A 71302-nucleotide genomic window follows, 5' to 3' on the forward strand; every position below is an offset into this window, starting at 1 on the left:
ATAAAGCCTCGTGGGAATGTTGGCTGGATACCTTGCTCACAGAGTTCCCAGCAGCCTCCCCAGGTGAGTAAAGAAGGTCACTTCCTGGCAGGTGCAGGAACCTCAGCATATCTTGGGAACCTTGGAAAGAGGAATTGGCCCAAATTTAACAGGTATTGCAGGCCTGTCTGATGGAAAGTGCTTGGCTTGGCTTCTGGCCCAGAGTGGCTACTAAAAGTTCAACCTGGAGATTCCTTATAAAAGGACCCAGCAAAGCAAGCTTTATAAAATCCTCATGAACAATCTTTATTCTTGCTGAGCTTATGTAAATAATTAGGCCAGGGTTGTTAAGACTGGACTTGTTCCATGAATGCATTGGTCTCGATTTGGCTATCTCTGATAATGGGGTTTTTTTTTGAGAGAGAAAAACTATGTTTTAGCAATGCACTACTGTAAATGTTATTCTAGTCCTGAGTGTCTTTGAATATTTGTTGTTGGATCTCAGGCTTGTTAGTCTGTGAGGATGATATTTAAAAATGGGGGTCAGCCCCTATTAAAGTTTCAGGCATCACTCTGAAGTTAAGTAGGGTGACTCAGAAGAACCCTCAACCTGGTGAGGTGATCTAGATCCAGTCGATCAGCTTAACCTGACCCTTAAAAAGACTATGGCTCCTGAGATCTTCAGCCCTGCTCCAGCCACACCCCGGAAGCTGGCTGGTCTAGCACAGCAGAAGCCTGAGGAATCACCGGTCCAATAAGATATACTGTCCTGTCTCTTTGCCATTGGACTGGCAAACGTTGCCCCAGAAAGCTGGGAAAGCAGCAAAAAGTTCCTGATTACGCTCACCTTTCTCTTATGGATAGCATGTTCCATTGGTATTACGTAAATGTTATTCAGTTAATGGTCTTAAGAGCCCAATATCAGCCTTTAAACCAAGACAATGGTAACTTGGCTGACCCAGGATTGGGTCAGTTACAAGAGGGGGGAATGAAAGGATGCAGGTCTGAACCAAACTGACTCCATGACAGGCTTCAAGTTTCCCCTCTGACCTTGGAGGCCTGAGTGTCGGTTTCTCAGAATCATTAGACAATAAAAGGGCACAGACTGCTCAACCAGGGACCACTCTAGTAACACCCAATCAGAAGCGGCCAGCTAAAATGCTTAACATTCCTAAGGGCAGGCCTAGAGATAGAAGCTATAGATAATCACTTATTGCTTAAGGCTAGTTACACCCTATGTAGGGGTCCTTAGCCCACCATGTAATTGGTTATTTTCAAAGAAACACTAAATATTGTGATTGGGTCCCACCAAATGTAAGGAATGCTCTAAACAAAATGTATGGTTAAAGTTGCTGCCAATGCTGTTGTGCGATAATGATTGGATCACTGTACTTATGTCTCAATTTCCTGTTACTCTCCCTTCCCAAAACCCATAAAAACCCTGCTCAGCCCTTGTTCAGGGCTCTCAGCATGGATCCACTGCATTGGTGTAGTCTGTGAACCCAAGTTCAAGCCTGTAATAAAGCCCTTTGCTTTTGCATGCAAAAAAAAATATTTATTTGTTCTTGAGAGAGAGAGAGAGAGAGGATCCAAAGTAGGCTCCATAATGAAAGCATAGAGCCCAACGTAGGGCTCAAACCCACAAACCTCAAGATCATGACTCGAGCCGAAGTTGGATGCTTAACCAACTGAGCCACCCAGTTGCCCCCTCCATTTTCAAAATCTTTATGAAATGTCTTACCCAAGTCCCAAAACAAGTAAGTGCTAGAAATGAGAGGCACTGACAGGTCTGCCTGGCTCCAAGCTCTGTTATCTCATTTCCATGCAGCATTTACAGGCACTGTTTTTTCATGACTGTACAGAATCACTTATGTAAGTATTTACATGGAGTTATGAAAGGACATTAAAAAACTCTGACATATATAGATTTATGGCTACTTGTAGCCCCAGCTTTTTAGTTTCTCTACAACAAATCCCAAGGCCTAGACTTTGTTTAGATTAATTTCATTACAAAAACACATGGTTGAAAAATTTGAATTCAAATGCTCTATTATAGAGGATGTTATAATCATTGCCATCAATTAATTTCTATAAAGTTGAGAACATATTTTAAAATTTTATATACCATAATATGGGGCACCTGGGTGGCTGAGTTGGTTAAGTGTCCAACTTCAGCTCAGGCCATGATCTCACAGTTTTGAGTCTGAGTCCTGCATCAGGCTCCGCCTGCTTGGGATTCTCTCTCTCTCTCTCTCTGCTCCTCTCTTGTGCTCTCCTTCTCAAAAATAAACATTAAAAAAATAAAAATTTCAACTACAATTTGTCTCAAAAAAGATGTGCCATTTATAATTCCACCACTCATAATGTATGAATATGTTTGTTTTCCTCTTGCTCTTAGCTATCTTGGATGTTATTGCACTTAAAAATTTTTGCCAATTTGGTAACTGTAAATAGTATTTTGTTTTAATTTGCATTTCTATAATTAAGGGTGAAGTTGAGTACATTGTCACTGACTTATTGTTCATTTATATCTGTTTTGCAGAGATCTGTCTGGTTGTCTTTTGCTCGTTTTTCCTAAGTATTGATCATTTTCTTGTTAATTATATGCATTCTTTTTTAAAAATTTATTTATTTACTTTGAGAGAGAGAGAGAGAGAGTGAGCATGAGCAAGCAGGAGAGGGACAGGGAGAGAGAGAGAATCCAGTCAGCACGGAGCCTGATGCAGGGCTTGATGCAGGGCTCAAACTCATGAATGCTGAGATCACAACCTGAGCTGAAACCAAGAGTTGGACACTTAACTGAGCTACCTGGGAGCCTCTATATGAATTGTTTTTACAGTAGAGTAATAGACTCTTTGTCATGTTTTCCCCTTTTGTCATTTTTTAAGAATAACCGTTCTAAAAAAAACTGTTCTAAGTTGTTATTTGTCTTATATGCATATTTTTGTCAAAGAGAAATGCTTTAGTACTGTAACGTATATTAATTGTAATGAATAATCCCATGTTTCCTTCAACAATTTGAAAAGTCATATGCAATATTTTATTAATTATTAGATGCACATCCTTTTGACATTTTAAAACCTTTTATATCAGAATATGTTTTAAAATTGGTGAACTTTCATTACTGATGCTGGTCAAGTAAAGGAGCAGTCATTGCTTGTGTATGCACAAATTGTTCACGATTCTTAATATTTCCATCACCTCAACTGACTTATTCTTTAATTTTTGTTTAAGATTATTTATTTTGAGAGAGAGAGAGCACAAGCAGGGGAGGGGCAGAGAGAGAGAAGGAGACAGGGAATCCCAAGTAGGCTCCACACTATCAGTGCAGAGCCCAATTAAGGGGCTCAATTTCATGAACTGTGAGATCATGACCTGAGCTGAAACCAAGAGTTGGGTACTTAACTGACTGAGCCACCCTGGTGCCCTTCAACTGACTTATTCTATAATTAAGGAAAGAGAATTGAGTGGCGCTTTGGTCAATCTAGCCAAGTTGACACATGCAAAGCCACCACAAGATTGTACATTTTTTTTTACATATTAATATGTAAGCCACATGTATAGAATTCTTAACATTGCACCATTTTTATGTTCTTAGAATAAATGCTACCTGATTTTTATGTATTATTTGACTGGGTTCCATTGAACATAATTTTCTTTATAATTTTTGCAGTGATATTTATTTATTAGTGAGATTGGGCTATAAGATTTTTTTCTATTTAGTGCTATCTTTATAAAGTTCTGATGTAATAATATTGTGTCAATTTTATTAAAATACTGAAAGTATTTTCTTATGCAAAAATTTAAAAACCAGGTCTAAAATAATTTATTTCATATATCTTTAAAATTTGAAAAAAAAGTGCTGAGACTCAGGTCATGAATAAAAGTGATGGAATGTTATCACATTTACTGCATTTCCAAAAAAGTGAATGTGATAAATCAGGAGATATATAATACTTCAATTTAAGATTTTAAAATAAAGTGGTTAGGACAAACATTGTTAAAATGTCATTATTACCCAAAGCAATCTACACATTCAATGCAATCCCAATCAAAATTGCACCAGCATTCTTTTCAAAGCTAGAACAAGCTATCCTAAAATTCATATGGAACCACAAAAAACCCCGAATAGCCAAAGTAGTATTGAAGAAGAAAACCAAAACGGGAGGCATCACAGTCCCAGACTTTAGCCTCTACTACAAAGCTGTCATCATCAAGACCATATGGTATTGGCACAAAAACAGACACATAGACCAATGGAATAGAATAGAGAGCCCAGAACTGGACCCGCAAGTGTATGACCAATTAATCTTTGACAAAGCAGGAAAGAGTATCCAATGGAAAAAAGACAGCCTCTTTAGCAGGTGGTGCTGGGAGAACTGGACAGCAACACACAGAAGAATGAAACTAGACCACTTTCTTACACTGTACACAAAAATAAACTCAAAATGGATGAAGGACTTGAATGTGAGACAGGAAACCATCAAAACCCTAGAGGAGAAAGCAGGAAACAACCTCCCTGACCTCAACCACAGCAATTTACTACTCAACAGATCCCCAAAGGCAAGAGAATAAAGAACAAAAATGAACTATTGGGACCTCATCAAGATAAAAAGCTTCTGCACTGCAAAGAAAACAATCAAGAAAACTAATAGGCAACCAATAGAATGGGAAAATATAGTTGCACATAACATATCAGATAAAGGGCTAGTGTCCAAAATCTACAAGGAACTCACCAACCTCCACACCCAAAAAATGAATAATCCAGTGAAGAAATGGGCAGAAGACCTGAACAGACACTTCTCCAAAGAGGACATCCAGATGGCCAACAGACACATGAAACAATGCTCAGCGTCACTCATCATAAGGGAAATACAAATCAAAACCACACTGAGATGCCACCTCACACCAGTCAGAGTGGCTAAAATGAACAAATCAAGAGACTATAGATGGTGGCGAGGATGTGGAGAAATGGGCACCCTCCTACACTGTTGGTGGGAATGTAAACTGATACAGTCACTCAGGAAAACAGTGTGGAGGTTCCTCAAAAAACTATAAATAGAACTCATCTATGACCCAGCAATAGCACTGCTGGGGATTTACCTAAGGGATACAGAAGTGCTGATGCATAGGGGCACATGTACTCCAATGTTCATAGTAGCACTGTCAACAATAGCCAAATCATGGAAAGAGCCTAAATGTCCATCACCTGATGAGTGGATCAAGAAGATATGGTTTATATACACAATGGAGTACTACATGGCAACAAGAAAGAATGAAATCTGGCCATTTGTAGAAAAGTGGATGGACCTCAAGGGTGTCATGCTAAGCAAAATAAGTCAGTCAGAGAAGGACAGATACCATATGTTTTCACTCATAGGTCTAACAGGAGAAGCTTAACAGAGGATCATGGGGAGGGGAAAGAGGGAAAAAGAGTTAGGGAGAGGGAGGGAGGCAGATCATGAGAGACTCTTGAATACTGAAAACAAACAGGGCCGAAGGGGAAGGGGGCAAACGGAAGGGAGTGGTAGTCATGGAGGAGGGCCCTTGCGGGAAAGAGCACTGGGTGTTATATGGAAACCAACTTGACAATAAACTATAAAAATAATAAAGTGGTTAGGGGCGGTTGAGTGTTCAACTTCGGCTCAGTTCATGATCTCGTGGTCTGTGGGTTTGAGCCCTGTGTCGAGCCCTATGTTGCCAGTTCAGAAACTGGAGCCTGCTTCTGATTCCGTGTCTTCCTTTCTCTCTGCCCCTACCTTGCTTGTGCTCTCTCTCTGCTTCTCAAAAATAAATAAAGGTTAAAAAATTTTTTTTAATAAAATAAAGTGGTTATTTTATTCTTTTAAAAATTTTATTTAAAAAATCTTTTTAGTGTTTATTTTTGAGAGAGGGAGAGACAGAACATGAGAGGGCGAAGGGCAGAGAGAGAGGGAGACACAGAATCTGAAGCAGGCTCCAGGCTCAGAGCTGTTAGCATTGAGCCTGACGCAGGGCCCGAACTCACAAGCCATGAAATCATGACCTGAGCTGAAATTGGACACTTAATTGACTGAATAATAAAGGAGTCCCTTTATTATTTATTTTATGTTTATTTTATTTTTGAGAGAGAGAGAGAAAGAGAGAGAATAGGAGAGGGGCAGAGAGAGAGGGAGACACAGAATCGGAAGCAGGTTCTGGGCTCTGAGCTGCCCAGCACAGTGCCTGATGCGGGGCTCAAACTCACAAACCATGAGACCATGACCTGAGTGGAAGTCAGTTGCTTATCCGACTGAGCCACCCAGGCACCCCCATATAATACTTCATTTTATATTCAATTGATATTATGGTCATTTCAAAGATCTGGGACACTTTAAAATCTGATAAAAATAAATGGAAATTTTCATTGACTCTCCAATTTCTAATTTTCAGAGTTATATGGGAGATATGTAACATTTATTTATATGTATGAATCCAATATGTGTATATGTAACAAATGTTCTATATATTGTGAAATCCATGTTGGAAAAACAAAGAACATCTGTGTTTTATCCTCTATGGGCTCACGGCATTAATAGATAAGTGAATGTTAGAAAAGTAGTGAGTCCTTAATGCTTGAGTACCTCTTATGTATCACTCTCTATACATCATATCACTTAATTAACATCATATACAGATGAGAAACTGAGGCCCAGAGACATGAAGTTACAAACCTGAAAGCAGGAAGGTTTGGCCTGGTGCGAGAGCCATTGCTCAAAGCAATTTTCATCTCATACTTAAATTTATGTTCTTTTGCTCCACTGTGCCACTTCTCCATGGAGTCCGACTGCAATCCAAGAACCTACTTTGCCTGCCAGTTCTTATCTCAAATATCTATAAATGAGTAGGGAATTTTTGAGGCTATGTGTGAATTGTCAAGAGCCACAAATTTTCTTGTTCTGCAGGTACCTACTCATCACTGAGAACCAAGATAATCCATTAGGAAATACCAAGTGTGAGAAACTATATGTTTAGCAGACTTGAAAGCAACATGCATATGGCAGAAAGTCCTGCTTGCATGGGCTCGTTGATGCACTTGAAAGGGTGCTGTGAAAAATGAAATGCACATGGCTCATTTCTCTCTCACATGCCAGGTAAGAGAACATTTCTGTTTTCTGTCTCAGAGATCTGAGCAGCCTCACCAAAACCAGAGGCAGATTTGAGATTAAGATTGGATACTCTCCAGGTGACATTAATCTGTCCATCACCAAGTTCTAAGTCAAAGCAACAGCGATGACCTGCACTCCTAAACTTGGGTAAACCTCGACGTGCTCTGAGGCAGGTAAGGCTCAGCTCCCGGCAGTTGTGGGCAGAACCGTAGGCACTGAACGTGTGTCATATGCATAGGAAAATTGCAGGGGAAGTTTCTGCTTGGCTCCTGTCATAATAGATTTGCTTATTTTGCCCAAACAAGTTGATTTATTTAGGGATTTACTAATTTACCCTTGCTAAACATGGTGATCAAACTTGATCCGAGCCAAGCAGAAGTAGGCCAAGCAGTTTACCAGTAACATGGACAAAAATAAAACTTGTTTGAAGTCAGGTAGCTTGACTAATCACATAAAGAATTTGCTTTACACTTGTACACACCCTTCATCAGAATTTTGTTACTCAGATTTAAAGAAAGGCAGATACGTTCTATTGTAGATGGCTTAATTCATTTGAAAACATCTCATGACAAGAGCTGGATATAGATCCAAATCAAGTCAACATAGATTTATTAAGTGGCCATTATGTGCAAGGTACTGTGCTTGAAGATGATGAGAAGTGGGGGAGGGAGAGGAAGGAGAAGGAGGAGAAAAAGAAAAAAGCAAACAAAGAGAAAAAAAAAGTATCTCTTCTGGCGTTGGAGTGGGGAGTGTTTGATTTTTCCTTGAAGCTCTATTTCAAACAGAGGAAGTCAGTGGTACCCTTCTAAGAGTGACTGACGACAGACTGAGCTTCCGAATGTCTGCATCTTTTAAGGTACGGTTCATCCAAGAAACTCACAATGTTTGACCATCAAGTTTTGTCTTTGAAGAGGAAAAGGCCCAGACACTGACTGCAGGGAGGAGACTCCTAGCTCCTGATGAGAAGGCCACCAGTATAGGCTGCTTCCTAAAGTTGTGTCTTCCCAGCACAGCAGCCTGTTGTTGTGACTTAAGCACAAATCCCTGACCAACCATGAGTTTCCAAGTGTGGTGGCAAAAAACAGCTGTAGACTATGGCTTTGGGGTACTTGGGGTTCTCTGCCCTGAGGCTCGTCTCCTCTACTTTCTTAACACTTCATATCTTATCTCTTATTTTATCTTATCTTAACTCTTCTCTAACATGTAGCATTAACTAGAAAAGTAACAAAACTGAATAGCATACATCGCATGAATTCAGAAGGCAGAATTATTCGTGCAGATGGGTCATGAATTTCAAAGAAGTCACAAATACTCTCAAAGAAGATATTAGTAATATGAAGCTGGTACAAGAGATTTGAAAAAGAACAAGTAGAAAGTAATGATAGTAACAGCTAGGATGTATATATTATTTACTTGGTGCCAGGCAATGCTCCGTGTGCATTTCGTAAATTTGCACATTCAACAGCAACTCTGTGAGGTTGGTACTACTATTATTTCTACTTTACAGGTGAAGAAACTGAGGCACAAAGAGGTTGAGAGAATTGCTCAGGTTGGGACTAGGATTCAAACACAAATATTCTGGCTCTACAATACAAACTGCGGATGGATATGGCCAGAGCAGGAATTAGTGAACAGTATCAAACTGAAGGGAGAAGAACAGGATGGAGGTACGTGAAATGAAGTACAGAAGTACCAATATCTAGATCAAAGAGTCTGAGGAAAAAAACAAAGTGAAGGGAGGAAATATTTGGAGTGAAGGGTAGTAAGGCTTCTAGACTTAAAGGGCTCAGAGAGGGGCACACTTAAACCTACCCAGTGAGCCAGTCCTCCTCAGAGAGGCAAGAATTAGAATCCATGTTTCAGACTAGAGTTGAGTCTGACCAAGTATGAGGCTGATCAAGTGCAGATCAAAGTCTTTCACTTCTGGAAATTACATTTCCTGGATGTGGTAGAGACCAAGTTTCCTCCTTGCATGGACACAATTTACAAACAGAGAATGAGGGGCACCTGGGTGGCTCAGTCAGTTAAGCAGCCGACTTCAGCTCAGGTCATGATTTCACAGTCCATGGGTTCTAGCCCTGTGTTGGACTCTTGTGCTGACAGTTCAGAGTCTGGAGCTGCTTCAGATTCTGTGTCTCCCTTTCTCTCTGCCACTGCCCTGCTCACAGTCTGTCTCTCTCTCAAAATAAAATAAAGACATAAAAAAAAATTTTTTTTTTGGAGAATGAGGGGCACCTGGGTGGCTCAGCCGCTTGAGCATCTGACTCTTGATTTCAGCTCATGGTTCATGGGATTGGGCCCTGCGTTGGGCTCTGTGCTGAAGGTGGAGCCAGCTTGGGATTCTCTTTCTCACTCTATGCCCCACCCCCACTCTGGGCATGCGCTCTCTCTCAAAAATAAATAAGCATTAAAAAGAAAAGAATGGAGAGTGAAAGGGATGCAGAGGCCTCTGTGCTGTGCAGGCCCCATCTGTGTTGTTTTCCTCAGTTCAGATAATCCTCCATGGTGGAGCGCGCTCCACTAGCCACTGTGAGATCCTACGTGAAAGTTCTGTGAGACACGTGAAACAAAGAGAAATAAAATTAAAGTCAGGCTGAAGTTAATCCAATGCTAGTGGAAAACTGTTTTAGAACTAAGAAAGAACAGAATGTGAAGAGATAGCTATGCAAGGCAAAGTTGGTACAACTGGAGAACCCGATGACTGGAAGTGACAGAAACATACTAAATATGTTTAAATCCACACTTTCATCATTACACTCTCCCCTCCCCAAAGAAGTTCCTCATAGGTCACTGTTAGAGCATGCTAGTAAAGCAATTCATCACTTAGAAAACGATAAATAAAGGGAAAGAATCAGGCATTCATGCTGCCTTCCCTGTACTTACTCTGCTACTGAGTAATAATAGATTAGAGGAATCTGTTTTTCTGAGACGTGTAATAAGCAAAGAGGAAACAATTCAATTGTATATTATGCATTTGCAATAAATGAATGGAACTTACCAATGCTCATCATACCTGCTAACACTACACAAAAAGAAACAAACATGTGCTTCCTCATGGAAGAACATAACACCATCTTTGAAGCAGCTTTGCTAGAAACTTTAACCTGAGTCTGAGAAACTACCAATACAAAGCACATTGCATGTGAAGAAAGAGGAACATGGTAGGCCACACCATGAAAGTGCCAACGGCAAAATACAGACTATGGAAAATTTAGTCACATATGTAATCCAGTATTTCAACAAATAAACAATCCTACAGAATATTTTGTGGTTAAAAAATAATAAAGATGAACAAATAAAGAAAATCTCTTAAATCTCTTCAAATATGACCAGTAGAGACATTTCTGCTTGAGTAGTTTTATTGATTGTATGTAATTTGAAGATGATTTCTAGTAACAAGAAATAAGTAGTATATTTAAAAAACAGCTCTTTAAAAAATGTGTTTTCTTTGCCTCCTTTTCTAAAAGCCTATTATTAGCACAGACCAGCGGCTTACATAGGGACTGGTAAATAAATAAACATGCTTGTTCTATTTTTCTACCATCTGTTCCAAAAGACCAAAGCAAAAATAAAAGGACTCTAGAAATATTTATCAATGAAAATAATAAAGAGCCACAGTTTGATTGACAACTAGCCCTAATCCAAATCAAGTCAGAATACAATGCGATGATATCTTAAACAGCTGAAAGAGAATAGCGGCCAGCTTAGAATTCTGTGCCCAGGAAAGAGCAAGTAAAGAGCAAAAAAACAAGTAAAGAGCAAAAAACAATGAATTTGAACCCCACATTGGGCATAGAGATTATTTTTTTAAAAAGGAAAATTTAAAGTGAATATGTCAGTTATTATATTAAGTGTAAGTCTATTAATTGCCTAATTAAAATACAAGGACAAGGGACCTGGCTGGCTCAGCTGGAAGAGCATGTGACTCTTGATTTCTGAGTCATGAGTTCGAGCCCCACTTTTGGGTGTAGAGATTACTTTAAATAGATAAAAACTTAAAAATAAATAAAGTAAAATAAAACAAAATGCAAGGATAGGTGCATTGAATAAAAGAAGAAAACCCAGCTATATGCTGTTTAGAAATAACATATCTAAAATATTAGGGTACAGAAACGCTAAAAGATGAAAAAAGATAATCCCTATCCTGATCTGAAGAAAGCTGGTCACTGCTATATTAATATTTAAAAAGTTGATCTTAAAGCAAAAACTGCTACTGAATATAAAGATGTTCACTTCTTAATGAAAAATGACTCAGTTTAATAGGAATGTAATCTGCATATAAATATATACACCTCATATGGAGCTAACTTGAGTGTGTGTATATATATATATATATATATGTGTATGTATGTATATACTTACTGCTCACTGGGTTATCAGGTTGTGCCTCAGTAATAAATCTAAGAAATACAAGAGGAGACATCACTAAATATCCTTTAAAAAATATAATCATGACAAATTTTGTGCTACATGGCTAGAAATTTGAATAAATGGGCAAACTCCTGGCAAAATACAAGTTACAGAAACAGACACAAGATGAAGCACAGATATAAACAGTTTTATAATTATTAAAGAAAATAATAATATAAAAACTTTCACACACACATATACAAACACGCAATTCATGGACTAATTATTTCAGCGATAAATCCCACCAACATTTATTGACAATAAATAATGTCAGTATTACAAAACTTCTTCCAGAGAAACAGAGTAAAAGAACCACTCCATAATTTTGTTTTATGAGGATGGTATCATTTTGATACCAAAATCTGACAAGGAAAAGCAAGGGACAGTAAAGACAATCTGTCTCATAAAGACAGATGCAAAAATCCTAAACAAAACAATAGCAGTGCTAATTCAGATTGTCTAAAAGGATAAAGGATCTCAACAAATTTGTGTTTATTTATTGTGTTTCTTCCTGTAGTGAAAGCTTGGTTCAACATTTGCTATACTGAATAGGAAGACTTACTACAAAATTATGGTAAGTTTGACAGTGTAGTATATGGACACATAATTTATGACAAAGGTGACACTACAGAGCAGTGGGTAAAAAATGGATTTGTAGTAAATTTGGCATAATTGGACATCTAAATTGGAAGAAAATGAAATTTGGCTCTTAAACTGCATACAATAATCAATTTCAAGTGGGTTGTAGCTTTAGGTGTGGAAGGCAAAATAACAAAGTGTCTAGGAATTGATACAGGAAAATACCTTCATTACTTTGGTGTAGGGAAACACTTCTTGAAAGAGAAGTAAAAAACCCTAGCCATAAAGGTCATAGATTGTTAAATTTAACTGTAATAAAAACAAGGACTTCTATCCTTCAGAAGACACCATTGAAAGAGTAAAAATTCAAAGAGTTGAAGACGATGCTTTCAATACATGTATTGGCAAAGAACTTGTGTGCAGAATATACCCCCCAAAAATATACAAGCAATTTTTTAAATGTTTTTTTTTAGGTTTTTGTTTTGTTTTGTTTTGTTTTTTTGAGAGAGAGAAAGTGTGACCAGGGGAGGGTCAGAGAGAGAGGGAGACACAGAATCTGAAGACAGGCTCCAGGCTCCGAGCTGTCAGCACAGAGCCCGACATGAGGCTCGAACCCACAAACCTGAGCCAAAGTCAGCTGCTTAACTGACTGAGCCACCCAGAAGCCCCCAGAGAAAATTTTAAAAACATCAAAAATACAGTTTAAAAATGGACAAGAGACTTCAAGAGGCCCTTCACATAAGAAAGTATCCAAATGACCACTGAGCATATGAAAACATTCCTCAGTAGTCCTCAGAAAAATGCAGATTAAGGTCACAATGAAATGGAAGATGTATTAACTATAAAATGAATTTCAACAAATTTTAAAATTGGCCTCATAAAGATTACCTTTTCTTATCAGAATGCAATTAAATATATAAAATAATAATAAAAGATAGGCAAAACAAAAATAGCATACGTTTGGAAATTTAAAACTACATTTATTTTTTTTAAAGAACATCCAGTTTATTTTTTTAATTTATATATTTTTTAGTTTATTTTTGAGAGAGAGAAAGAGAGAGACATAGCATGAGCAGGGAAGGGTCAGAGAGAAAGGGAGACGCAGAATCCGAAGACAGGCTCCAGGCTCTGAGCTGTCAGCACAGAGCCTGATGCGGGGTCTGAACTCATGAACCGCGAGATCATGACCTAAGCCCAAGTCGGATGCTCCACTGACTGAGCCACCCAGGCGCCCCTGAAACTACATTTAAAATAACTAACAGGTCAAAGAAGAAATTATATTGGGAAGTTTAAAATGCTTGAACAGAAAGAAATGTAAAAAATGAAAATCTGGTGGAACACAACTAAAATGGTGCTTAGTAAGATATTTGTGTCATTGAATTCAAACAGTGTAAGAGGAATAAAGTTGATTTTTTGTGAGCTAAGCAGGTGGGTTCTTTAAAGAAAAACAGTCCCTTGCTAAAAGAGGTTTGATCTTGTTTCAAAATCTTCGGGACCTACACTGTGACTTTCCTGTTGTGACTTGCAGCAGGCGTCTTAGAGCATCCGAATTAGTGCAGGTTCTTTGGGAAGCACTGGATCTGCTGAGGCACAAAGATTGAGTCCCAGAGCTGTTTGTACTGTACTTTCAACCAGCTAGACACAAATCACATCTGGCAGCTTTCTTAGTCACTTGGCAAATATGTTGGAGCAGGAAAATAGGAAATTAAAAATGCTACCTCCAGAATTCAAAACCCCAGCAAGTGTTGGGCCACTTTTTCTTGGGGAAAAAGATGAAATATCTTTTCTGTGATATGGGTAAAGGCATCTCAACACTGTCTAACCCACTAAAGGCATAACTTCTGGAATGTGGCAGGATCTTATATTTTCTCAGGTTCCCCCCCCAGGTGCTGTAAGTATGTAGCATACATAGCATCTTGGGGGCTTGCTATTTCCAGCTCACTGGGTCCTACTGACATGCCATCATTAATGTAGTAAGTTAGGGTGATGCTCTGAGGTATAACAAGCCAGTCCACCATGTGTGGCAAAGAAAGAGCTAAATATCCTGAGCCAAGAGAGTAAATGTGTACTGCTGTGCCTATCAGATGCAAGCAAATGCTTCCACTATTTTCTTAAATTATTTACATCTATTAAAAACATTACCCTTCACAATTCACATTTCCTACATTTCCTTTAAAATGGCTTGTGTAGGGTGCCTGGCTGGCTCATTTGGTAGAGTATGTGACTCTTGATCTTGGGGTCATGAGTTTGAGCCCCACGTTGGGTGTAGAGATTACTTAAAAAAAAAGAAAAGAAAAGAATGGCTTGTGGCACCACCTACTTGTTCCCGGAGAACAACTTGCAGAGCGCTCAAGTAATAATGTACTATGAGCTGCTACCTTCCCATCCTGGAGTCTAGAATGAATCTCTTTGGCTCTTATTCTTATAACCAACACTATGTTCTCCACAAATCCTGCAGTCCACTCTGTGGTTATGATTTCTGAGTCAAAGATGTTATGTGGCAAGCGATAGAAACAAATTTAAGCAATCTTCAAGTTGTTTGAGGTTCTGGAGAGTAGCCAGCATCAAAAGAAAAGATGAATGATGGGGGGTGCCTGGCTGGCTCAGTCAGTAGAGCATGTGATTCTGGATCTGGCAGTCGAGAGTTCAAGCCCCGTGTTGGGCACAGAGTTTACTTAAAATAAATAAATAAAGGACAAGCAATGAATCCTTGGGGAGGATGGGAACCAGTGCAGTTGCAGGGAAGTCCTGGACCTGCAAATGACTCAGCCAAAACTGCCTTTCCTCCTAGGGTGTGTCTGTTTCAGAGTCAAATTCTAGGAGACGGAATAGATTGATTTAGGATTAATATGGCCTAAGAAGAACAAGTACTTAAAGGAAGTGCTATTAGGCTGCGCAAAATAACAGATTATGTAACACAATAATAACATGCCCGCAAATACAAGCCCATATTTGGAAATGAAAAAAGTTAGGAAATGGAAGAATGGGAACATACCAGGTTCCACTAAATAAACATATTCACTGTTATTAGTTTTCTAAGTAGTATTTTCCTTGATAGATTAGGAAAAATACTGTAGAGAATGTGCAACAATTTAAATGCACGTAACTCATTAAAATTGCCAATAAACACACAAACAGACACAAACAACCTTACATTTGGGTGGTATTTATGCTTTCATTAAAATTTTTAAAGTTGAAAGCTTTCCTCTTAACAAACATATACATGTGGGTTACACTGCAAAAATATACACAACATAAAGCAAAGTCTTTCCTATAATTTTGACTAGCATCTGAGTATGGATACTCAAGTGAAGCTTCTATTTGCTAACAGTTTAGTGGGCAGTTTGGTGCTAGGGTCAATGGGATCTAGAAACATTCTGATTATTACTCCTATCGTACTGTTATAATAATGATGAGTGAGTAGATGGATTTGATAAGTCCAGTCTAGCATTCTTACCTCCCTTTCTCTATTTTATAAAAAAGAATCATTGCAACTTCATTCCATTCAGTGTTGGTCACCCACTGAGGCCAGGTTTCAGATAACTGAGTAAGCAAACTATTAAAATCATTCTCATCGGTTTGAGCACCTATCAACAAATTTGGTTCTATCTAAAATTCTACCTCATTCCCTAGCCTAACACTCTCACAATGCTTTCCATGGCTGTTCTTCTGGGTTCTGGCATAAACAGAAGTGTTTTGTTGTGTGAGCTTTCTCCTTCGGGAGCATTTTAGGGTTTCACTTTGTAACTGACTCCAGGTGCCTGCTGTTTGTAGCCGCAATTGAAGACACAGAGGCAAATGAGAAGTGATGGAAATGAAGCCTGAGGCAATGTGGCCACTTCTCACCAGGCAACCTTTCTAGGCGAAGTCATTCATCGTGAGGTCTCTCGGCAGAGCAGCGACATCATCCGATGTGTGGAGTGAGACATTCCACTTGTGCCTGCAAGGAATGTTCAGTGGAATGTCGTGTGGTCTAAATCATTCAAATTCTCCTCTATTTCAATTCTTGGGATCTTCCACTCTGTTCCAATGCATGGCCTAATTTTGCATGAGGTCTGATGATGCTGTCAAAAGCAACTTAACCTTGCAATTTTGCAAGCTTCAGGATCGAAATCTGAGTTTGATTTTCTGCGACATCAGTACTGAGGCGAGTATCCTAAAAGCACAGTTCAAGGCAGCTCCTGACTCTCTATGCTGAGCCATGAACTCTCATCTTAAGTTTGTTATTAGCTTTCTTTAAGGTTCTCCAGCACTGAAAGAAGGGACGGGGACACTGGTCGCCCAGTTCCTCCTTCACCAGGCACTCCATTACGGTCAGCCTAGATCATAATGTAAGCAACTCTTGACTCTGTGTGCCACAGTCTCCCCCAGAGACACTCTCATTAATCCTCTAAGCTCAATAAACCAACGAAGCTCTACAACCTTTTCCTTGAGGATCTGTGTCCTGTAACTGTTCCCCATAACAATTTCTGTTATAAGTCAGAGTTCTTCTTTGTAACTATATAATCCATTCCAACTAGTTATCCAAAAAGGAATTTGGTAAGGAATTTTGGACTGATCTCCAAATTGAAATGGTTTAAATAAGAGGAAGATACATTTGAAATATCAAAATATATATTCTTTCAGGAATTGAATTTAGTGATTCATCACTGACCTATAACACCCAGTGCTCATCCCAACCAGTGTTTCCCTTAATGTCTTAATGCCCCTCATCTCTTTAGCCCTTCCTCCTACCCAATACCCTGCCAGCAACCTTCGGTTTGTTCTCTGTATTTAGGAGTCGCTTATGGTTTGTCTTCCTCTCTGTTTTTATATTATTTTTGCTTCCCTTCTCTTATGTTCGTCTGTTTTGTGCCTTAAATTCCACATATGAATGAAATCATATGATATTTGTTGTTCTCTGACTGATTTATTTTCCTTAACATAATACACTCTAGTTCCATCCATGTTTTTCAAATAGCAAGACTTCATTCTTTTTCATCACCAAGTAATATTCCAGTGTGTGTGTGTGTGTGTGTGTGTGTGTGTGTGTGTGTGTGTGTGTGTGCATGCGCACATATACCACATCTTCTTTATCCATTCTTCACTCGATGGACATTTGGGCTCTTTTCATACTTTGGCTATTGCTGAAAGTGCTGCTATAAACATTGGGGTGCATCCCCTTCAAATCAGCATTTTCCTACCCTTTGGATAAATACCTACTAGAACAATTGCTGGGTCATAGGGTAGTTCTATTTATTGTTAATTTTTTGAGGAACCTCCATACTGTTTTCCGGAGTGGCCACACCAGTTTGCATTCCCAAGAGGAATATACTTTCAACTCAAGCACAGCCCTTGAAATCTATTCATATGATTTCGTACTTAGAGATTATCCTGAAAATGCAACTGTTAGCTCCTCCTTGCTCCTTCCAACATTGGAAAACACACTTAAGAAATACTGTCTGATCTTCACTGATAATTTCCTGAAAGGGTAGCATACTTCCAGAACCTGACTTAGATTATAGTCACATATGCATATATGTGTATATATACATACACATATTTGAGTATAGTTGACATACAATATTATATGAGTCTCAGGTGCACAACATAGTGAATCAACAAGTTTATACATTATGCTATGCTCACCATTAGTGTAGCTACCATCTGTCACCATACAAGGCTATTATGATATCATTGACTATATTCCTTATGCTGTGCCTTTTATTCCCATGACTTATTCATTCCATAGTGGAAGCCTGTATCACCCACTCCCCTTCACTCATTTTGGTTACCTTAACATTTAAAATTTTGGGGGTGGGCGCCTGGATGGCTCAGTCAGTTAAGTGTCCAACTCTTGATTTTGGCTCAGATCATGATCTCAGCTGAGGTAATGACCCCGAGGTTGTGGGATAGAGCTCTGTGCCAGGACTCTGTGCTAAGCAGGGAGCCTGCTTGGGAGTCTCTCTCTCAAATATTTTTTTTAATGTTTTTTATTTATTTTTGAGAGACAGAGAGAGACAGCGCGAGCAGCGGGGGATCAGAGAGAGAGGGAGACACAGAATCTGAAGCAGGCTCCAGGCTCCGAGCTGTCAGCACAGAGCCCAATGCGGGGCTTGAACCCACAAACCATGAGATCATGACCTGAGCTGAAGCCGGATGCTCAACCGACTGAGCCACCCAAGTGCCCCTCTCCCTCAAATTAAAAAAAATTTTTTTGATACCCATCAGTGGTATTCTTAATTCTCTGTGTCTATTAGTTATTTACCTGCAGATAAATTTTTTAGGTCTTCTCTGTTATCCAAAGTTTGTGATTTCTATTCTTAGGCATTCAGAGAGGTTGTTTTTCAGGAAATTCTTACTTTGAATTTAATCTTTGTGCCACTTGACGGAATTGGAAGAAAAAATATTCTAAGTGATATTTTGGACGACTGTTCCCTGAGTTCAAGATCCTCTTAGTTCACTTCTACCCTCGTTTATGGTCAATATCATCACCATACAAATAATAAATGTAACGATTATTATTACACCATAGGTCCATACAATGGCATGGGTAAAGAAAAGGAAAGAAACAAATTTTATGTAAGACACAGCAGTAAGGAAATGGACATTCTTGTTTCTATAGCTGGTCTTTGGTTAACACTGTGGCTGGTTGAAGTTTGTTGCTTAATGGGGCAACAACCTACATCTTTCTTTCTGTGGGGTTTAAATCCTTAAATCCTTAGCGGTCCTACTTGTGAAGGACTGCAATAGTCTGCTGGTAATTTTGATTACTGCATGCAGGATACAACAAAGGGCCCCCAGGGATCAGTGTTCCAGCCTGACTCCCCCCAGAATCTACCGTGAAGCGGCTCTCCTAGTTCCTTCTGAAGGTCAAAGCTGGCTAACAGAGTTGCCCTTACCCACTACCTCCTACCCTCTGCCTGTGTAGAGCTGGATTGCTCCACCTCTGTGCTATTGACATTTTGGATCATTCTTTGTTGTGGGTTGTTCCGCGCATCATAAAATGTGTAGTAGTATCCCTGGATGGACCCCCTCTATCCACTAGATGCCAGTAGCAAGCCTCAGATCTCACCCCCTAATCATGACAACCAAATAGGTCTCATTGCCAAATGAGGCCTGAGTAGAAAATCACCTTTTCAGGGGATCCATTTGTTTAGTGATTTGAAGAGCCCTAAAAGGAGGGGTGAAAGTCTCTGTCCAGTTTTCCCCAGTGAATGCCCTTCTCTCGTAACTATTGCTTTTTTAAAGTTTGTTTGTTTGTTTAGAGAGTGAGCGGGAGCCAGCAGGGGAGGTGCAGAGAGAGGAAAAGAGAGAGAGAAAATCCCCAGCAGGTGCTGCACCAGCAGCGCAGAGCCTGACTTGGGGCTCAAACTCACAAACTGTGAGGTCATGACTTGAGCCAAAACTGAGAGTTGGGCACTTAACTGACTGAGCCACCCAGGTGCCCTGTCATTAGTATCACTTCTTGACTAGTAAAACCTATGCTTGGACCACTGAACATCCTCCAAATAGCAACCATATCAGAAATGTTGAAAGGAATTTAAAACTAGAGTGTGAAGGGGTAATTTAAGCAAGGAAGAAATGCTGGGCAGAACAAAGGAATAAAAGTTCACTCCATCCATTTTGCTATAAGCAATAAACTTGTTATAGCTACTATAAATTATACAGAGAGGAGGGCAAAAAAAATCCCCATATCCGGACATGCAAACGCTGTTAATATGTTTCCAAATAACATTTTCTCCCTTGTTATAAATATAATGCATACTTATAAACAACCTGGGAAATGAAAATAAAACTTCCCATAATTGCATCACTTAGGAAAAAAACACATTTAACACTGAGACATATTTGCTTCCATCTTTACAATAAAATTTGAAACCTGTATTTTCTATTATAAAAGTAATACATGGGGGTGCCTGGGGTGCTTGGGTGTCTCAGTTGGTTGAGCTTCTGACTCTTGATTTCAGCTCAGGTCATGATCCCAGGGATTTTATATATATATTATTATTTATATATGTGTACATATATAATGTATTATATATAATATATAATAAAATAAAAAATATAATGTATAAAATAAAGTTATTTTTAAAAATTCATGAAATAAAACCTCACTCTAAATGCCGTTTTGCACCTTGCCTTTTTCTTCTGATGATATATCTTGGATATCTTTTAACATAAATGCATTAATCTATCTTATTCTTTTAAAAGTCAATATAGTATTTCATCCTATGAGGACATCCAAATTCAGTTAACTAAATGTGGCAGGCATTAAAACTAAGTAATTTCCAATTTTTAAGTTTTATAAACAATGATTGCAGGCATATTGTGTGTGCATATACACACATTTGCACAAATCCTGTATATAAATCATTCATTCATTCAACAAGTATGTATTTAATGTGCATTATGTGCCAGATACTATACTAAACAATGAGGCTGTTGCAAAACACAAAACAGACATAAATCCCTACTCACATGTGTAAGAACACGAGTCTGAACCTAACAGACGCCATGACAGGCTTTAAGTTTCCCCTCTAAACTAGGTCTAAAGGTCAGTCTCTCCAGAACTATTAGGCGGTTACACATTGCCCGAAGCAAGAGAGACCACCCTTGTAATACCCTTAACATTCCTAAGGGCAGGCCTATTGCTTAAGGCTAGTTACACCCTACGTGAGGGTCCTGGGTCCTGGGTCTACTCTGTGATTGGTTAACACTGTAAATGTTGTAATTGGATAAACCTGCTGTCAATAATATTGTGTAATAATAATTGGATCACTGTACCTATGTCACAATTTCCTGTAACTTCCCCTTCCCAAACTCATAAAAGTCCTACCCCACCTTTGTTCGGGGCTCGCTCGCTCTCAGCATGGATCCACCACACCGGTAAAGTCTGTGAGCCCGAGTTTAGGCCCTGGCAAGCCTAAACCCATAATAAAGCCCTTTGCTTTTGCATGCGTGCTTTGGTCTCCCTGGCGGTCTCTGGTTTTTGGGGGCGATATTAAAATCTGGGCATAACACATGGAGGTCACATTTTAGTGAAAGAGACAAGACAATAAATAATATAACTGATAAAATGTATTATATGTATATAATATATATCCACACATACATACATACATACATATAAATGTGTATAGAAGGGACAGAGGAAGGGATATAGGGACTTAGAAGGGACAAAGGAAGTGCCAGGAAGGACATGGTTGCCATTTTACATGGATTACCAGGAATCTATGTCTGTAGATAGATTCCATCGCTGCTATAACACATGATCACAAAGTCGTGGCTTCAAGCAACACAAATTTATTATCTTATACTTCTAGAGGTCAGAAGTCAGAAATGGGTCAAAATTTTACTGGGTTACAATCTAGAGTTGGCAATGCTGCATTCCTTCTTACAGCTCTAGGGAAGAATCTGCTCCCTTGTGATTTCCAGCTTCTTGAAGCTTTTTGCATTCCTTGGCTCATGGCCTCCAGGCAACAATCTCATCCTGTACTTCCTTCATGGTTTTATCTCCTTTTCTGACTCTCCTGTCTCCACCACTCACAGGTATGCTTGTGATTACACTGGGCATACTCGGATAATCCAGAACTTTCCTATCTTGAGGTCCTTCATTTAATTACATTTGCAAAGTCACTTTTGCCATTAAGGTAACATATTTACAGGTTCTGGCAAGTAAAATGTGGACATCTTTGGAAGGCCATTATTTGGTCTACTGCAGAAGGCATCAATGAGGAGGTGCCATTTTCAGTGAGGATATGCAGGAGGAAAAGAACAAGTCTTAAAGAAATCTGTGGGAGGAGCAATCCATGCCAAAAGAAGAGTAGGTGCTAAGGCTTTGAGGCAGGACTATGCCTAGCCTGTTTGAGAATAGAAGGCCAAAGAGGCTGGGGTAGAGTTAGCAAATAGTGGATGAGAACAAGGTAATGAGGTAGTGGTTGGGGCCCATTACGTAGGATCTTGTAACAACTTTGACTTATCCTTGCAGTTTTAAGTAGAGAAGTAACACCATCTCTGCATATTTTGGTGGAATCACTAAGTGCTGTCTGGAAAAATGACTGGAAGTTGGCAAAACTGAAGACAGGACACGAGTGTGTATCAGTTGTCTATTGCTGCATAACAAACTACCCTAAAATTTAAGGGCTTTAAAATGACATTATTTTCATAATTCTGTAGGTTGGTTGGGTGGTTCTTTTGCTCCATGGTTGTGAGTGCTGGCATTACCATTCTGTTGCATTCAGAAGGAAATTCATCTGGGACTGCAGTGTCCAAGATAGCTCCATGCACACGCCTGGCACCTCAGCTGGTTTGGTTTTAAGGAAGGGGGGCTGGTCAGGCCTTTCTAATAGAATAGTCAGACGTCATACATGGTGGCTTAAAGTTCCAAGACAGTTAAAAGGGAAGTTGTTGGGTCTTTTAAGGTCTAGGTTTAAGTACTGACCCAGTACCACTTCCCCCATATTGTATTAGTCAAAATCCGTCAAAAGGCCAACTCAGTTTTAGGCGGTGAGAAAACGGACCCCACCTCTTGATGAGGGGGATTGACATGTACTTTCAGTTAGGAGGGCACTACAGTATTTCAAGCAAAAGATAATGGTAGCTTGGGGAAGGGGATAATAGTAGAATTTGGGAAGATTGGTTGTAATCTGAATACATGTTGAAGGTAGAGACAATTGGATTTGGTAATGGATAGTGGCTTAGTCTGCTTGGGCTGCTGTAACAAAATACCATCAACTGGGCTGCTTAACCCATGGAAATTTATTTTCTCACACTCTGGAGGCTAGAAGTCTGAGATCAGGGTTCCAAGATGGTCAGGTTCTGGTGAGATCTCTCTTTCTGGGTTGTAGATGGCCACCTTCTTGTGGTGTCCTCGTATGGCCTTTCCTTGGTGTATGCTCACAGAGTGATGTCTCTCTCCGTGTTGCAAGTCCTATCAGATTAGGACTCCATCTCATGACCTTATTTACCTCCTTTTAAAAGCCTCATCTCCAAAGATAGTCACATTGAGCGTTAGGGCTTCCACATAGCAATTTTGGGGAATGCAATTCAGTCCATAGCAAATATGATGTAGAATGTGAAAGAGCAGTCAAGGATGACTATAGTTTTTTTTAAGGCTGATCAATTGGAAAAAGAGATTTACATTAACTGAAATAGGGAATAAGGGTGAAGAGATGGGTTTGGGGGATTGATATGTTCAGATATGTGAATAAGGTAATGAGATATGGATTTGAGCTGGATATGAATTTTCTGGAGTTGGGACATAAAGTGGTGTTATTAGATTATAGACGGCATGTAAAACCAGAGTGAGATGGACACAAAAATAAGTGTATTACAGGGGATGTCTTTTGAGCAGCTGATTGTTCAGTTTGGGGAGATGAGAAGGAACAACAAAGGACTGAGAAATTAGCTAACATGGTAGAAGGAGGGCCAAGAGAATGTGGTGCCTGGAAGTAGTATGGGAAGAACGATGTTAAATGCTGCTTATAGGTCAGGTGAGATGAAGAATAATCACCAGATTTATTGATCACCAGATCTATCAATGTGGAAGTCATTAGTGACATTGGCATCGGCAATTTCTGAGCAGTCAGACATAATCACCAGGTAGCCTGATTACAGATGGACCCAGGAAGAATGGGATTACAGGTAGTATAGAGGTTTTGCTGCAAAGAGGAGAGAGAAGTGGTGGTTAAGTTGGACACAGAAGTGGAGTCAGGACACTCTTTTAAGATGGATGACAGGACAGCAAGTTCGGATGGTGATGGGAATGATGCAGTAGAGAACAGAAGAAAAATAATAATAAAGGAGAGAAAGAGAAGAATTACTAGCCTACAGGGAAGGAAAAACACCCCACTATTTGCAAGCCATGCCCCCTTCTTAGTAGGTATTTTCCAACTACTCTATGTCAGTTGCAACTCTTACCCTCACCCCTGGCGACCCTATCCTTCATATCTTTTTCTTTCCTTCACTTTATTTTTCTCTATAGCAATGATCACTTTCTAATGCTTTATGCTTAATTTGTCCTCGTCTGTCTCATCTCATTAGAAAACAAACTTCATGTGCCTAGAAATCAGCAATCCTTAGAACAGTATATGTGCATGGTAGGTGCTCAATAAATATTTGTTGAACAAGTTGAAAATGGCTGTGTTCTCTACGGCACAAATCACATTGCCAGGCATAAACTAGGCATGGCAATATCTACTGAACATCATCAAATCTGTAAGGTTAAAGTACTTTGTATCTTTTTAATTATAGATTTTAAAAAATAAATGTAAGCCGTATTGTTTATTTATTTTTTAATGCTTTTATTTATTATTGAGACAGAGAGAAACAGAGCATGAGTGAGGGAGCGGCAGAGAGAGAGGGAGACACAGAATCCGAAGCAGGCTCCAGGTTCTGAGCTGTCAGCACAGAGCCCGAAGTGGGGCTCAAACCCATGGATTGTGAGATCATGACCTGAGCCGAAGTCAGACGCTAAACCGACTGAGCCCCTCAGGCACCCCTCAGGCACGTTGTTTAAGGCTCTTCCTCAGTAACACTGAAGTATGTCGATATATCTACTTGAATATACTTATAGGATTTGAAATGAATGTTTTCCATCACCCTTTAGAACATTTTTTTAACAGCTTTGTTGATATAATTCATTTATCTACAATTCATTGATTTAAAGTGACAAATACAACAGTTTTCAATATATTCAGATATGTGCAACCATTGTCACAATTTTAGAACATCTTTATCACCGCAAAAAAGAAACCCCATACACTTTAGCAATCCTTCCCCTGTCCTCCCATCTCTCAACCCCAAATAACTGTAAATCTGCTTTGAATAGATTTGCATATTTTAAACATTTCAAAAATGGAATCCCATACTATGATGACAAAAATGTCTGCTCTTTTTGTGATGGGATTATTTCACTTAGCATGTTTTTAAGGTTCATTCAAATTGTAGTATGGATGGTATTTCATTCTTTTTTGTTGCTAAGTAATACTCTATTATAGAAATGTTCCATATTTTGTTGACCTACCGTTTGTTGCTGTCTATTTGGCTGGTTTCCACCTTTTCGTTACTGTGAATAGTGCTGCTATGAACATCTGTGTACAAAGAATATACTTGGCAGTGGAATTATTGGGTCATATGATGATTCTATGCTTAACTTTTTGAGATTACTGGTCTTCCCACAACTGTTGCACCATTTTACATTCCTACCAGCAACGATGAGAGTTCCAATTTCTTGGTATCTCCACTAATACTTGTGATCCATTTATTTTTATTACAGCCATCCTGGTAGCTGTGAAGAGGTATCTCATTGTGCCCACCCCATTCTACTCCCTCAAATACCAGCTTCCCGCTCCAGTAAAGAACTAGAAGGGAAATAATTTTCTCCTACCACGTCCTAGCATAGCCTGAAAAATAAATCTGTGAATTGGTGTGTATACACCTGAAAAATAAATCTGTGAATTGGTGTGTATACACCTCACAATAGCACTTCAGACCCTACAGGCAAATATTATGGTTATTGCTTTAAAACTAGTCTCTGAAGATTCTGGCAATTTCCCATGATGCCCCCCCTCACTGGAATTTACTTAATAACTACACCATAAAGTAAAAGCTAAAATCGAAAACATTTTGAGAACCTATATTTCTTCTGTTGGTTGATTATGTGATTTTTTAAAATACCTCAAACTATTTTAATATCAGATTTTTTTTCTCTATAAAGGTGACAAATGTGAGGATTTATAAAAACAGGTTAGAGCTTTATTCGGAGTCAAATGTGGGCAAATGAAATGCAACAAGAAGAGGAGGAAGGAAAACCATTCCAAAAAGTGAGGTCTTGCTGAAAATGTTTACCTTCTGCTTCCCAACCTGGAGTGGCTGTTCTCCTTTAAAAGCAAACAAAAATATGTTTTGCCAAATACCCGGACCCTGTGCATGCATCTGAAGCAACAAAACAAGGAAACAAGGTGGAGACGCCTTCTGCAGGCTACCAGAGGTTGGGAGGGACTTCCTCACAAAGGGGCACCTACAGACTGGACACCTGGTCTGCATATGCAAATAAGTGCGGGCAAAGAGTCCCTGAAGTTGTTTAAGTCATCGCGGGTTATGAAACTGTGTTCTAATTGTCATGGGAAGCAGTGAAAAGCTGTTCGGGTAACATAGCTGTAAACAGCTGAACGGGAGGGGTGGGCGGGGAAAGAAAATAAATATGGCCGATCTAGGTGTTTTGGACAGTTGAGGTCTTCAGAGCTGCCAATCCAGCAGAATTAGTAAAAAATACCCTTTTCTCAGACTGGTATAATAAATACTGACTTTAAAGATGTTCTTAAGTTACTGGCTTCTCTGGATCTAGAGGAGTCACAGTAAGATGATTGTATTTGTATCAGAGGGTTCCCTCCCAGCGCCCCATGGTCAAGTTATCTCTAATCAGGGAAGGGGGATGCTGGTTAGCAGGGTCAGACCTCTTACAAACTCAGAATTATTTGCCCCAAATCTATAAATCAAGTCCTCAGAGCCTATTTAACCCACAAGGAATTTGGTGAATCAATTCATGCCTTCAGACAGCAGTGGGTCTGCAGATAGGTACGCATGGGTGGTTGTCACCTTCTTGGTTCGGAGTCGGGAGAGACTCTAAAGCTTACCCAGGGCACAAAACCTTCCTATGACATTCCTGCCTGCGGCTTGAAAATACCTTCCGCCACAGTCTAGCCAAATTGTTTCATTTACTGTTTCTTTGCTCCTAAATTAACTAGGAGTAAAGACCGTGTGTACAACATGTGCACACGACACAAAGATTATTCAGAGAAAGCACAACCAAATAGGCTTGTGTTTTCTCTACCAGGCCCAGGCCCTCCTATTTACCACGCCTTACCCTGAGTTTTATCTAGAAGATGCTGGGTTGCTACTTAGTTACCCACCTTGAGCACATAAACGTCATTTTTCAAAAACCACTTACAGAGGCTTACGAGCACTATGGGTCCTGGGGTGGGGAGGGGGGTTTCCTCATAGAAGTCAGTCTAGTAAGATGTAGCAGTACCTGTCCCAAATAAACTCACCACCTAGTGGCACACACCTGTTACTATTATTACCAACTTCTCTTTCTGTCTGTCTTCCTTCTTGGAGGGCAACATTGGGAGAAGGGTATCAAAGCTAATATTTAACTGAGCATTTAGTATGCGAAAAAGACACTCTTCCAAGAGTCTTCGCTTTATCTCACTTTGTCCTCAAATAAACCGAGGAAGCAGGTACCATTCTATCATATTTTACAGATAAAGAAACTGAGGAACAGAGGTAAATTACCCTCGGGGTCGCAAGGCCACTCAGTGGCGGAGCCAGCAGGCAGCCAGGCTCCCGAGGACCAGGGAAAAGGTAGTAAAGCGAGATCGCGGAGGAGGAGGACGAGGAAAGGGAGAGACAGGCGGAGAACCAGAGGGAGGAGCGCAGAGGGCGGGCTTTACCCCCGTCAGACAGAACGCTTGCTGATTTGCATATTTCTAGCGTTTTACCTCCGGGTGTCACTTCCAGGAATGGAAAGTTTAAACTCCCAACGCCCCAAGGTTCGGCGTCGAGGCTGAAAAGACCTTCCCATAGGTGATCGAGGACTCGCTCCTCCTCACAGCCTGGTCGGGAGAGCCGCAGGGCCAGCTGCGGCGGGCGAACTACAATCCCCACAACTCATTGCGCGGAGAGGCTGGGTCCACGCGGAGGGAACGTGGGGGTGTTCCAAAGGTGCCTGGAGAAAACCAAAAATATCACGTATATCTTCTGGCTCTTTCCACTTTCACACACGCCTCGCTTCCGTCGTCTGTTTTATTAACAGAGCAGGCAGTGAAGTGTGTAAAGTCGGTCTGTCCTCAGGCACAGCAGAGGGCAGCCGCGGCAACGGCGCGCGGGCGCGAGGCCCCCGGGCCGTGCACGGGACGGATTCAGTGGCGGCCGGGCCGTCGTGCGGGCCGTCGTGCAGGCCGGAAGTGTGCGCGGGCGGAGGGAGAGGTGTGAGTGGCTGCGGGAGCGCGCTTCCGGGCAGTGCGTCGACGTCGGCCGGCCGCAAAGGGCTCCTCCGCAGGCTGTTTGGCCGGCACCTTGCGCACTCCGCCGGCTCCAAGACCCTTACTGTCCGCTCATCTCGCCGTAGGCCGTGACGACATGAGCAGCAAAGAAGGTGGCGTCTTCGGCGGCACTGGGCGTAATTTTTTTTCAAAGGGGGAGGATCTCCATCCTTGTTGGATTTTCCGCTTATTTTCACCCTTGAGGGATGCCTTGTCCCCTTGCAGGCTCGGGGAGGCGGCGGCCCCTGTGAATTCCGGGCCACATTGGTCCCATTGACACCTCTTTTTACTTAAACCCTCGAGCTGTTATTTTTAATATTAGTTCGGTAATTGCTCCACCTTGTGCCAGATCAGGGAAGCCATTGGTGGAGGCCTGAGTAAGGGGAGCTTAAGGTTTGGGAAGAAGAGGCTGGGCTGCTTTTCTGCTAGTCCCCTGGGAACGCCTGTAAGGCGAGAGCCCCGTGGGCGCCGGCTTAAGAGGAAGGAAGGGGTTAGCTGGCGTTACGTTTTGTCAAGTCTTGGTGGAAGAGCCCTGTCCAACTTCTTTCTCCTTCTCTACATAAGGATCAGGAGGGTTCAGGAAAAGGAAGCATGACAATTTCCCACATAACCAGAGAAGAGAAGGGAAGGATGTTAATTCATCTTCACCTGTGATGTTGGCCTTCAAATGTAAGTTCTCTGTGCTGTAAGTTGGCGAAGGGAAGAGAACTAAAGAGGTTGTAACAAGGATGTTAGACGTGTTTTGCACACACACAAAAGAGCCCGTCATAATTACAGATGTGCGTGTGTGGCTCTTACTTTTCCTGGAGGTTGGCTATGGTGCCAGGTCTGCCATTAAAGTCGAGATTACTTAAGTCTTGACTTTTTTTTTTATATTATAGTTCTACGGGTGAAGTTAACATCAGTACACAATTATTGTGTACTTGATATATAAATAATTGTCAGGTGTATATATGTACACATATGTAGCTAATGAACTTCTAAGCATGTGATGGTTTTGTTTCCTCAGACTTGAAGACGGACTACATTTTTGTTTTGAATCTAACACATGCACAGAGTGGGAACTCCTCTATTAGGAAGTCATATATGTACATGCTGTGTATATACTGTTTGTATATATAGTGTTTATGTGTATGTTATGTATTTTTTCACAGTCCTTTTCACTAGGTCAAGTTGCTCTTCATTTTAAAACAAACTTCAAAAGGAAATTCTCCTTCCTGTATTCTCCACCCACTCTCCTATACCTTACAGGTCTTGTGGTTCAGGAACCGGAGAGGGCCTGAGTTGTCATTTCTAACTTGCTGTCATCTGAAGGCTGGATTGGGGCTGGCGGAGTCAAAGCAACTGACAGTTTAGGCTTTCTGCCAACACACAGCTCTCACTTCCTCACACTTCCTCACGTGGTCTCCTCCATGGTGCTCCTGGAGTGTCCTGATGTTAGGCATCCCACTTCCCCCAGTCAGTGCCCGGAGGAAGCCACAGTGTCCTTGCACCCTGATCTTAGACATGATACACGGTCACTTTTGCTACCTTTTGTTAGGAATGAGGCAGTTTAAAAACTGCTTCATATTTAAGGGTAAGGGAATTAGTTTCCAGTATTGAAGGGAGTCTCAAATAATCTGTGGGCATATTTTATTGTATCTATTCATTCATTCTCAAGTTACTTAATGTACAGTGTAGTCTTAGCTTTAGGAGTAGAACCCAGTAATTCATCTCTTAGGTGTGACACCCAGTGCTCGTCCCAAAAAGTGCCCTTCATTATTAATGTCCATCACTCGTTTAACCCACTGTCCTTTCATCAACTGTCAGTTTGTTCTCAGTATTTAAGAGTCTCTTACGGTTTGCGTCCCTTTCTGTTTTTATCTTATTTTTCCTTCCCTTCCCTAATGTTCATCTGTTGAGTTTCTCAAATTCTACATGAGTGAAATCCTATGATAATCTGTCTTTATCTGATTTGTTTCACTCAGCATAATACCCTCCAGTTCCATCCACGTTGCTGCAAGTGACAAGATTTCATTACTTTTCATTGCTGAGTAGGATTCCTGTGTGTGTGTGTGTGTGTGTGTGTGTGTATATACACACCACATTTTTATTATTTTTACTTTTTTTTAGTAATCTCATCTGTTTATATTTTTATTTCATTTTTTATATACTTTATTGTCAAGTTGGTTTCCATATAACACCCACTGCTCTTCCCCACAAGAGCCCCTCACCATGACCATCACCCCCCTTTCCCTTTCCCCCTCCCCCTTCAGCCCTCAGTTTGTTTTCAGTATTCAGGAGGCTCTCATGATTTGCCTCCCTCCCTCTCCCTCTTTTTCCCCCCTTCCCCTCCCCATGGTCCTCTGTTACGTTTCTCCTGTTAGACTTAACAGTGAAAACATATGGTATCTGTTTTTCTCCGCCTGACTTACTTCGCTTAGCATGACTCCCTCGAGGTCCACCCAATACATGGTTTTGGCTGTGGGAGTAGAATCCAGTGATTCATTACTTACATCAATCCCAACAAGTGCCCTCCTTAATGTGTGGGCATATTTTAAAACCACAGCACCCACAGTGATCTTCAGAGGTACGAGACCACTTGTGATTGAGTGGAGAGTGTACCGATATGACTATATACAGTGGGAAAGCTGCAGTGGGCCAACTGTGCCCCATCCTGATACACCCTGACGTATCCCATACGGAGCTACTTGTTTCCAAGCACATGCCGCTTTTGTATGTTTCTGTCTGCCCTTTAATGCATAATTCTTGAAGCTCGGAGCTGCCTCTCATTTGGTGCCCCCATTGTCCATCTGGTGAACTGTGGTTTTCTTCAAGACCCCGCTCAAGTAGCTTCTTCCTTTGAAGCCTTTGTGATTTTTCTCTCAAGCAAATTTATTGACAGACATTGCACTTATTCATTATTCATTCAGTCATGAAATATTGATTGAGCATTTACCATGTTCTAGTATGTGTTAGGAGGGAACAGGAAGAATGCAGACCCTGCTTTCCTGAATCTTCACATATATTTAGTGTGTGTTTTATTTATTTGTTCACACCTTTGTCTTACACTGGACTATGCTTGAGGATAGGAATTGTTTTATTTAACTTTGTATTCATAGTGTTTAATTCACAGGGGTCGTTAATATTTATAATAAGTAAAAACATTTGATTGCCTTGAAGTATTAGACAAAATCTGAGCTTAATTATTATCTCAGTAATAAAAGAACACATGTCTGCTCCTTGTCAACCTGTTTTTTGGTTGATAGTTTATTCAAGTTCTGGGGTTTTTAATTCATGCAAAGTACATCTGGGTGCTCCCTATAGGGCAGGCAGTTTGCTGTGTCTTTGGGGGTGACAATGCTTCTGAAATAAAGTGGTTGTTAAGTAAGGAATTAAGTGGTTATTGGGTATTTCAGTGACTAGGGCTTGGAAATTCAGCAACTTCAAGTTGATGTCATTAAAAGTTATAAACTTTAATTTTTTAATTAAAGTTAAATTCAACTTTTTTTGAGGGGCAGATAATATTGCATGTGGTTAACAGAAGGTAATTAAAAATGTTACATAACTTAGGTATTAGAAGTAATTTTTGTAAAGTCTTGTGTGATGGTTCGGTGATAACAATCTCATGTTTACTAGGTGAGAATTTTTTTTTTTTTTTACAATATATACATCTTATTGTGAGGCCGTGAGTGGCAAAACCCAGTTAAAGCATACCTGTGTTCAAAGAGAGAATATTTTGGTTCTCAGCAGTCTGTGATTTCCAAGTACTTTAAAAGTAAATGAGATGACATACTCTTCATTTTTATAGAGTAAATAATAGTTTCTTTGTTGTGCCTAATAACAGTGTATGATGGGCTCAAAGGATAGAATGTGCATGCTTATGGCTGTAATGGTGTGTTCTTAGCATTTCAGCAGGAACTTGATGCAAGACATGACAAATATGAGAGACTTGTGAAACTTAGTCGGGATATAACTGTGGAAAGTAAAAGGACAATTTTTCTCCTCCATAGAATTACAAGGTAAGTAAATATCTCAAATTTGTTATGGTTGCTTATAGTCTGATATGTGTTATATATATACTTTGTAATGCTTTATGCTTTAGTGGACAGTATCTACCTCTTAGAAGATCCTGTGAATTATTCTATGAATCGTGGGATTGGAGGATGTTAGCAGCAAGAAGATTTTAAGAATAAATATTTTAATTAGACTAGGAAGGGAAAGGTTTTTTTTTTTAAGTTTATTTATTATTTTTGAGATAGGAAGTGAGTGTGAGTGGGGGAGGAGCAGAGAGAGGGAAAGAGAGAATCCCAAGTAGGCTCCACACTGTCAGTACAGAGCCCAGTGTGGGGCTTGAACCCCACGAACCTGAGATCATGACATGACCCAAAGTTGGACCACTTAACTGACTAAGCCACCCAGGCTTCCTGAGAAGGGAGAGTTCTTATTTTCAGAGCAACCAGGAATTTTGTGTTGTTAAGAGTGCATAGTGACATAGGTATTGTTTGTGAAAATATTAAATTTCTAGTGATTTACTAGAGTTTATTATAGTAAAGCTTTATTTAGATGATACATGCAAAATTTCAGTATTAGATAAACGTGGAAATCTGCTTTATCGTCCCGTTCATTTCTCAACTCATTGCAATATGCTGTTCTTCCTCACAACTATTGACATTGTCCTTGTTACCCTGGTATTGCCAAGTCTAGTACAGACTCTTATTTTATATTTTTGCAGCATATGATACGACTGACTATTTAATTTTTTTTAAAGTTCCTTTTCTTGCAGCTCTGAGGCATCTTTTCTTTGAAATTCCTCTCTGTATTATTTTATTTTATTTTTCTGTGTAGGCTCTGTATATATCCTAGATTCCTTGGTTGTATGTATATAAAAGAAAACAGCTTAAACTAGCCTAAGCAGAGGAGGAAAATGAATTTTAAGGATTCAGGAATTTCTAATGAATGCAGCTGGATATCTTTGTTTTTCATTTTTGCTTCTTTGTTGGCTTCCTTTTTTGTTTAATCAGCTTTCTTTGCTTCTCTATTTTACATGAGGTTAGAAAGTGCCCACTCTGGGGCACCTAGGTGGCTCAGTCAGTTTAGCATCCATGCGTTAGGCCCCACATCAGGCTCTGTGCTGACAGCTCTCTGTGCTGACAGATCAGAGTCTGGAGCCTGCTTTGCATTCTGTGTCTCCCTTTCTCTCCTTGCCCCTCCCCTGCTCTTTCTTTCTTTCTCCCAAAAATAAAATAAGACATTAGGAAAAAAAAAAAAAAAAGAAACAGGAAAGTGCCCCTCCCCCATGCCCAGGGAGAGATTGTTACAAATGTCCCTAGGAGGATTTACACTATGTATCTTATAAAGCATTTAAGAAAGGCTGAATATAATTTGTCATATTTTATTAAAAATATTACTAAAGTATTCACTCATTTGCAACTTTTAAGATAAGTTTCTAATAGTTTAGTTTTATTCTATTAAGTGGAGGTGAATTTGCCATACATAGATTTATTGAAATGTGGCATTGTTAACCTTTTCTTTATCTTAACCTGACTCTAAAATTTTTTGCTTATTTTTTTCATGAGTTCTCAGCTTACATTATGGAAGGAATATAAACTATTTTTGAACCTGAGCTTATGGAAAGAAGCAACACTGTTTTGATTAGTTAGGAACATTTTTTCAATGCAAATTGCAATTTAAAAACAATTGACATCAGTATTCATCAGTTTAAATAAATAATTGAACTGTGGCAGGGGATCTTAATATTTTAGAAAAAGCCGTGTTATTATGTAAAGTCATTTTGTAAGTATTTCTCTACCGAAAATAAATTCTTATTATAGTAAACTTAGAAAATAGTAATCTTTAGAATAAATTGTAGAAAAATAAGATACTGAATGAAAGAAGTCAGTCACACTGCAAAGATAGCTACTGTCACTGAACAGATTTCATATTTTATGCACTTTTAAAAAAAAAATCTCTGTGCCTAATGTGGAACTTGAACTAATGACCCTGAAATCAAGAGTCGTATGTTCTAATGACTGAGCCAGCCAGACACCCCTGATTTTATCTTTTTTTTTTTTTGATTTTACATATTTTGATTTGATTTAAAATTTTTTTTCCTTTTTTTAAATTTAAATTTTAGTTAACACATAGTACAATATTGATTTCAGGAGTAGAATACAATGATTCATCATTTACATCAACAGCCTGTGTTCATCACAAGTGCCCTCCTTAGTACCCACCACTGTTTAGCCCACCCCCCACCCACCTCCCTCTATCAACCCATACTTTGTTCTCTATCATTAAGAGTCTCTTGTGGTTTATTTCCCTCTCTTCTCTTCCTGCCACTTCCCATATGTTCATCTGTTTTGTTTCTTAAATTGATTTTACATATTTTTTAATAAATATAATTAATAAAGTAAAATTGTGGTTTTGAGTTAGAAGCATCCAGATACAATATTAATTCAGTCCTATGTTTATTGATATTTAGATTATTTCAGTTTTTCACTAACAAAGTGTCTGGCTGATATATTAATTATAGTGCTCCTGATATGGAAGAGATTTTGACAGAATCAGAAATGAAATTGGATGGTGTGAGACAGAAGATCTTGCAAGTAGCCCAGGAGCTCTCGGGAGAAGACATGCATCAGTTCCACAGAGCCATCACCACAGGTGAGTCGGGCTGCACCTTAGTGTTTAAACCAGTGTGTTACGTGATCTGTGTGTGGGTTGCATTAATTTTAATTGACATTTGAAATATCACTGGCTTTAAACATTGGGACTTCTGAATAATAATGTAAAGATAATCCAAAAACATTAATTGGCTTTATTTTTCTAACTGTGTGGAATAGTCATTGATAGATTTTAATAAAGTAATTCAAAAAAGACCTAACAGAGTGAACTGTATTTATTTTTGAGTGTATAGGGTATTCAGACAGGGCACATCTCCTCTCCCGCTGTGAGGACATCTTACTGGTGGCTCTAAGTTTCAATTTTGGTTGGCTCATAAAAGGGAATGTGTCACCTAAGCCAGAGGGACCCAGACATTACAGCGTGATTCCATAGTAGAATTTTAAGATAGCACTGGGTTTTATATAAACACAAATCACTTCCAATATATACACATCAATCGCATAAATAATTAAAGTGCTTAGTTCTTGTCTCTTCATCGTTTTTTTAATGTGAGTTCACTGATGGGAGAGGTACTATATAATTAAGGAGGACCAAGTCAGAGATTGATTCATATTTGCAGAAGTATGGGGAATTATATGCTCTTTCTATCAAATAGCAGATTCCACTGAACTCAAGTCATTCATCCTGAGAAATGAGTTTTTGTGTACCTGCTCATTTTGGTGTGAACATTTATAATTCCACTTGTTTTCAGAAATGGCAATCTGTAGTATGTTCAAATGTCTTTTGTTGTTGTTGCTCAATGTTTATATGTACAGTTGACCCTTGAGCAGTGCCGGGATCGGGGCGCTGACCCCTTGCACAGCCAGGAATCTGCATGAATGTTTTGACACTCCCACAACTCAACTACCAATAGCCAACCATTGGCTGGAAGCTGTAACAGTAATGTAAACAGTTTTTTAACATGCATTTTGTATATTATGTGCTTTTACTATATTCTTACAATACAGAGAAAAGATATTAAGAAAAACACAAGGAAAATGCAATTATAGTTCTATACTATATTTATTGAGAAATCCACATATATATGGACTATTGCAGTTGAAACCCATGTTCAAGGGTCACATGTTTGTGTGTGTGTATTTTTTATTGAGGTATAACTGACATATAACATTATGTTAGTTTTAGGTGTACGTTGTATGTATGTATGTATGCACTATAATATTATTAACTATAGTTGCCATGCTGTGCATTGTATCCCTAGGACTTCACGAGTTTGTACCTTTTGAGTCCCTTCACCTATTTTGCCCATCTCCCTCCCACCTTTGGCAACCAAAATATCTTTTGATATCAGTGAAAGAAAGTACCTGCTTATCTCAGTTAAAGCAGGGGTATATTACTAGAAACTGAAGTGATAACTCAAACAGTTGTATGAAGTGTCATTAGAGTACATTTCTATCATTGTTATTTACCCTCAGATTTGTTTTTTTAAGTAATAGTGCACATAATGAAAAAGGTTTAATGAACTCAGTCTGTGCTGTCATGCGGCATGACCTTGACCATGACAGATTCGGCAGGGCTGGGAGAGAAGATCTGAGTATCGGTGAGATGGATGAAGCAAAAGCTGAAACAAGCCTCATAAAGAACATATGATAATATCTTCATTGTCTTGTAGCAGAAAAGCTTTTTTAAAAATGACACAAGAAGTGTGGTGCCTGGGTGGCCCAGTCACTGGTTAAGCATCTGATTCTTGGTTTTGGCTCAGGTCATGATCTCACAATTTGAGTTTGAGCCCCATGTCAGGCTCTGTGCTGACAGTGCAGAGCCTGCTTGGGATTCTCTCTCCCCCTTTCTTTCCCTCCCCCACTTGCCAATGGGTGCACACACACTCTGTCTCTTTCTCAAAATAAATAAACTTAAAAAAAAATTGGGGCACCATGGTGGTTCACCCCGTTGAGCATCTGGGGCTGGTCTTGACTCAGTTCATGGATGAAGCTCGTGTCAAGCCCTGTGTCAAGCCCCGTTCCCGGCTCTACTCTGACTGGGCGGAGCTTCCTTGGGATACTCTCCCTCCTTCCCTCTCTTTGCCCCTCCCATGCTCATGCTGTCTCTCAAAATAAATGTAAAAAATGACACAAGCATTAATTGCTAACGGAAAAATGGATCAGTTGAATTTCATCAAAATTAACACATCATTTATCAGAAGACCTCATTTTCTTAAGTGAAAAGGCAAGCTGAAGTCTGAGAGAAGACTATCTACGTGCCTTGGAAAAGGGATGCATACACAGAATCCCTGCAGATCAAGAAGACAAGCAATTTTAAAAATGAACAGGGGCTTCTGGCTAGCTAGTTGGTGGAGCTTGGGATTCATGATCTCTGGGTCATGAGTTCAAGTCCAATGTTAGGTGTAGAGACAAAAAACTTGAAGAGGGGCCTCATAAAAATGAGTATTCATATGGCCAAGAAGCATCTGAAACGGTGCTAAGTCCCTAGAGTGATGCAAAGTAAAGTCAAATGAGATACCATTCGCTCACCAGCATGATTCATTATAAAGACAGATGATACCACTTTTTTAAAAAGTTTATTTTTATTTATTTTGAAAGAAGTAGGCAGGGGAGGGGCATAGAGAACGGGAGATAGAATCCCAAGCAGGGTCTGCGCTGTCAGTGCAGAGCCCAATACAGGGCTCAAACTCCCAAATTTTGAGATCATGATCTGAGCCAAAGTCAGGCGTCAGATGCTTAACTGACTGAGCTACCCAAGCACCCCTGAGGATGCCACTTTATTATTATTGTTAGAGAGTGAGAGTGAGCATGAGCAGGAGAGCGGGGCAAAGTGGGAGAGAGGAGAGAGAAAGAATCCCAAGCAGGCTTGATCACATCCCCCTGCGATCATGACCTAAGCTGAAATGAAGAGTCGGGTGCTCAACTGACTGAACCACCCAGGTGCACTAAGACTGACAAAACCGCTTTAAAATACTTGACAGTATGTAGCTAGAAACATGCTCCTACTATATGATCCCTTCTGGGCATGTACCCAATGAAAGTGAGGCTTATGTCACCAAAAGACAGGCAGGAAAGCTCGTAACAGCTTTAGTCATGATATTCTAAAACTGAAAAATGACCCAGACGTCCGTCAACAGGAGAGTTGATAAATACATGATGGTCTATTTGTACAATGTAATACTACATAGCAATAAAAATCGATAAACATGCATACCAGCAAGTATGAATCTCACATACTTCTGTTGGGAAAAATAAGCAGACACAAAGGAGTATCTACTGTATAATTCTACTTAAGTGAAGTTCAAAAAAAGGCAAAATTAATCCAGGGAGTTAGAAGGCAGGATAGTGGTTGTCTAGGGGTGGAGGTCGGGGCAGGCGTTTCTGACGAGTGGCATGAGGGAACCTTCTGGAGTGATAGAAATGTTTTCTATTTTTAGCTGGGTGGTGTTACATAGTTGTACATGTATGTAAAAATTCATTAAGTTAAACATTTAAGATTTATACAGTTTATGTAAATTATTATTTTTTTTTAACAAAGTCACTATTGGCATTTTCTTAGTTCCTTTAGAGCAGATCTTTGTATTGGGAGATCACATCAATAATCTCTTCATGGGAGGGGCACCTGACTGGCTTACTCAGAAGAGTGTGTGACTCTTGATCTCAGGGTTGTGAGTTCGAGCCCATGTTGGGTATAGAGATTAGTTAAATAAATACAACTTTGAAAAACCTCATCGTGGCAGTCTTGTGGTGAAAATATGTGCCATGTTTAGTAAAAACAGCACTGCCATTCATATTAATGATATTCTTTGTCAGAATCCCTTTGGTGAGGTTTCTGTTGGGCACCCTGACATTTCTACTTGTTAGGCTGGGCAGATAACATTTGTGGCAACATTAGCCTTGTTGTGTTTGGTCTCCTAATTTTGTATCTACCTCTTCCAGTGGAAGGGATTGGGGCAGAGGTAAGGTTAAGCATCCAGCTCATTGACTTTTGTCAGTTCTGAGAGTTGACCGGAATCCAAAAGTGGCATTTCCAGGCCAGGGTCACGTTGAGGTCTCTTCATGGAAATAGATCAGGAGCACTGGTGTTTATCATTTGTTGACGTGATAAATACGTCATGAAGAGTCTGGGTGACTCAGTGCTCTTGTTCCCTTGCCTAGAGCTGCAGTAGTAGCTTTGACCACACTAAAGACAGATCCACAGCAGGCCGATTTCAGTCACCATGGTCCTGCTGTGTATACATAGGTACGAGTGTATAATCTCAAGGACTGTACTGGGTGGTGGAGTTGGTAGTGAGGAGCAAGTTGGATCTCTCTCAGTTTCTAGAAAGTCCTTGATCTGAAGAAGCAGTATGGTTCTAATGTCTTACTGCATCAGGGTAAACAAATCCCATTCTGCAGCTTCTAAACATTCTATTAACTTGGGCAACTAAAGGCAAGAGTTTGAATAACTTCCATAAGCTTGGTCGTTTTTCTGTCACATCATGCAGTAAGCCTATCTCGTAAAAATTCATGGCAACGTAATATGTATAATAAAAGCTGACTGCAGTGGTCTTCACTTTGACCTCAACCCGTGCCTAAAACTTTTGTACTTATGTAAAAACTTGTATATTTTCCTCACAATGTTGGTGCGTTGTCATGTGATGATGTATTTAAACCTCTCAATTTCAAATGAGTTCAAGGTTAAGCTCTATGAATCCAGGCAATTTAAAGTTCTGGTGGGACATTGTAGATCTGCTTGATTTGGCCCCGTAATCTATTTGGTATGTTTTTCATCCATCCCTGTGTAAGGTGTAAGGAAAGACTTTAAGCCAGAGCGAGGACCATATAAATAGTTGTATGGAAAGAAACCTAGAAAGTTGCACTTGGCTCATAGAGCAAAACAGAGAAATGCAGAAAAAAGGCAAAAGGGACATTTCATTGAGTCAGAGTGCTTTTTAAGTTAGGAAGGAAGCACTGCACTCTTGGAAAGAGTTTAGGTAGGGCATTAATAAAATGGGAGCAATCTTTTCATTTTCCCCTTCAGTGTGTCACTGAGGATTATTTTAAGCACCATATTTCATTTTAGGCCCTTGTGTCTTTGTATGTTGTTTTCAAAAAAATTATTTTAATGTTTTTTTTTCTTTTTCTTTCTTCTTCTTTTTTTTTTTTTTTTTGAGAGAGAGGGCGAGGTGGGGAGGTGCAGAGTGAGAGGGGGCCAGAGGATCTGAAGTGAGCTCTGGGCTAATGGCAGAGAACCTTATTCGGGGCTTGAACTCAAAAACCGTGAGATCATGACCTGAGCTGAAGTCAGACACTCAACTGACTGTCAGATTTTTTGAAGATTACCTACTCCTGGATTAAAATTTTAAGGGTTCTCTGTATCTCACTTTTCTGTAGTAAGTCCTTAAAATGAGGTTCTTTAAATAGAAACAGGTTTTTTTTTTTTTTTTTTTTTTTTAAGTTAAGGAATAAAGCAGTTCAATAAAGAGGTATCTGGGACTTAAATTTTTGCTGACCAATACTTTATTCGATAAAATAAGGTTATTTATAATTAGAGTAGCGCTAACAATATGATGCTTCTGAATAGCTTGCTGCTTGTAATTGTTAAATGCTTGTTTTGGTGTTACTCCAAATAGTTGTTCTTTTGACTTGAAGATAAAACAATTCTGGCATTGAACTAAAGAAGTTCTGTGCTTTTCCTCATTAAGAATAGTGCTAACAGCATGCAGAGCATTTCCCTCAGGGCCACTTGTGTGAGCTCAGACGTGGAGTGTCCTCCTAATAATTGAACAACAACAAAAAGTTAGGTCTGTTTTCTACACATTTCTTATCAGAGTAGATTACAGATTGTCCCGAGGGATGGTTAAACAAGTGAACAAATAATTAGTTGCTTGAAATAAGTCACTAAAAAAATGTTGGGCTCTGTCGTGTTTTTGTTTTGTGTTTTTCTCCTGTTGAGAAATTAACAGTTGGGGGAAAATGTTCTCCATCTCAAAAGAAAAAGTGGTTTAGTTTATACCACTCTGATAGTAATGAAAACTGGTTTTAATTTTGAGACATTTTGGTGCATATAACTAAATTCAGACCCTAACTAATACTTTAATTATCTTATTCAGGAATGTGAATGATGTGTTAAGTGGGTGTTTTGTGTCAGAGAGTTTTTTAAGCCATTGTTTTTTGTGATCTTTGCAGTTTTCCTAAGTTACAGATACTATATTTACTGCTACGTAACTGGGGAAATTGAATCCCACAGGGTTTAAACAACTTGCCCAAGATGTTACTAAAGATATAAAATTGGCTTCTTACCATATGGATTTAATTTACCTATTGACTTTAATTTTTTTATGTTTATTTTTGAGAGAGAGAGAGTGAGTGAGCTGTAGAGGGGCAGAGAGAGAGGGAGATACAGAATCCAAAGCAGGCTCCAGGCTCCGAGCTGTCAGCACAGAGCCTGATGTGGAGCTTGAACTGGTGAACCGTGAGATCATGACCTGAGCTGAAGTCGGATGCTTAACCAACTGAGCCATGAAGGCGCCTTGATTATTTCTTAAAATAAGTCCAGAGGTAGGGAGAGTTTCAGGAAGGACATCTCTTTACACCTCAACATACTTTCTGGTTTTGTGCAGTGCAGCTAGGGGGCAAGCTACAAAATTATGTTATTTTGGGGGTGGGAAGACTGGGGAGTTGCTTTAAGTCCAGAGGGACAGCTCTGGCGAGGTGTGTTGTGCAGCTGAGTTGTGACCCCTCTTCTGTGAACCTCCAAAGAAATGTGCTAAGGGGAGAAGCAGATGGCATTTGAGAAGTTTGTCAGGAACTAGGGATATAAACAGGTGTTTCATGCAAAGCATATTTCCTCAGGTTGTGGAATAATCTCTGAGGTCGGTTCGGCAGAGCTTTGCTTTATTTGAGCCACACCCCGTGATGGAGAGGCTAGCAGCTGTCTCTGCACATAGGGGAGAGGTCTGGGGGAGGGGATCTGTCCTGGGTGCCCCCATCCTCCTCCCCTAGTAAATGACATCCAAGCCTTTCTTCACTTCCATTCCCTGTATTTATATCCCAGTGGTTAGAGAGGGGCCGATGAGAGAGGAACAGAGATTGGAGTGTGGAGAGAGTTGGAAGCTGAGATGGAGGCAGGCCTGTGTGAATTCCCCACGCAGGCAGGCTCCTCGGGCACCGAATGACTGTCATTTTAATGAAGGCAGGCGTGGGAAGAGTTTGATGATGTTCCTAGTATCAAATCATGCCTCTGACCATGGCTTCATTAGCTAGAGAAAGACAAATTCAACAAAAGATCTTTCCATCAGCATCTAAAAATCAAGAAATAATTTGAGCATTATCAGAATGATTTGGTAAGTAAATTATGCTCTATCTTATAGCAATTGGTAAGCAGTTTTATAATAAATAGAGGTTAGCATAGTAGGATAATAATGTTTTTCAAATTTGGGGTTTATACTGATTTATATAACAATTTATGTTCCTGTTTAAGAGAGTGGGAATATTACCGCAAGGGGTGAGGGAGTTGCAAATGCTGACAGGAGATGTCTAAGGGCTTACCAGCACTAGTAAGTGAGATAGGAAGAGAATGTGATCCGCTAGTCTTAGCAGGGTCATCTTGGAGGGATTTAGAAGATCCCCAGATTACTATTAACTTTTCTACTCATCCATGTTTGCTTTCTGAACAGATAAAATCAACTCCGGAGAAGAGAGCCTTTGCTGTCAGACAGGCTTGGGCTTACGTGTTTGCTCTGGGATCTCTTAGATCCGTGACCTTCCGTGTTTGCTCTGGGATCTCTTAAGTCCATGACCTTCCGTGTTTGCTCTGGGATCTCTTAGCTCTGTGACCTTCTGTGTTTGCTCTGGGGTCTCTTAGATCCGTGACCTTGGAGCACAGTACACAGCCTGTGTGAATTTCAGTTTTCTCACCTGTTATGGGGGAACAGTAGCTGCCTCATGGGTTGTTTTGAAAACTAAGTGAAATTTGTGTATGGGAGGCATTTCTTATTTTGTTTGGCACATCACCGTTACCAAATGTTTGTTTACTTCCCTTCTGGAATTTAGCAGAATTAATCTGTAATGGGGTGGTAAATTAAATTTGTTTTTTTTTATTTTCTGAACACATACTCTTCAGTGTTGAAGTATAAGCCCTGATGAAATAGACAATATCCATTTAGACGAAATCCAAATTAGTGAACTTTAAGTTTTACTATTGGTGGCATAATTGGATATACTGTACAAAGCTATGGCTTATGGATATATTTTTGGTGTTTAATTTATATATTTAAGGGTAAATTTTTTTTAGCCAAGTGACATGTGAATTGAACCTACGTCTGATTTTACTTTAACGTTTCAGGGTTCTGATAAAGCTTACTTTTGGAAAAAAAAATTCCAGTGGTATTCTTAAAAATAGCAATAGGGGTGTCTGGATGGCTCAGTCAGTTAAGTGTCCAACTTTGGCTTGGGTCATGGTCTCGCAGTTTGTGGGTTCTGTGCTGACAGAGTCTGGAGTCTGCTTTGGAATATGTGTCCCTCCTCCCTCTGCCCTCCCTGCCATGTTCTGTCTTGCTCGCTTGCACTCTCTCTCTCTCTCTCTCTGTGTTTCAAAAAGTGAATAAACATTAATAGAATTAAAAATATAGTTATTAATGTAATTTTTTAAAAATTGGGATACAATTTATACATCATAAAATTAACTCTTTTAAATTGTGTAGTTCATTTTAAAATATTTTTATTTAAAATTTTTAAAGCTTTTAAAATGTTTTTTTATTTTATTTATTTTTGAGAGACAGAGAAAGACAGCATTAGCAGGGGAGGGTCAGAGAGAGAGGGAGACACAGAATCTGAAGACAGGCTCCAGGCTCTGAGCTGTCAGCACAGAGCCTGACGTGAGGCCCGAACCCAGGAACCGTGAGATCATGAGGAGCTGAAGTTGGAAGCTTAACCAGCTGAGCCACCCAGGTGCCCTGTAATTCATTAGGTTTCACTGTAACCACAGGTTGTGTAGCTTTCACCACTGTCTGATTCCAGAATGTTTAAAAAAATTTTTTTTAATGTTTTATTTATTTTTGAGAGAGAGAGAGAGAGAGACAGCATGAGCATGGGAGGATCAGAGAGAGAGGGACACAGAATCTGAAGACAGGCTCCAGGCTCTGAGCTGTCAGCACAGAGCCCGATGTGGGACTCAAACCCACAAACTGCGAAATCATGACCTGAGCCAAAGCCGGATGCTCAACTGACTGAGCCACCCAGGCGCCCCGTAATTCTGGAATGTTTTCATCACCCCGTAGTAAGGACATGCCCTACCCAATAGGAGTCACTCCTCATCTTGCTATCCCCCAGCCAAGCCTCTGCAGCCACTATTTGACCATGGATTCGCCTGTTCTGGATATTGCATATAAATAGAATTGTACAGTATGTGGCCTTTTGCGTCTGGCTTTTGTCACTTAGCATAATGTTTTCAGGGCTCTCACATATGTCCTAGCATGTATCAGAACTTTTTAAGGCTTGATCATATTCTCTTGTACATATATACCATGCTTTGTTTATCTGTCCATCAATGGACATTTGGGTGTTTCTGCTCTTCAGTTACCGTGAATGATACTGCTGTAAACATTTGTCCACAAGCCCTTGTGAGTCTGTGCCTCCAGCTGTTGCGTGTACTCCGAGGGGTGGAGTTGCTGGGTCACAGGGCAGGCGATTTTTTAAAACACTGAGAGCCTGGAAAGAAAGGTGAGTTTATAGTGAAACCTCTGTCTGGTCTGTTTGCCTTTCTCTATATATGGGTTTTGATAGAGATTTGGGCTGGATGTGTACTGCTTAAATATCCTAAGAATAAGTAAAAATAGTCAGAAGCCTTTAATTGGGTTTCCTTGTATGTGTTCTCATAGGAGAACTTGGAGAAAAATAACAAATTACATAAAAGCAACATACTTCTCTCTTACTGGCAGCTGATTTTGTAAATAATTATAATTGGATTTCATCCAAGGCAGCAGCAGCTTAAGGGGAAGGCATTGTTTGATGGAATATGGCAGTAGGTTGAAATTTTTCACCTTGGGGATTATTCACTGAAAATAGCGGATGTCCTTTTTATCAAGTTGAAACATAACTTGTTTAAACATCCTTTTACCTAGATGTAACCAAAAATGCTTTTCAGTGTTTGGGGCCAGATGTCCTTGAACTCTGTGTGGTATATCATGATACCTAATAACCACGGAGCAGAAAGGGCCACCTCATCCCTGAAGTGACTTTAAACAAACACATCCCACAGACAACTTAGATGGCGACTTTAGATACACCTGACAATGTCACATCTGACAGCCATCCACATCAATGCGGACTGATGCCACGGATGGATTGTGAGGCGGTTAATATGTATTTTTTTCCCCCATAAAAAATAAATCCGATACCTTGAAGACCTTGAATTCTGACTTTTATCATTTCAAACTTTATCTTATAAGGATATTTCTTTCTTAATGGACCTGAATCCAAAGTACTATAAATTGAGTAAAATTAGATAATTCTGAACATTTGAATACCAGATTTTAAAATAGTTTTGTCAAAGCACTTACCGTTTCCTGAAACCAGAGTGGAAGAACAGGGAGAGATTATTTTAAAGAATTCACTCATTTGAGTCTCTCTTCAGGGTGTCTTTGGGGGTGGGGGGAGGAGAAGGTTGTGAAGACATCATTCGTTCCCTCAGAACTCTGGCGTTCAGAACTCGGAGCTGGCTGACACAGTTAGCTGAAGTCTAAGTTTTATGTAGTGGCTACGAAGAATTGCCTTGACAGAACATTTCAACTTTTTTTACAGTTAGGAAAAGATTTGAGAGAAGGCAACATAGGCACAGAATAGCATGGAATCACGAAAGCATATAGTGTGAGAGCCTGGGGAATAAAGTTAAAGCTTGGAGGATAGCTGAACTGGGGATTTTGTGGGGGAGAAGTTTGAGAAAAAGTGAGTATGTTTTATATGGACTCCAATGTAGGAAGGCAGGTAAAGTGGGAAGGGCATGAGCTTCTGGATTGTAGGAATGTTTTTTGACTATGTGACATGGCTGAATTTCTTAATTTCTTCTGAGTCTTTGTTCATCTGTAAAGGAAGGATAGTAATGCAGTCATGTAAGGTTATAATGAACATTAAAAAGATGGATGTAAAGTACCAGATACATTATCTTTTGTATAACTGACACTCAAGACTTAGTAAACTACTATTGATATTTTATTTCTATTTTTTAAAAGTTATGTTGGAGGCTTCTGGGTATATATGCAAAAGAATAAAAAGCAGGGACTCTGCGATGTTTGTGGACTCATGTTCATAACAGCATTATTCACAATACCCAAAAGGTGGAGGCAACCTACGTATCCATCGATGGACGGATGGATAAACAGAATTTCACGTGTCCATACACTGCAGGATTATTCAGCCCTATAAAGGAAGACAATTTTGACACAGGCTGCAGTGTGGATGAACCCTGAGGACCTTGTGCTAACTGAAATAAGCCAGCCACAAAAGGATAAATCCTATACGATTCCACTTCTGCGATGTACGTAGTCAGATTCAGAGATGGAAACTAGAATGCTGGTTGTTAGGGGCTTGAAGGAAAGGGGAGGTAGGAGTTATCTGATGGGTATAGAGTTTTAGTTTTGTGAGTTCGAATAGTTGGTGGTGATGGTTGCACCACAGTGTGAATGAATGCCACAGAACTACACACTTAGAAATAGTTACAGTGGGAAGTTCTATGTTGTCTACCCTATTGGGTGAGTTTAATATTCTTGCATATGCGTTTATTTGTAAGAATGCAAATATTTTAGCAACAACTCACCAGTGATTTTTATGTCACTCAGCAATGCTTTGTTGCAGAAGCAGCTGAGGGTCCTGTCTTTTTGCCGTATAATTTAGTTTCACTAAATAGATTTTTTTCTTTTTGACATGTCATCAGGAAGATTAGTTCCTACCATTCTGCATTGGAAAAGTGCCATACAGATCATTGTGTCTAGCACTTCTGTTTTACAAATGAGGGACAGGCCTGGGACTTGGTTGTCCTTAGTTGATTTTATTAACTACAAATTATTTTAAGAATATATTCATTGGAGCCATTTTCCATATTTTATTGGCTCGTGTGGATAAAACAACTGTACGTACAACTGATGGGTTTTGCCAAATGTATTTTTCCAGTCACAGAGGAGTGTTGTTTTACCATATGGCCTCCTATAGATAGCATCTTGTTTAAATAAAATCCATTAAGGGGTGCCTGGGTGGCTCAGTCGGTTAAGTGTCCGGCTTCGGCTCAGGTCATGATCTCACGGTTCATGGGTTCGAGCCCCCCATCGGGCTCTGTGCTGACAGCTAGCTCAGAGCCTGGAGCCTGCTTCAGATTCTCTCTCTCTCTCTCTCTCTCTCTCTCTCTGTGTCCCTCCCCTGCTTGCGCTGTCTCTCTCTGTCTCTCCAAATAAAAAAAATATACATATATATATATATGTGTGTATATATATGTATAAAAATAAAAAATAAAATCCATTAAGAATCAAGATTAGGCTTTAAAATTTTTTATGTTTTTTTCATTTTAATATTCATTTATTTTTGAGAAAGAGAGAGGGAGAGCCTGAGCAGGAGAGAGAGGCAGAGTGAGAGAGAGAGAGAGAGAGAGAGAGAGGATGAGAGAATCTTAATTAGGCCCCGCACTGAGTGGGGCTCGATCCCATGACCCTGGGATTAGGACCTGAGCCAAAATCAAGAGTTGGATGCTCAACCAACTGAGACACCGAGTTGTCGCCAGATGTTTTATCTATTTATTTTATTTTTTTTTAAAGTTTATTTATTTTTGAGAAAGAAACAGAGCATGAGCTGGGGAGGGGCAGAGAGAGAGAGGAGACACAGAGTCCGAAGCAGGCTCCAAGCTCTGAGCTGGCAGCACAGAGCCTGATGTGGGTCTTGAACCCATGAACCATGAGATATGACTTGAGCTGAAGTTGGACGCTTAACCGACTGAACCACCCAGGCGCCATTCCTCCAGATGTTTTAAGTAGCAGATTTTCCTGTTTCCCGCTGTTGATAATCCTAGTGTATGTATTATATTTTAATTTTTTATTTATTTATCGTATTTTGGGTTTTTTTTCAAAATGGGCACTTCCCTGTTAATTAAAATGTTCTTATAAAACAATTAAAAATTATTAAATAGTTTTTCAGAAATTAAATAGTTTTTCAGAAATGGATCTACCTCATTTACTCGTGTTTTTTTGTGTCTGTTTGTGCAAGACAGGCTAAGCACCAGGGATGGAACTGTGCACAAGGCAGGGTGGTGTTACCCCCCTCCAGGGGATAGTGCTAGGTGTTAGATAAGGAATTTTACATGATTGAAACACAACTTTGATTAGTGCTAGAAAGGAAAGGCACACGGTATTAGGAGAATATGTAATAGGGGTTTGGCTTAGAATGGGGGCTGTCAGAGGCAGTTTCTTTAGAAGATGATACTTCATGGAACTCTAAAGCATTAGTAACAGTTTATTAGGTGAAAGAGTGAGGAGAGCACTGCTGCCTTGGGAAGAGCACATAAAGTCCCTGGAGGCAAGGGAGGGCACGATATCGGTGAGGAACTGAAAATGAAGGAGAGGTTACAGGAGTTTTGCATTATAGACACAGTTACATTCTGTGAATTCAGCTTAAGCATTCTGCCTTCCAGCATTTCACGGTCAAGATTCTCCAGAGAAGCTGGAGAGAGTGGGCAAGTGAGGGGTTGCTTTATTGTTTTAAAGAATCGGCTCATATGATAGTGGGGGCTAGCAAGTATGAACTTTGCGGACTAGACTTGGAAGGCTGGAGTTGCAATATGGAGTTGATGCTGCCGTCTGGAGTCTGAAATCTGTAGGCTGGAAACGCAGGCAAGGTTTCTCTGTTGCAGTTTTGGGACACTCAGTTCTTCGTTCAGAAGGCCTTCAGCTGAGTAGATGAACAACGTCAGCCCACCCCCGTCACGGAGGGGAATCTGCTTTACTTGGAGTCCTGCTGACTTAAATATTAATCGCCTCTAAAACTAACCATTGCATGCGGTATTGCTGTAAGAGAAAAAAGAGTGGGCTGGTTTAGTTTAAACGATAACCTCACTTCTGATACCTTCTACCTTGGATTGAAGGTCGGAATTTGTACCTTGGCCATCAGCTTGTGAGTATCCTCCTTCAGACTGCCACCCAGTAAGCTGAGACAGTCACTGAGCCGTGGCTGGAAGGCTCCGGGAAGTGTGCGCTCCCACCTTGAGCTGGCACACGACTCGTCCGGGCCCCTGTACTCTCCCGGCCTTGTCGATTAACGTGGTCAGAACAGGAGCCTTGCCAGTCGTGTTTGAGTCTAACATTGAAAGCACTGCTGTTTTTGTTGAACGTGGCTCTGAAATGTAAGCCAACTGCAGGAATTTGGGGACAGGGTTATGCTTAGAAATATTGAAGTAGTGAATTATATTAACTGTAGGAAAAATTAGTATTGTAGAATTCATACAAGTCTTACTGATTTTTAAGGATTTTGAGAACAATTCTGACATTATACGAATAGGGGTTTATGTGCCCATCTTTTAAATTTGACCTGTTATGCGTTATAACCTGACTGTAGTAGAAGTTGAGGCTGACGTTGGTGGAGGGTGGAATTGAGCAGGGTCTTATAAGCCACATTAACGACTTTGCTCTTTATTCTGAGAACCATGGTGAGCTGTTTGGGCTTTAAGCAGGGGAGTGATGTGATAATTCTTTATTTAGAAGGTAAATATTCAGTGGTATGAGAGTGGATGAGAAAAGGTCAGGGGGGGAGGCCGGGAGACTCTTACAATTGGCAAAACAAAGAGGGGGACCGCATGTGGAAGGAAGATTGTGAATTCATCGTTGGACACGTTGATTTTGAGGTCTCTCTGGTGGAATTGTCAAGTATGTATTTAGATATATGTGACTGAGCCAGAGCTGTGAAGTTGAGGGATGGCAGGGTTAACTGAAGCCAACTGTGAGTGAGTCTGAGAGAGCCTGGGGCTGATAGAGGCAGAGACTAAGAAGATCTGGCCAAAGAAGTAGGAAAAAAGGGAATCAGAGGATGATGCATTCAGAGGGGCCAAATGAAAACTTGTTTAAAGATTCCCTCCTTTCAAGTGGTCAGACTGTTGACTGATTGAGCCTGAAAAAATGTCCATTAAACTTAGGAAATAGTATAATCTTAGAGCTGTTGTGGTGTAGAGATGGGCTTCAACTAGGATGAAGTAGGTTGAGAAGTATGAGGTGAGGTTATCGAGGAATGTGGTAGCCTGCTCTTCCAGGAAATGCAGCTCTGAAGATGAGAAGAGAGATGGAGCAGTAGTGGGGAGGAAAGATAGGACCAATGGTTGGGAGACATCTGAGCCTGTTTGGTGGACCGTTAGCATCTGATAGAGAACAGAGTGTGGAACATGGAAGGGAGAATCTGTGCTAAGCTTCCCGCTGGGATTACGTCTTTATCCTGATCCTAAGTACAGTACAGCCTCAAAAGACAGAATACCTCCTCTATAATGATAGGGGTAAATGGGAAATAATACCATTTTTTCTTTTCCTAATTCCCTATTGTATTCCTCAGGGTCTAAACAGGAAACGAGTTGCATTGTAATTTGAATAGGGTAAGTTTAATACAAAGAATAACTGTGTATGAGGAAAAAAAGAGTTAACTGTGTTGGAGATTATCTAATGAGAGGAAAAGTGTACTGTAAAGAGTGAAAATCAGAGGGGCAGCCACTATCCCAGGGCTGAGGCCAGGGTATCCACGGCAGGAACGAATCTGGAAGAGTGCGCTCCTCAGCTCCTTGGAGGCAGGCCCGTTGGATGGCAGCGGCGTTGCTGAGGTGTGGAGCAGGTAGAACTCTGGGAGGCTGCCCCTGGGCAGGTGCTGTGCCGTCAGACTCCTTGTCCAGGTGGTGGCCCCTGGGAAGCTGCTCCTGAGGAAATGCCACATGCTCCTGGCTGCTCCAAGCACCGGTTTGCCTCACATGTAGAAAGCTGCTGGGGAGGGACACACTGAAGCGAGGAAGAGACCTTTGTCCTCCTCTGCCTTCCTTCCAGTGCTGTCTGCCGACAGAGTTCGGTGCCTGCCCGCTGGCGCAGGAGAGATGGTTTAGAGTGCACCTGTGTTATCCGAAGTGGGGGAGCTGAGAGACGATAAATTGATGAGTGGCATCTATTATTGATCTTTTAGACTTTTCCCACTCTTTTGCTGTAATGACTATAATGATGAATATCCTAGTGCACAAATCTTTTGTTTAGCTCATTCTTAAGAGCTGACTGTAGTAGAGCATATTTAGAAATATAACAAGTGGTCCTTAGGTTTTGCTTTTTCATTTTGTGTGCACGAAGTTATTTCTGGAAGGAAATGTGAAGTACAGATTGTCTTTGGGAAAGAAGTGGGTGGTCACCTATTCTTAAAACTAAAATTTTACAAAAATAATTTTTATTGTAAAAATAAAAGATGTTATCTATTCTGTTAAACTGAACTTTATTGTTTCATTTCTCAGCATGTTTTGGTTTATTAAACAGTGTCCTATTCTATCATGTCCTGTTCTGTCAGCTAAAGGCACTGATTTCTGACCTTGCTTTAATATCACTCGTGGCTCAAAATGAGTCAGGATATTTTCATTCAGTTATTTCCTCTTACTGCTATCAAAACCAGGTCATCCACTTCCTCTTGTGTCTTTGACCTGCTGCGGCATTCGATGTGACGATAGCACAGCGGGGTGAGCCTCAGCACTGCAGCCGCCAGTGCCAGCCAGCGGGACTGCTTGGACTCCGGATTCCCCTCAGCCCTCAGTGTTCTTTCCAGAGTCAGAGTTCATTCTTCTCTTCTTGTTTCTACAATAGAGCCTCTACAGAGAATTCTCAGTTTCTTAACTCAGCAGTAATGATAATCATTTTAAGAAAAACTTCCCCTGTATTGTCTTATAGATTATGCCATAATAAACTAATATTGAAAATTGTGGCCATAGAACTTAGTTAAAAATTTTTTTTAATGTTTTTTATTTTTATTGTTGAGAGAGAGCATATGTGTGTGCACAGGCGGGGGTGGGGCAGAGAGAGGGAGACTGAGGACCCTAATGAAGCAGGCTCCTTGCTGACTGACAGCAGAGAGCCGGATGCAGTGCTTGAGCTCACGAACCATGAGATCACGACCTGAGCTGAAGTCAGATGCCTAACAGACTGAGCCACCCAGGCGCCCCAGAGCTTTAAACGTTTAAAAGTTGTTTTAAACACTTTGCAAAAGTATAGTACTACTTTTGATCTTTACCAGAATTTGTTTTAATTCAGTGTTAATTTTGTAGAACTTACATCTGATACAAAATTATACTACTCATTAGGTGTTTTGTTTTTAAATGTTTTTATTTCGGGAGCGAGAGAGGGACAGAGAGAAAACGTGTGTGGGAGAGGGGCAGAGAGAGAGGTTTCCAAGCAGGCCCTGTGCTGTCAGTGAGTCCGTGCAGAGCCCTACACACGGCCTGTGCCTTGAGATCATGACCTGAGCCCAAATCAAGGTCAGATGCTTAACTGACTGATCCACCCAGGCGCCCCTGTTGTTTTTTTAAACTTAAATTACTAAAGGTGAAAGGAGTTACCTATTTTTAGACCCATTTTGGAGTAGGAGAAAAAGTTACTTTGTATTTTGACACTTCATATTCTACATTATTTAAAGTGTTTTCTGCCAATTAAAATTTCAAGAAAGATCCAAATGGTGTTTAATTTTATGTTTTATTTGATTAAATCATTGTCCGTTTTGTTGCTTCAGAGAGCAAAAAATAAGTATATAGTTTCTGTTAAAGCCTAAATAATTTTTATAATAGCATTTCCTTAAATTCTTTGAACAATTTTTTTTCTAAAAATCTTTGACATTTCTCCGTCGCAAGGAGAGTAGATATTTAAGACCAAAGCCGCATGAAATAGAAAGAAGAACTTGAATACATTTGTATTTGAGGTGTCTGTAAAGTCTGGTGACAGAAATGTTTGCTCTGTTCAGTACTGATCCGCACCATCTGTATCCAAGTAACTCTTAGTCGTCGGAGTTTAGAATCCAGTGCTACCATGATGGTAGGCGTCCGTTAAGCTTTTGAGGAGGTTGGGGATGTGCAATTTGATGTTTTTTTATTGATGACAGTCTGATTTAGTGGTGGTTCCTTAGCAGTTTTCTTGGTTGGTGTTTCAGGACTGCAGGAATATGTGGAGGCTGTCTCTTTTCAACACTTCATCAAAACACGATCACTTATCAGTATGGATGAAATTAATAAACAATTGATATTTACGACAGAAGACTATGGAAAAGAAAATAAGACCGTAAGAATTGAAAATCACTTCACGTTTATTATATAATTTATGTAACCAGTATAATGATTACAGGAGGTACTTTGCTGGCTTAGAGTGCTAAGAATGTTGAAATGGTGGTGTTCTCCCCAGAGTGTGGTGTCCAAGATTCCCAACTAAGGAAAGCGTCTTTTAAAGTAGTTTTGTTAGTGGACAGAGCAAGAACAGCTGTGGGCGTGTTTGGGGGAAAACAGTGCTGTTTACCTCAAGCGCTGTTAAGTGATTACTGTTAAGTCCACTTTTGATTTTGTGTATTTACAATGTGCCTTTCGTAAGCACTATCTCATTTAATTCTTTTATTAACTGTATGAGGTAAGAATTTTTACTCTTACTTTACAAAGAAAGAAATGGGCTTTAGAGAGGTTACATAACTTCTCAAAAGCCACACACCTAATTACGTGTGGCCGAGCTAATCTTTGAAACCAGGTGCTTCGAAACCTGAGCCCAGTGCCCCTGTCCGCCCTGCCGGTGTCTCAGAGTGTGCCACAGGGGCCTTTGCACCGAGTATCTACCTCAAAGGAGTGTTTTACAGGATTTGGTGGAAAGGTGTTCAGTTAGGCAGTGGATAGCATGTGACACATATGTGCTCAACAGTTAGTTAACAGAAAATTATTATATAAAGTGAGAGCTGTTAATCACTAAGTTCATAAAGCTTGTACTGAAAATTATGTAGCCATTCTGAATTAAGAAGAGAGAAACTTTTGCCATTTAAATATAAGTATTTTTACCCTGGACTTCAATATATAGTATTCAGGCAGTGAAAGGGGAGATTTTGAATATTTGATACTTCCTGAGATACCAGTACACTTAAAGGATAAAATTAGACAGTTTTTTCCTGTCTTTATGTTTCATAATTTTTTCCTTATTATTTTTTTTAACATTATTCAGAACCAGGAAGGGCAGGCAGAAGATGGAGGAAGTTGTAGAAATAATGTTTTTTTGAATAGTAACTAAAATGTTAACATCAAAAGGTCGGACTTAATTTGGCATGACAAATACAACTTACTTTAAGGAAGTCACATATATATTTTCTCAGTTTTTAAAATTCTATGAAGTTTGTTAAGGAGGATATTCATTTTTGAGAAGTAAAATTCCTGTATGTTTTTTATGTGTTTAGTGAAGATTGCATTACAGAAAGAAGTAAAGAGCCTATTTGATCCTATCTGAAGTTACCATACCCTTCTTTCAAGTTCTTTCTAGTTCAGAATGAAAATATCAGGTCAAGAATGTACAGAGAAACTGAGTAAATGCACTGTTTGCAGGATTTAGGTAGTAAATTATTTGAAGATTATGGTATCATAATAAGACCACATTCATAAATAATTTTTTTTTTTAGTGCTAAAGATTCTTGGTGCTAAAAATTCTGGGATTTGATAGGGGAAGGTATTTTGTTTTGACCTGCCTATTGAGAATATTGTCAAAACCATTTGAATTTCTCAGTGAGTGACTACAGTTCACATTCCTTAATGTGACTTACTACCCCGACTCTCCTTTCAGAGTTCTCTGATACTACTTCTTACTTTAAACGTTACCCAAGGAAATACATCATTCATTCCTCAGCCATACAGCCCAGCTCTCACCTGCACGCCTTAGCAGCTCTCTGCCTAAAATGGCCTCCACCAGCCTAGTCTCGTGTGGACTTTAAATAACAATTTAGGCTTCTCCTCTTCCAGAAAGGCTCCAGTAGAATGAGGGAAAAATTGTGGAAAGAGGAGATTGACAGGATGGTAATGGCAATGGCAGCTAACATTTATTGAGTATTTACTTTGTGTTGGGCATTATGCCAAGAACTTGGTAAATGTCATCCTTAAAATAAACCTCTGAGGTAGGTACTGTTATCCCATTTTACAGATGAGGAAACTGAGGTTTAGAGAGATGAAATAACTTGCCCAAGGGCATACACCTTATGAAGCAAGGTCCTGGAAGAGGTGGGAGGAGATGGGTCAAGGTCATTTGGAAGAGTTAACCTCAAACAAGAGGAGGGACAACTCATCATCTGAGACTGGAGGATAGAAGGTAAAGATGGATATGGACATAAATAAGTTTTGTTTTGTTTTGTTTTGTTTTGTAGGGCTGAGGTAATTGAGAGTTTGTGCCAGGTGATCTGGCAAATGGCCAGTTCAGTGAAAGTAGACAAGAGTGTCTGCTGAGTGTGGAGAGGTTTGGGATTGAGTAGGGGGCTAAGGAGAGTTCTGGTAACGGTTTGGAACAGTGTTTGAAGAGACAGGAGAGAGAATTACAGGAATAAGTAAAAAGGACTGGTAAGTAACTTGTACAAACTGTATAGCTGTGATTATCGTCATTATTTTTTTTAGCTCCGTGATACTCAGCCACTTGAATAAAGCTCTAGCACTAGTAGACTTTAATCTTGATTCAGGGTTGTGTTTTTGGTGGGCAGGTGCAGTAAACAAACAGACAAACCCACAAAGGAATCTAAGGGAACTGAGGAGGATGTAACAAGAGAATAAGAAATCATGATGGTCCGTGCTGAGTGGGGATGGAAGAGAGGCGAGAAAGGGACTGTCAGTGACTTAGGAAAACATGAGTGGATCACCAACCTAGAGGGCTGTATGATTTGTCGTTTAGATAACTAAGTGACCATCATGCAGTCAAGTCCTCGGGCTCTGTTTTAAGAATGTTTTATTTTGTATGTCAAGTGAAGCCGGGAATAGTTGACTTTAAAATTAGATTATGAAATTATCTTGAAGTCATTTAGTTCAACTTTCTACCGAGGGCCTGAGTTCTTCTTGTAGCATCCCAGATGGTCATTAAACAAAAAAGATCATTTTATTTAGAGATTAGCATGACTGATCTGCTCTTGATTTTGTACTTTATAATAAATGTGATACATGCACGGTCACTCTTTTTCACATTGTACTTTCTTTGTGTGTGTGTGTTTTCTTTACCAGCCCTCCTCTGATGGACAGGATAAGCAGTTTGGTACTTGGAGACTGAAAATCACACCTGTTGATTACCTTCTGGGAGTGGCTGATTTAACTGGAGAGTTGATGCGGATGTGTATTAACAGTGTGGGGAATGGGGACATTGACACCCCCTTTGAAGTGAGCCAGTTTTTACGTCAGGTTTATGATGGGTTTTCATTCATTGGCAATACTGGACCTTACGAGGTTTCTAAGAAGTTGTATACTTTGAAACAAAGTCTGGCCAAAGTGGAGAATGCTTGTTACGCCTTGAGAGTTAGAGGCTCAGAGATTCCAAAACATATGCTGGCAGATGTGTTTTCAGTTAAAACAGAAATGATTGATCAAGAAGAGGGCATTTCTTAGAATACCACCCTCGGTTGTTACTCTCTTGAGAGACCAGTTTGTAAGACTGTTATTTAGTATTTCGGTAGACTTTATTGTGGCTTTTAAATAGAAATGTTTTCAGTTGTACTTGTTTTAAATTGTAAACAAGCTGTACATAAAAGTATCAAAATGAATCATTTCTTATATCTTACAAAAGTTTGCATACAAATGTTTGCATATATGCCTCTGTATTTTTGCTGGCTACACTCCATTGTTTATCTTTGTGATGTGAACGTGCTTCAGAGCACACGTTCTGCCATACCTTTAATTTACATTGTGTGACGTGTGGAGTGGTAGTATTTAGTGGAGGACATTTATAATTTAAGTTGGTGATTTTGTTATATATAGAAAAGATTTCTTAGTTACACATCTGGACTTGAGCTTCCTGTTTAAATTTCTTGGTAATATTTTGTGAAGCCTCTAAAATAGGTTTATTCCATAGAATAAGGATTAAAAATTATCAAGTTATCAATATGCTTAATTTTATGAAGTATTATAGTAAGAATTCATACTATATTCTGGCCAGTTTTTAGGCCATTTTGAACCCATTTGAAAGAGCCTTCCAGGAAAGTTGACAGATACCCACATTTCAGTTTCCACATTTAATTTTTATCGTTTAGCACATAAAGTCTGATAGTGACCTGGAGCTAACATCGTAACACTTTGCCTGGTGTTTGAGTTCAGTCATAACTTGTACGTACATCCCAAAAGCTTTTAGTAGTGATTATTTAGCGATTCCTTTGCTGTCATTATATTACATTAGGCATGTTTCTTATAGACGCATCTATAAAAAATTACATTTAAATAATTATAATGAAGTTTGAAATTTTTGAAATACTAAGTTATTCAAACCTTAATAGTTGTCCAGTTGTGTTACTTAATAGTATAAAAAGTTGCCAAAGAAAATTTATCATGTACAATTCAGCAATAAGACAATTGTTGACACAGTGGGAATAACAATGGTAGTCTTTAGGAATAGTTAGAATTGGAATTTGCCTACTGAAATTAGTTCTAGATTATTCCCTGTGATGTGAAACTGACTTGAGCATGACACTATTGGCTGACAACCAGACATTTCCATTTGGTTTTGTGAGTTTTGAGAATCTAGATACTGGGTTTTATTTTTGGAAAGATTAGCTGTTCTGTTTGCAAGGCCTGATTCTTTGAAAGTGAAATTTTCAAAAAAAAAAAAAACATGTAAAGGAAAATAAAATAAAATAGACATGCCTAACAAATTAGGTTGGTTGGTTTGTTGTGGTGGTAGTACTTCTTTTGGTTTCCCTGTTTGAAAACATACTGCTAAAATATAGTCTCATTACACATTTCTGTTTCTTCTGCCACTTCGAGTTAAATTTATAATGTTAAAGGTAAAATATAAACAAATGGATTGAATGTCTTAAAGATGTTTAAAACTGAAGTCTTTAAATAAAATATTAAAAGAGAAAGTTAAGCTTATTTTTTTATCATATTGAGAAATATCTAATCAAATGGTTGTAGAATTTTTGGCTTAAAAAGAAAACCTAATATAGACTAGTTAATATGGATATTTATTATTTCATTAAGAAAAATTTTTTAATGCTTGTTTATTTTTGAGAGAGACAGGCTCTAAGTGGGGGAGGAGCAGATAGACGGAGACACAGAATCTGAAGCAGGCTCCAGGCTCTGAGCCGGCAGTACAGAGCCAAACGTGGGGGTCGAACTCACAAACCATGAGATCATGACCTGAGTTGAAGTCGGACACTTAACTGCCTAAGCCACCCAGGTGCCCCAAGATTTATTATTTCCTAAAATAAGTCCAGAGGTAGGAGGGTTTCAGGAAGGACATCTCTTCATATCCATTGACCCAAACAAGGTAACATTCTTATCTAAATCTTATCTAAATCAGTTAGTGGAAAGGAGAATGATTTCACCTTAACAGACCAGAATACCATTTTTCTGAGAGAGAAGGGCAAACAAAAGAAACTGGATTAGGGCATTATCATGATAGGAGAAGGGGAAAATGGCCTTTGGTCAGGTCGGCAGTCAACAATATTTACTACACGTGGATTGGTGCCATTGCTATTGATAGATTTCCACATTACATCTTATACTAATACAGTAGGTGTTAGGCCAGGAGAGTAGAGGATCTCTAAATGTATCCTGAATGGTTTTCAGTTTTAAAATCGGTGCTCTGATAGGCATCAAATGTTGTCATGTTTTTCATCTTTATTATAGAAAGAAAGTGGTTCTAGGTTACATGGCAGGTTACTGACAGAATTCTGAAGTAAAATTGGGTTATTTCCTTCATAAGTAATTCCTGCATGTATTAAATCCGTGGTTTTCAGAATCCACATTGCAGAGGCATAGGGCTTTTTGAGGGTGCCTCAGAGAAAGGTGCTACGTAATGAGTGGTTGGCAGAATGGATTTAAAAACTGTTTGCTCTCTACAAAGATTCGCTTTAGATTCAGACACAAATAGATTAAGTAAAAGAATAGAAAAAAGTATTTCATGTAAACAGTAACCAAAAGAGAACCACACACAACATGGACTTTAAGGCCAATGTTTTTGTTTGTGTTGAAGGCGGGAACAGTATGTAATGAATGGTAAATGGCTCATTCCATTGAGAATATATGACCATTATAAACACACACACATATACACACACTAACCACAGATCCTCAAAATACATGAAGTAAGGTCTGACAAAACTGAAAGGAGAAATAGACAATAGAACAGTCGCAGTTGGCAAGTTCCATACCCCTCTTTCAATAACGGATAGAAGAACAAGACGTGAGTCAGGAAGTTGAGGACTTGGACAACATGGTAGACAGACCTAAGAGACCCATATAGAGCCCTCCACCCAGCAGCAGCAGAAGACACATTTTTCTCAAGTGCAGTGGAACATAATCCATAAAATGTCAGGTTACAAAACAAGTCTCAATACATTTAAAAAGATTGACTATTCAAAGTACATTCTAGGACCACAAATGGAATGGAATTAGAAATTAGTAACAGAATTAAATTGGGAAAATTCACAGATATGTGGAAATTAAGCAAAATACTCCTGAATACCCAGTGGGTCAAAGATGAAATCGCAGAGAAATTAGAAAATTTCATTCAAGTGGAATGAAAACCACAAAACAAACGAAGGTAGTAGAGGGAATTTCTTTATAGCTTTAAATCTCTACATTTAAAAAAGAATGAAGGTGAATCAATAACCTAAACATCCATCTGCCTTTAAGAAACTGGAAAAAGAATAGTAAACTCCAAAACAATGAAAAGAAAGGAAATAAATATTAGAGTGGAAATAAATGAAATAGAAAATAGTATCAGACCAAAAGACGGTTCTTTGAAATGATCAACCAAATTAACAGAATGGATGTGGGATTGCCGGTGCCTGCTAACAAGCACGGGTTCGTTGTTGAGGTGATAGAAATGTTCTAGAATTAGTGGGAATGGTTGTACAACTGTCTGAATATACTGATACCCACTGAGTTGTACCCTTCAAGATGATGAAGTTTATGTTTTGTGAAATGTGTCTTTGTAATCATTTTAAAATGCTTTTTAAAAAGTGGATTGATTGCATTGTTGAAATTTTGCTGGAAATTGTGAAACTGGGAATGATATTTTGCTTGTGGGAAGATTTCTTTAAAAAATTATTTGTTCAGTTTCTTTAATTGTGTAGGACTATTCAAGCTTTCCATTATTTCTTAGTGGTAAGTTTTGATAAGTTCTATTTTTCTCAGGATTATTAGTGCATTTTGTCTCTTTTCAGAGTCTTGATACAAACTGTTACTAGTATTACTACATTTATATCTTGACTATATCTGTGTCCATAATATATATTTGTATTAACTCTTTGTATATACATTTTTTTTTACTCCACTTTGCCAGATACATTTCCATTATGTTACTCTTCAAAGATTTACCTTTTGTTTTATTTGGCTTTTTTCTTTTAATTTTTTACTTTTCTTTCTTTTTCATTTTTAAAAATTCCAGTATGGTAACATAGAGTGTTGTATTGGTTTCAGGTGTACTGAATTCAACAATTCTATATGTTACTCAGTGCTCATCATGATAAGTGTGGTTTTTGTTTTAAAGTTTATTTATTTTGAGAGAGAGAGTTGGGGGGGAGGAGCAGAGAGAGTGGGAGAGTAAGAATCCCAAGCAGGCTTTGCACAGTCAGTGCAGAGCCCGATGTGTGGCTCCAGCTCATCAACTGTGAGATCATGACCTAATCAGTTGGACACGTAACCAACAGAGTCACCCAGGAGCCCCAGTTAAGTGTACTCTTAATTCTCTTCGCCTATTTCACCCATTCCCTCCATCCATCTCCCCTCTGGTAACCATCAACTTATTGTCTATAGGTAAGAGTCTGTGTTCTTTTGGTCTGTCTCTTTTTCCTTTGTTCATTTATTTTGTTTCTTAAATTCCATATATGAGTAAAATCGTATGGTATTTGTCTTTCTCTGACTTATTTGACTTAGCGTTATGCTCTAGGTTCATCTGTGTTGTTGCAAATGGTAAGATTTCATTCTCTTTATGGCTGAATAATATTCCATTATATATATATATATACACACACACACACACACACACACACACACACACACCACTTCTTCTTTATCCATCCATCTGTATTGCTAGACATTCGGGCTGCTTCCATACTTTGGCTATTGTAAATAATGCTGCAGTAAGCATAGGGGTGCACATAACTTTTGTATGCTTTGGGCAAATACCCAGTAGTGGAAAACTGGATTATGTGGTAATTCTGTTTTTAATTTTTTGAGGAACCTCCATGCTGTCTTCCTCAGTGGCTGTACCAGTTTGCATTCCCACCAACAGTGCATGAGGATTCCTTTTTCTGCACATCCTTGTCAACACTTGTTGTTTCTTGTGGTTTTGATTTTAGCCATTCTGACAGGTGTGAGGTGATATCTCACTGTGGTTTTGATTTGCATTTCCCTGATGGTGAGTGATGTTGAGCATCTTTTCATGTATCTGTTGGCCATCTGGATGTCTTTGGAGAAGTGTCTGTTCATGTCTTCTGCCCATGTTTTAATTGGATTGTTTTGTTGGTAATGAGTTGTTTGAGTTCTTTATATATTTTTGGATACTGACCCTTTATCAAATCTGTAATTTAGAAATATCTTCTTCCATTCAGTAGGTTGTCTTTTCGTTTTGTTGATTGTTTCCTTTGCGGTGCATAAGCTTTTCATTTTGCTATAGTCCCAATAGTGTATTTTTGCTTTTGTTTCCTTTGCCTTAGAGAAATTACTGCCTTTGCCCTCTTCTAGGGTTATTATGGTTAATTTTGAGTTTAATCAGTTTTGACTTTATTTATGTGTGTGGTGTGAGGAAGTGCTCCAGTTTCATTCTTTTGCATGTGGCTGTCCAATTGTCCTAGCACCGTTTGTTGAAGATTGGCTTTATTTTTGGTAGTCTGTTTTCTATTTCATTGATATATACTTTATTATTTATTTTCTTTGACTTTTCTTTGGGTTATGTTCTAATATTTTTAATGATTATAGTATTTTTTACATTTTAAAAAATGCTGATTTTTGAGGGAGAACACAAGACAGCAAGCAAGGGCAGAGAGTGTGGGAGAGAGAATCCCAAGCAGGTTCTGCCCTGACAGCTCGAACCCATGAACCACGAGATCATGACCTGAGCCAAAGTTGGAAGCTCAACTGACTAAGCCACCCAGGTGCCCCAATATTTTTTACATTTTAAATTTTTTTTAGATTTTTTTTCTCTGGGTCTTGAACATTGATTTTATAATTCGTTTCAATAAATGCTTCTGGAATACATAATAGTAAGATATGGTGCTGACTAGTTTCTTTTCTGTATAGCCCTGGATTGATCCACCTTGATTTCCTATTTTTAGAGGTCTAAGGGTCCCCCCTACACCCACTCCCCAATTTGGGAATTCATGGGTGCCTGGTTAACTTCTCTTGGCTGACATATTGTTTTCCTCCCTGCTTCAGCTGTTAACTCTGTGGCTTCTCAGTATCCTCTATCTTTTGACAGTCTTTCCAAAAGAAGTCTGTTCATAAAAAGTACCATTGAATTGTTATGGAAGTACTGTAGCTTGATTTTGAAGAAATGCTTTGGTTCTGTCTTCAAGTGCACAGTTTGTTGCATCCAGAATTACAGAGGTGTTTTTGGCAACTGTTGCTGCCCAGGGCAGTATTCATTGCTACTAAGCCAAAGATCAGTTGGTCTTCCAGATCATTCAATAAGCCTCTGTCAGTTCCTAATTTGGGATGGCTCTCCAAATAATGAATAGGGTCCTAATTTCATTGTCATTGGTGAGGTTTTCAGTATCACTGTTCAGCACCCTGTGCTCTGGGGATCCCAGAGGGATTATGGACTTAGAGCTACCCAGAAATCTAGGAAGTATCTCATGGTCAACAATTGTTCAGTATAAGTGTCACATTTGCAGTGTTGTTGTTTTTTTTTTTTTAAGGTAAGACTTGAAAACTTTTTAGGTGGGGCGGTTAAGTGTTCAACTTTGGCTCAGGTCATGATCTCATGGGTTTGTGAGTTCAAGCCCGCATCGGGCTCTGTGCTGACAGCTCAGAGGCTGGAGCCCGCTTTGGATTCTGTGTCTCCCTCTCTCTCTGCCCCTTCCCCACTCTTGCTCTGTCTCTATCTCCCAAAAATGAATAAACATTAAAAAAGATTAAAAAATGTTTTAGGTGATTTGTACATTAAATTCTAACCCACGGGTTAATAACAGCATTGCTTTTTGTCTAAATGTGCATTTATACAAGCTCACTTGGTTCTTACAGCTCTGAGGTAAGCAGGGAAGGATCATGTCCCCTTCCATGCACATGCTTTCCCTCTGACCCTTTTATAAATGATGCAACTAAGACCTAGAGAAGTTGGTTAAGTAACTTGCTCAAGGTTCTCTACCATGTGTTAGACAAAAATTTGGATTAGAGGCCAGCTACATCTAATGAAGTTTAGATTTCAGCTTTTCTGCATAGCACACTAATTTTTGTGATTCTAAATGTTACATGTGATCTTGAGCAGGTTTACCTTCAGCCTTAATCTTTCTGAAACTTTGTTTACTTATCTGTTGAAGAATACCTACCTTACTTTTCTCAAATTTTTTTTTATTATTGAACAATATAATCTCTGTGAAAGTGCATTATAGAATATGAAGAACCCAGGAATATAACTTACTGAATAGACTATACTTGCAAAATTTTGCATGCAATTTTAAGGAGATTCATCGACCCTCAGAAATCTCTATGAATGCACCAAAACTAACTCCCTGAAGCCCAAATTTAAATAATTTTTCATGAGAACAATCCAGAAATGTCTTCTACATTGTACTTTTGTATAAGCATGTTTCTTCCATGTGACAGGAGAAAGGGCAGAACTCGATTTTGTTCTAAAAGTGAAATTCTGGTATTGTTTCTCTAGTGAGAAATGTCCCTGACTTTCATGTTCTCAAATGGGTCTTCAGCCATAACAAGCTAAGAATCACTGGTCTAGATGGTGCTTCGAGGCCCCGTCCATCCTCAAAGGCTTTGTAGCCGATGGATCCTGACTAGATGAAGCAATTCTTAGGTTTATGAAGTAGCAGGATTTTCTTTTGGTCATTTGGTTTTTAATAACAAATGAGGTATTTTGTTGAATGAATGTCCCAAAGTTGTGCCCTAATAAAAGTTCTTACTTGTAGAATCACACTGATATTTTAATTCATCCATTCACCTATTGCGACTGTTCCTTACGTTTATATAATTTGTGTGTCTCAAGAGAAAGGTTATTTGCTTTTTTGTAATAAAATAAATCTATAACATTTTCAATCATAGCGTTTTCAAAATTAGGGTTCCTTTTTTTTTTAACCTTTATTTTCATTTGATGTTTTTTTTCCAGCTTGAGATATAATTGGTAGGCAACACTGTAAGGTTAAGGAATGCAAAGTTGATTAGAATCATTTATAAATTGCAAAATTATTACCACAATAGTACTAACCGCCACCTCCATCCCATTACAGTAACTTTTTTTTTTTTTTAACATCCTTTACCATACACAGTTACACACCATTTCTTTTTTGGGGGAATAATATGTAAGATCTCTTTTAGCAACATTTAAGTATATGAAACAATATTACTATATACATACGTTAGATCCCCAAACTTGTTGTCTTTGTGTACTCTTTGAGCAATACCTCCCTCCCCACTTCCCAAACTCTGGCAATCACCACTTTATTCTCTTTGTTTTTTTTTTATAAACTCTATATATTACGGTGATATCATATAGTATTTGTCTTTCTCTTTCCGACTTACAATACCCCTCAAGGTCTTTCCACCTTGTCGCAAATGGCAGGATTTCCTTTTTTCTCATGGTTGAATAATACTACATTGTGTGTGTGTGCGTGTGTGCGTCCACGTGTGTATCGATTGCATCTGTATCCATACACCCATGGACAGACACACTTAGGTTGTTTCCATATTTTGGCTGTTGTGCATGCTGCACTGAACATGAAAGTGCAGATATGTTCAGTATCCAGTCTTCACTTCCTTTGGATACATACCTTGAGGTGAGATTGCTGGATCATTTGGCAGCTCTTTGTTTACTATTATTAAGGACCCTCCACATTGTTTTTAACAGTGGCTGCACCAGTTTCTATTCCCACCAATAATGTACTAGGATTCCCTTTTCTCCACACCCCTGCTAACACTGATGATCTCCTAGATTCACTTTGTTGATTGTTTTCATTTCCTGTACAGAAGCTTTTTAGTTTGAGGTGTCCCACTTATTTATTTTTGCTTTTGTTGCTTGTGCTTTTGCTGCCAAAGTGTTTATTATTTTATTGACCTGCTTTTTTTGGAGAAATACTGTTTGTAACCCATCTCGGTGATCTTTTGAATAGTATATGCAGTGGGATTCACCAAATCACAAGTGTTGCTTTAAGAACCATGACAGAATAGAATCCAGGCAACAGAAAAACACAGGACTCAAAGCTCAGAACTGTTTTCCTCATTCATAATGCAAATAAATGTCTTCCAAACTTCCTGTGTGATATAATGCACACATGCAAACACGTTCCCACAGTAGTTCCTAGAACACCTCTTAGTACTTGTGTGTGGAGGTAAAATGGATAGAAGGCTACGCAGCATCAAACAGGCAGAGAACCCCAATGCCACTGATTCTTTAGGAATGAAGATTTGGGTCATCCACCAGGTAGAGAATCTCAGTTAACCGAGGTTTTGGCTAAAGACAAAGGGAACATAGAATGAGTACTATAGGGAATTATAAATATTACTGGTCACTTCAAGAGCAGTTGCAGAAACAAGGACTGCAGTGGCAGCGCCTATTTTCTACTTGCTTTTTAAAATGTATATGTTTTATATATTGATCAGTCGTGTCCCTTTTTCCTCCTCTCCTTTTACCTTGTTATGTTATACAGGGTGTGTCGTTGGTGGTTGATGTTTTCAATTTAGTTCTCAAGTGACAGGATGGCAAAGGCAGGTTGTATTAAACTAGAAGAGGCATACACCTCAGAGATGGAGAGTGAGTGGTAGGACTTCACTGGGGAAGAGGGAATGCGGGGGAGCTGCGGTGCCTGCATGGAGGATGCTTGCTCACTTGAGGTGGAGGCCTGACATCTGGAAGTTTCAGCCTAGCTGGCAGGGTGTGTGTGAGCTCCAGGGAACCAGTGCAGCGGACTCCACCGAGAGTTACCTGCTGGTACTAATCCTGCCCTCTAAACTCTCCCTCTGTGTCTAGGGGCTGGAGGCCTGGAAACCACATTTCCTTGATTCTCTTGCTAAGGGGATTTTATTTCCAGTCTACCAATGGGAGGCACATGGACCATTTGAAAAACAAAAGAGAAATAGAAGCCATTGTTGTTCCTTCGGCCTCAGAGGGCAGGCCTGAAGGCTTGTTTGGAAGGCATACGTGAGGTTTTGCAGGGGCTTCTGCATTCTGTTAATCATCTGCTTCTGTGCAGCAGGCAGCTGAGATCATCCGCAGCGGTTTCCTGTAATTCCTGTGACTTGTGAATTTCCTGAATTTTCTGGCAGCCTTCCCTGACCTTCCTTTCACCCAGCTCTTCCAAGGTTTTGGAAGCACCTGTATGAGGACTGTAATACCTAGAGTGCTTTCTGTTCTCCTGGCCAGAATGCTGACTAACAGAGGCAGTTTTTGGATGTGAAGTACAGATGGTTCTTAATCATAGGAAGAGATGCCTAATCTCTCTTATAAGAGAAATGCAAATTAAAACTACAATTTATCACATCCCATTTATCAGATAGGCTAAGATTTGATATTGATAACACTGTGGTATGAGGAAAATAGGCACTCATGCTGCTGTGAAAAATGGAAATTGATACTGATCTATGAAATTGATCTTGTTCTCTATGGGGGTATTGAGGCAGTGTCTATCAAGTTTATTCATAGATTTATGAAATTACATGTTCAAAATATACTCATCACAGCATTGTTTAGAGTATAAAAATGTTTGAAATATGAGTGTTGTCTTATGGAGGATAAGTTAAATGAATTATGGTACAACCAGGGGTGTCTAGGTGGCTTCTGCATTCTGTTAATCATCTGCTTCTGTGCAGCAAGTTGAATGTCCAACTTTGGCTCGGGTCGTGATCTCTCAGGTTGGGAGTTGAGCCCAACATTGGGCTTGCTGCTGTCAGCCTGTCGGTGCAGAGCCTGTGTCGGGTCCTCCGTCCCCTTTTCTCTCTGCCTGTGCTCTGCTCGCACGCACACTCTCTCTCTTTCTCAAAATAAATAAAACATTAAAAAATTATGGTACAACCATACAATTAAATGCTAAAAAGCCATTAAGAATGAGACAGTTTTGGGGTTCCTGGGTGGCTCAGTCGGTGAAGTGTCCCGACTGAATTTCGGTTCAGGTCATGATCTCTCACTTTCATGGGTTCAAGTGCCTTGTTGGGCTCCGTGCTCACGGTGCTTTCTCTCTCTCTGTCCCTCCCTAGCTTGTGCTGTCTCTGTCTTTCTCAGAATAAATAAATAGCCTTTAAAAATTTTAAAGAAAATGAGACAGTTTTGCATGTACTGTTAGGGAAAGACATCCAAGTTATTTTAACTGATAAGACATGTCAGTTATTTTAAGTGACAAAATGTAAATATGCCACTATTGTGGGAAAAAGTTAAAAGAATACGTGTATATGTTTTTGTTAATGCACAGGATACCTCTTAAAAAATATAACAAAGCGACAATAGTGCTTGCTGGCTGTCCACCTTTCCGATAAGAATCCGTGCACAGGGCTCAAAAAACTAGGTGGCACATTTATAGGCTTTCTATCATGTAAAGAGCTCAAAACCAAAGACAATATTGGAATTATTCTTTTTATTAATTTTGGTTCAGTCTTGTCAAAGGAAGATTTGAGATGTAAAAATGTGTGGGTTTGTGGAAGGTAGACCAGAGAGACCAGAAGCTTTTGTTTTTAGAAAACTGTGAGAACAGCTGCTAGAATCACATTTTGATCCTGAGTTTGATAGAATACACTGGAAGCCTTGTTTCCTCAGCGTCCACAGCTCTGTTGGTGTACATTTTGTAAAACTATGCTCCTGGCTGTTTGTAAAGAATTAAAATGTTAGAGTTTCACTCTGTCTCTCCATCCCAGGAATAGCTGCCAACCACAATATTAGGATATATTTTCTTCTGATACATATTTTAATGTGTTACTAATATAATATATTGATCCATAAGTAATTAGTTTACATTCATTTATTTTTTCTTTAATTTCTTAAAAAGAATTTTTTAAAGTTTGGTTTACTTCAGAAATTTATGTCAGCCGTGTCACAGTGTACATATCTTTTTGCAGCTAGGTTTTTTTACATTTAATGTTAGGATTTTGAAATTCACCTCCTGCAATATGAATAATTCTAGTTAATTCATTATCGCTGCTGCCTGGTATTTTACTTCTCAGGATAAACCCATTCTCCACTTCCCTTCTGCTGTTAATCTGTGGTGCCCCAGACCACTCCTCCTCATTTCTTAATGAGTGCAGCTCCTGATTTACTGTCTCTCCCCAACAGTTAGGGCCATTTTAATGTAATGGCAAGTTCAAGATAAATGAAGATAGGGGCGCCTGGGTGGTTTAGTTGGTTGAGCGCCCCACATCAGCTCAGGTCATGATCTCGAGGTTTGTGAGTTCGAACCCCATGTCAGGCTCTGTGCTGACAGCTCAGAGCCTGGAGCCTGCTTCGGATCTGTCTCTCCCTCTCTCTCTGCTCCACCCCCACTCACTCTCTGTCTCTCAAAAATGAATAAACGTTAAAAAATTTAAAAAGATGTCTGAAGATAACTCTTCTAACATACTCGCTTCTCACATATTTAAGCTTCTTTCTTCCAGTTGTCTTTCCTCCACTGCACCCCTGCTAGCCCCTCCATGGTTATGCCCAGTGCCTTACTGCCACTCTGTCCATATTAACTCATATTCTAAATTGTCTCCACCCTCTTCTCTGCTTCGCACCTGTCTTTTTTTTTTTTTTAACTCAGTTTATCTAGTTTCTAGTATGCCAACTTCAACAATTCTTAGGACCCCCCTGGGACCTTCAGTCCATCATTCCAGTTAACTTTCTACTGCTCATTAACCTCTTCGTAGCCTCCTTTCCTTTATCTTCCACCTTAAATTTCATTGCTGATTATTACTGCTCCCTTGCATACAATGTCGGTTCTCTGGCTCCTCTCGTACTTCATCATGCTCATTGGCAAGACTTAAACCCAGACTGAATCCATCGATGACTGCTTCACACCTGCCTTTATGACATGGAGATTGTACAGGAAAAATAGCCACACCGACTGGGCTCATCTCAAGCTTATAACCATGAGTTTATGTGGGTCTTGTTGCTGCCTGGCAATCCTACTGTGTGTGCTCATTCCATTTATTCTTTCTCTCTCATCGATGACCATCTCATCTTGTCCCCTCTTTTATTTACCTACCATATCACTTCCCTATCCTCCCACTTGGCCAATGGCTATGAAAATTGAAGTAAACAAGGGCGCCTGGCTGGCTCACTTGGTAGAGTGCGCAACTCTTGATCTCAGGGTTGTGGGTTCGAGCCCCACATTGCGCATGGGGCCTACTTAAAAAAAAAACAGTGTAAATAGTGTTACAGATTTGAAGCAAACAGGAGAATTTCCATAAGTTCATCACATTTCACAGCCAGGGCGCACGTTCACACACTCTACCTTCCTGCCTCGTGCTCTCTGTGTTTCCCTCTGGGGCCCCCCTCTCCACTTGTGTACTGGGTCCTCATCTATTCAAGGGCTAGCCCAGCAATTCTCAGCTCGACCCTGAAAGACTGATTTTTGTCTTTCTACTAGAACTTCCCATCAGCATAGAAATGTACTTTTATTGTGCATATCTTTGTTTTGTTTTGTTTTTTTAGAGAGAGAGAGAGAGAGAGAGAGAGAGAGAGAGAGAGAGAGAGAGAGTGCATGAGAGCCTGAGAGGGGCAGAGGAAGAGGGAGAGAGGCAGGCTCCACGCTGAGTGTGGGGCACGATCTCATGCTGATAAGATCAAGACCTGAGCCATCCAGGTGCCTCTTATTGTGCATATCTTTTAAAAAATCCCTCTTTATCCCCACTTTCTGAAAGAAATGTGTGTACTTTCTCAATCTAAATCCTCTCTTCCCATCCTCTCTTGAACCTACGTAGACTTTTATCCCGAACATTTTTTCAGAACTGCTTTTCTCCAGGGGTCCATTTTGTTACCTATTCAATGTATAACCTTCGTCCTTCTCTTACTCCACCTGTCAGTAGTATTTGACAGAAATGATCATTCTTTCCTCCTTGATACATTGTTTCACTAGCTGCTCCTCAGCCTCCTGTGTTGGGTCCTTCCCATCCCCTCCACCTTCTAACATGAACTTTCCAACATGGACTGGCTGCCTAAAGCTCAATCTTTGAACCTCTTCTCTCACTTATATCCATCCCCTTAGTGGTTTTATGAAATCTCCTGGATTTAAATACTATCTATATGCTGACAATGCCAGCCCAGACCCTCTTCTGAACTCCTGATGCATATGTCCAATTCCTAAGTCAACATTTCCCTTTGAATGTCTAATACATGTGCCCAAGTTAACATGCCCAGAATTTAGCTGGTCTTCTCCGCTCAAGCCTGCACTACATGTTCTCTCCTGCTTCTCAGTTGATGGTAATTTTATCCTTCCAGTTGCTGAGGCATACATAATAGTATCATTGACTCCTGTCTTTGACTCACATTCCACATCCAATCTGTCAGAAATTCTGTAGGCTCTGTATTTAAAATATATCCAGAATCCAACACTTTTTATTGTCCTGGTTCAAGCCATCACCATCTCTTACTTGTGATTATGCAGTAGCTTTTGGCTTTTGTCCTTGCTTTGCTGCTGAGAAACCAAAGTGATTTTTTTTTTCATTTTTATTTTTAATTAATTTATTTCTAAATTTACATCCAAGTTAGTTGGAGTATAGTGCAACAATGATTTCAGGAGTAGATTCCTTAATGCCCCTTGCTCATTTAGCCCATCTCCCCTCCCAAGCCCCTCCAGCAACCCTCTGTTGATTCCCCATATTTAAGAGTCTCTTATGTTTTGTCCCCCTCCCTATTTTTATATTATTTTTACTTCCCTTCCCTGTGTTCATCTGTTTTGTATCTTAAAGTCCTCATTTGAAGGAAGTCATATGATATTTGTCTTTCTCTGACTGACTAATTTCTCTTAGTAGAATACCCTCTAGTTCCATCCACGTAGTTGTAAGTGGCAAGTTTCCCTCTTTTTGATTGCCGAGTAATATTCCATTGTGTGGTGTGATGTATATATATATACATCATATATATATATATATATATTTATCCAAGGGATACAGGTGTGCTGTTTCAAAGAGGCACAAGCACCCCAATGTTTATAGCAGCACTACTGACAATAGCCAAAGTATGGAAAGAGCCCATGGATGGATAAATGGATAAAGAAGATGTGATATGTATAT

General features: G+C 39.5%; 1 protein-coding gene and 1 long non-coding RNA gene across 3 annotated transcripts; one reads left to right on the forward strand and one right to left on the reverse strand.

The window, feature by feature from the left end:
* Positions 1-25810: 25810 nt before the first annotated feature.
* Positions 25811-28871, reverse strand: LOC115284851. The gene is made up of 3 exons (XR_003905354.1): positions 28769-28871; positions 27578-27804; positions 25811-25957 (listed from the first exon to the last, which is right to left on the reverse strand). It is a non-coding gene; the product is annotated as an uncharacterized LOC115284851 (long non-coding RNA).
* Positions 27977-57795, forward strand: TSNAX (translin associated factor X). 2 transcript variants are annotated; one of them, XM_029931315.1, is made up of 6 exons: positions 27977-28257; positions 28685-28789; positions 32007-32121; positions 34635-34765; positions 52888-53015; positions 55952-57795. In XM_029931315.1, the coding sequence occupies exons 1-6, from the start codon at positions 28218-28220 to the stop codon at positions 56327-56329; spliced, it is 897 nt and encodes a 298-aa protein (XP_029787175.1). In that variant the 5' UTR covers positions 27977-28217; the 3' UTR covers positions 56330-57795. The 2 variants fall into 2 exon arrangements, with proteins under 2 accessions (XP_029787175.1, XP_029787178.1); XM_029931318.1 differs by having other exon boundaries at positions 27977-28233.
* Positions 57796-71302: the final 13507 nt, after the last annotated feature.

This window comes from Suricata suricatta, chromosome 2 (genome assembly GCF_006229205.1).
Source record: "Suricata suricatta isolate VVHF042 chromosome 2, meerkat_22Aug2017_6uvM2_HiC, whole genome shotgun sequence".
Classification (NCBI taxonomy): Eukaryota; Metazoa; Chordata; class Mammalia; order Carnivora; family Herpestidae; genus Suricata; species Suricata suricatta.

What these genes read in the sequence shown, in the direction of transcription:
- TSNAX (XM_029931315.1), top strand. Translation starts at nt 28,218, where the DNA reads ATGAGCAGCAAAGAAGGTGGCGTCTTCGGCGGCACTGGGC. An exon ending in CGTCTTCGGCGGCACTGGGC is followed by an intron (nt 28,258 to 28,684) that starts GTAATTTTTTTT and finishes TCTCTACATAAG; the next exon opens with GATCAGGAGGGTTCAGGAAA. An exon ending in CTCCTCCATAGAATTACAAG is followed by an intron (nt 32,122 to 34,634) that starts GTAAGTAAATAT and finishes TATTAATTATAG; the next exon opens with TGCTCCTGATATGGAAGAGA.